This window comes from Glycine soja, chromosome 3, assembly GCF_004193775.1.
Source record: "Glycine soja cultivar W05 chromosome 3, ASM419377v2, whole genome shotgun sequence".
Lineage (NCBI taxonomy): Eukaryota > Viridiplantae > Streptophyta > Magnoliopsida > Fabales > Fabaceae > Glycine > Glycine soja.
This window is the reverse complement of record NC_041004.1, coordinates 34961334-35033422: the sequence shown is the minus strand read 5'-3', so window position 1 is coordinate 35033422 and position 72089 is coordinate 34961334. Positions and strand designations below refer to the sequence as shown.

Here is a 72089-nt window from a genome sequence, read left to right as displayed (position 1 = left end):
TGTTGTATTTCCCAGGGTTGACTCCAAGGATTGCATCTTTCATCCCTTGTGTGTGATCTTTTGTACTTAATTTATATTATCTAGCATTTCATTTATTTTTCGGTACACTGAGATTATTGGTTACTAAACTGTGGGCAAGGTTGCTTGTAGAAGAGAGAGTATTTGTACTTCTTTAAAATTGTACCAATGGAACACCATTTTGGTCAAGGCACTGCAGAACCTGCATCTGAATCCTTTGATAAGGCTAGGGTTTTAAATGTGAAGCCATTAAGAACTCTTGTTCCTGTGTTCCCTTCACCATCTAATCCTGCTTCATCTTCAACTCCACAAGGTGGTGCCCCTTTTGTGTGTGTTTCTCCTTCTGGCCCTTTCCCTTCAGGGGTTGCACCCTTCTATCCTTTCTTCATCTCCCCAGAATCCCAGAGGCTCTCTGAACAGAATGCGCAAACCCCGACCAGTCAACGCGTGGCTGCGGGTCCAATATCTACTGCAGTTCCAATTAATTCATTTAGGACACCAACTGGGGCTGCTAATGGAGATGTGGGCTCGTCACGAAAGAATGCCAGAAGTCGTGGACAGATCACAGACGAAGATGGCCACAGTAATGTTGAGATAGAAGAAATTGATGCAGACAAAGGAACTGGGACTGGGAGGTTAAAGCGCAAGTCGAATAAGAAGACAAAGGCACGACATATTGGTGGTTCTGTTTCTGTTGATGTTGATCCGGATGCAGTTGCCGCTGATATTCTCAAATCACTCAACCCAATGGTTTTTGATGTACTTAATCAACCAGAAGGTAGCAGGGACTCAGTTGCGTATACACTCATGACATATGAAGTGATGCGAAGAAAGCTTGGACAAATTGAAGATTCAAATAAGGCAGCTAACTCTGGAGCAAAACGGCCTGATTTGAAGGCAGGTGCACTTATGATGAGTAAAGGGATTCGGACCAACAGCAAGAAACGTATTGGAGGTGTGCCTGGTGTTGAGATTGGGGATATTTTCTTTTTCAGATTTGAATTGTGCTTAGTGGGCTTACATGCTCCTTCTATGGCTGGAATTGACTACATTGGTACCAAAACCAGTCAAGAAGAAGAGCCCTTAGCTGTAAGTATCGTCTCATCTGGAGGGTATGAAGATAATGTGGATGATGGGGATGTGCTGATTTACAGTGGCCAAGGTGGGGTGAACCGTGACAAGGGAGCAAGTGATCAAAAGCTTGAAAGGGGTAATCTTGCGTTGGAGAAGAGTGCGCATAGAGGTAATGAAGTGAGAGTAATTAGGGGTTTGAGGGATCCACAACATCCAACTGGGAAGATTTACGTCTATGATGGCCTTTACAAGATTCAAAATTCCTGGGTGGAGAAAGCAAAATCTGGTTTCAATGTATTCAAGTATAAATTAGTCAGGTTGCCTGAACAGCCTCAAGCATATATGATTTGGAAATCCATTCAACAATGGACTGAGAAATCTGCTTCAAGAGCTGGGGTTATATTGCCTGATCTTACTTCTGGGGCTGAAAATGTACCTGTTTGTCTTGTGAATGATGTTGATAACGAGAAGGGCCCTGCATATTTCACTTACATCCCAACTCTCAAGAATTTGAGGCCAACTGCTCCTGTGGAATCTTCTACTGGATGCCCTTGTGTTGGTGGATGTCAATCTAAAAATTTTAACTGCCCTTGCATTCAAAAGAATGGAGGCTATCTTCCATATTCTTCAGCTTTGCTACTTGCGGACCTAAAATCTGTGATATATGAGTGTGGCCCTTCTTGTCAATGTCCTTCTAATTGCCGAAATCGGGTTTCTCAAAGTGGCTTGAAATTTCGTTTGGAGGTTTTCAGAACCAAGAATAAAGGTTGGGGTCTTAGATCATGGGATTCTATTCGTGCAGGAACTTTCATATGTGAGTATGCAGGGGAAGTCATAGATAGTGCTAGAGTGGAGGAGCTTGGTGGTGACAATGAAGATGATTACATTTTTGATTCTACTCGCATTTATCAGCAACTGGAAGTTTTTCCTGGTGATACTGAAGCTCCGAAAATCCCATCCCCCCTTTATATATCAGCAAAAAATGAAGGAAATGTTTCTCGGTTTATGAACCACAGCTGCTCTCCAAATGTATTATGGCGTCCAGTCATACGTGAAAATAAGAACGAGTCAGATCTCCACATTGCTTTCTATGCAATTAGACATATCCCTCCTATGATGGAGTTGACTTATGATTATGGGACTGTTCTTCCTCTCAAAGTAGGTCAGAGGAAAAAGAAATGCTTATGTGGATCTGTGAAATGCAAAGGTTACTTTTGTTAATTAATTGTCTGTGATGAATTTTGGAGAAGGAGGCCTCTGAATGAATATACTTAAGGATAAGGTTAGTCTACATTTTTCCAAATTACTTTCTTATAAACTAAATGATTCCTTATATAACTTTGTCCCTCCCTTTATCATACTTTTCATGATCAATGATTAAGCTTTGGTGTTGGTGATGTATTAAATTATGACTCAAGATAGTTTTTAATTACTTGGCCTGTTTTGTCACTGCATTTTGTCATGCATCAACATGACAACGTACATGGTGGTTCCAATTGTAATGTTGAAATGAAAGGCCAGATGTTTAGTAGATCTATGTAATTATGCGATAAATATATGGTTAATTTTTGAATTTTTTTGCTGTTGCAAGGAAAACTATGCTTGTGCTTTTTTGTTGTTTATTTATATTAGTGACTGTTTTTGTAGCATAACTAACTTTTATACAGAAGTAAATTAATTATATTGCTATTCCCTTCCGTTACCATCATTAAAATACCTTTCCCACTTTTATTGTTGTCATCCCTGGATCCTGATAACTCTTGATTATTTTAAATAAAAAATGGTGTATATTTTTTTTCCTGCAAAAACATACAGAGAAATATCTGAAGGGGCATTGTAAATTGTTAATAATATATTTTCAAAGGATGGTTTTCATAGAAAATAGAAATAGTGTACTTTGACTTAAATTTGTTAGCGATACAAATCCTTTCCCTTTTATTTTATTTGAAATTTGCTAGCATAATTTCAAATTTGAATTTATAATTTTATATTTGAATTTGATTTTGAATCAAATTTGGTATCATTTGAATTTAAATTTAAATTCAACCTTGACTGCTTTAATGGTCTACCATGTTGCTTGAATCAGCTCACTAAGTGCTTCCTTGCACTTCTTTGAATGAGCCCTTTTGATTTGGATCAAAGGGAATTTCAATAGGATCTAAATATGCCTCTTTCCATGTACATAGGCTATTCATTCTCTATACAATGTCATGAATTAATTATTCCCAAAGCAAAAGTTGTTAAGGTACATGAATATTTTTATAATTAACATGCATACATGAAATTCTTTGCTGACCCAACCTTGGCAATGCTGAAGCTGAATCAATTATTACTTAATGTGACGTATTGATTGGTTAAAGGACTAACAGTGTATTTGTTTTCTAAGCTAAAAAATTATGATTTAGTTCTTTCTGGTGTAGAAATAGCATAACTGTTTAGATAATTCCGTTTTCACATAGATGGCTCACAAAGAAAGGAAAATTTGATTTATGCCGTTGCTTCTTGTTTCTCAGCTCTAGCTATGTAAGTCAGACGGCAGGATGGAACCATGTAGAAAGATGATAGCAGACCAACTTTTCTTTTTTGGCAAACCTAGTAAATTGGCACATGAAAGAGCAAGTTGTCTATTTTGCTAATGTGGGTAATTTAAGGTGTAAAAGTTAACTGTAAGACACATTTTGTGTAGATTGTTTCTTTTTCTGCCGTTAGAAGATACCCTTTTATTTTTTGGGTATGGATTTTGAGTAGGGATTTTTGAAGTCCACATGATAAAATTAAACTTGACCTGTAGAATTGTCTATTTTGTTTGTCATCCTGATATTCTATTCTTTTGCATATGCTTGGCCAGTGGATGTTTTAATCCTACAAATATCGTTAGTTTAAGTATAAGCAAATGTTAAAACATTGGTTAAGAAACTAAAAGGATAAATTTTTTTAGGGATGTGCAAAATTGTATTATCAATGTTTTTTTACGATCGTATATGATCTTTTACATTAAATATGCCCTCCTAAGGGAGGGCTTGTTAGGAAGACCCTTAAATTTATTAGTATAGCTCTCGCAGGATGGTTTGCAAATTTACTGTGTTTTTCTGTTGGAAATGAAACTAGAGAAAATGAACCTTTGAATGTTTAGAAATCTATACTTTACAGAAAAAAAAAAATCTGTTCTTTGTTTTATTTTGAATTTAATTTAAAGGGTCATGTTCGAAGAAGGAATCTGTTTGGTATCCTTTCGTCTCTCCATTTGACCCTAATTTTTTTTTTAAAAAAAAAAACAAATCCTTGTTCATATTATTTCACAGAAAAAAATTCATTTAATTTATCTGAAAAAAAATCTATAAAATTTCCATCACTTTTTAGAATTCTTTGAATTTTATATTGAAAAAAGCGTTTAAATGAAGAGGACGTCTATTAAATTTAAATTCCTTTCTCAAAACTCTTCATTTAAGCACTATAAGAAAGTAAGAAGAGGCAGGAGGAGAAAGTGGACGTGTTGGGAAGTGGAGAAAGTGGAGAGAGGCAGAGAGAGAGAGGAAATGGGACATGTTGCGGGAGAAGGTCATTGTACATAGTGACTGTTGTTATTGTGTACATAGTAATGTTTAAAAAATTGAACAGAGGAAGTGCTCTAAAAATAATTAGACGAATGTTAAAAACTAGTCGGAATAGTATAAATTGGTTGCAACAGTACGAATTTATATATTTAGTGCTATTCTCATTTTTCAGTTGTAAAGCTAAGTTCAGTCTTTTTTTTTTTTTTCAAATTCAAGTTCAGTTAATTTTTTTTTTCAAATTCAAGTTCAATTATACTTTTTTCAAATTCAAATTTAGTTAATTTTTTTTCCAAATTCAAGCTCAGTTATTTTTTTTTTCAAATGGATCCAAATCAATTTGATTGGCAAAGTTATATAAATTTTTTACAAAATTATAGCATGTCTCTTTCGATAAAAAAATTCACAAAATCGTCATCCTTTTTATCCCCCTCCTTTTTTACTACCACCACCATCAAATTATTTTATGTCAAACACTCACACCACTTCTCCTATTAATTCTCAAAGTTCGCAAACATTTCCTTCAATCATAGCAAACAGTCTTACGATGGTTTCAAATGATGATTGTTGGTTCACAATTTTCTACCCAAATTGGGCTAGATGAGATCATCGTTGACGAAATAAGAGGGTCTTCGACAAAAAGGAAGTCTCGAGTTTCCTTTGCAGTTGAAGAAGATGCACATCTCATTAGTTTAGGGCTCAACATCCCAACTGATCCAATTGTTGGTTTTGGTCAAGGAAAAAAAAACATTTTGGTTGAGAGTCATGGAAAATTACAACAAATTTCGAGGTAAACTCTGCAAAAGAGCAATTAATCAATTGAAATCATGATGACAAAAAATTAATCTGGGTGTGCAAAAATTCAAGAGTCATTACAAGCAAGTGGTATCATTGAAAAAAAGTGGTTGCACGGATAACAATGTCACGCTTAATGCATGTCATTTGGAAGGAAGACGAATGAACAGATTTTAGTTTGGAACATGCTTGGCGACTTTTGAAAGATCAACTGAAATGGTTAGAGCAATTTACTAAAAATTGCTCTAAAAGGATGAAGACTTCGGCATCTGGGGCATATTCTTCATCATCTAATCCAAAAACACTGGTCGAAGATGTTGAAGCTGGCACACCGTCTCCAATTATCCGTCCAATGGGGCAAAAGACAACGAAAAGGAAAAGCAAGGGGAAAAGAGTATGAACATCTACCAATCCTGTGGATCTGACTGGTGTGGAGGAAGCAATGAGGGAAATAAATGTTCTCAAAGCCAAACTAGCAGCCTTAAGGGAGAAAGAATTGGAAAAGGAGTATTACGACATTCTAATCAAAGATAATTCTAAAATGTCTGAAACTTGACACAAAGACCATCAAGCCTTTTGCAAAATGTCAAGCAACAAAAAAGGATGTGGAACGAACATTTGGTGTGCTCAAATCTCGATTCGCAATTATATGTGGCCCATCGTGTGCCTAAAACTTAGATATAATGAAGGATATAATGTTGGCATGCATTATATAGCATTGCATGATTGTCGAAGATGAACAAGATACATTCAATGGTAATGTCGATGTTGATTATGATCACGTAGAAAATGATATTTCAAATGTTGAAGTATCTCATGGTATTCCTCCTGACTTTGCTACATACTTGGAAACAAGACGTGTTATGCATACAAGAGGAATTCATCAACGACTTTAAGCAGATTTGGCGGAACATATTTGGGAACGTTATGGTCACAACAATAATGAAATTTAATTTTCCTTTGACATTAATGTTTTTCAATTTTTTTATTATCTAATTTATGTATTTTTCATTTCTTTAACATTTAGTCATAAATAAAAATTAAATTTATGCTTATTTTCCTATTTTTTAATATTTATAATTTTTTTCTTCAATGTTTCATTAAAATTAATTAAGTAATTAATTATATTTAATTTAAAAAACAATTAAATAAAATATTTAAAAGTGGAGTCCATGTGGGACCTAAAAAAATTGTCTAAGATTCCAAAATGAGATCTATCACTAAAGGAAAAAATGAGACATATTTTAAGAGATCTTTAATCCTACATGAGACTCTGAGGTCCACCAAAAGTGGTCTAAGATCTTAGCCCTTCACATTCTTGAACTTTGCCTCGCCCTCCTTCTCTTCTCGTGGATCCTCACACACTTCCCCTACATGCTCACGCTCTCCGCCAAGTTCCTCCATAGCCTCTTCACCTTCACTACCAGCCCTTTCTTCGTCTTCGCCATCTCCAATGCACTCTACCGCGAGTTCCTCCATAGGCACACCGCTATCTCCAAACCTCATGAGTTGGCATCACCGACACCACTGAAGCCCGAGTTTCACGACAAGCAGGTCATTACGGAGACAGTGTAGGACATGCCTTCCGCCAACGCCACACCTGCCGCGAAGTACCACTAGAGGCAGTTGGGGAAGATAAAGATGGACGTCATTGGGAAGTTGCCGCACCAAAAACAACTCCGACTGTCAGAGACTGAGAAGCGGAGCGAGAGCTTGACGAAAATTTTGTATCTATCTCCTTTCTTTGTTCACTTAGCATCACTTCTGAGAGAGACTTGAAACACAACTAGGGTTTTCTTTTGATTGCGAGTGTGGGGGAGTCAAACACTTTAACTTTATTTTTTTTTAATAAAATACTTTATTAAATTAAATTAAATATAAAAATAAAAAATCCAAATGGCATGCCATGTCATTGATACCTTTGACGTGACTCCACACGTGTATTGTTGACGTATCCAACTAATGAACACCTCATCACATTTTGGACAGAGACTAACGACAGAGATCTCCCACAAAACTTTTGAAGTTTCAGGGATCCAACGAAAAGTAAAAAAGGATCAGTTGCGAAATTCAAATATATTTTGGGAATCTCCAACATATTTAAGCAAAAAAAAAAAAGACTCTTGTTAACTATTATCCTTATCAACATCAAGAAACAAAAAATAATTTTTTTAATTATGGAGATCATAAGAGATTATAAAAAAAATTATGGACAATACAATTTTGTGCACTCCAATAGTTGTTTTTATTCTTTTAGTTTCTTACTCAATACTCTAAGGAATGTTGTTTAGCAGTTTCCAAAACAAATATTAATTGATATATTTATAAACTAAAATACCTCCTATTTAATCATGTTGTTGGAACTACCATTAGTCATCATTATTTGGGTAGTTGACCGTCGATTGAGAAACTATATTAGTGGACATTTTCATTAATGGGTGGTTAACTATTAACTTGAGTACATGATTGCTCAAGTATTATAGTACTGGAAAATATAATAAGAGTATAGTTGAAAAAAAATATTTAATTTTAATTTTGTAAAACATTAATAATTTTGTAAACAAAAAGCGTCTTGTAAAACTTGAGAACTACTAGTATTTGTTATACATCAATAATAATTGACACAAACGTTAGTGATTAGTGTCATTTGATCAAGTGATACAAGATTTGAAATCGGATTATCCGTTGAATTTGGAATAAGATTTATCACCTATATAATATTATGATCTAAATTTAAATGAGATAATACATTACATTAAATTATTTTTTTACAGCAAATATATAAAATGATAAATTGTTTGAGATAAAGTAATTAATGAAATGTATGAGTACTACTTTTTAAACTTATATTTTATTTTCTAGTGTTAATTTTTAAAAATATAAGTAAGTTTTTACTATTGTTTGGTTCTATCTAATATGTTTTATTATTTATTTGTAAGGAAATAATTATATACAAATTATTTTAGAACATACATAAAACAAACGCGACTCGTGCGAAACTGCGAATGTATGAATAATTGATTGATTATTTAATAGAAAAATTACTAAAAATTTGATTACTCAATATATGGGACTCAAATGAATAACAAAAAAACTACGATGTTCAACTAGGGGATTTTGTAATGATGCAAGAGTGGTAACTATTTTGAATGTAAGTTATAAGAAAAAGGGGACATGAAGGCCAAGTCATTCCCACTTTCTCTCTCATAAATAAATAAATTCTTACCATATAGGATTTAGCTATGATCTTTTCTAAAATAGTTAGTACCTGCGAAAAGGCCGGTGGAATTTGAAAAATCTTTAGAGCAATGCTGGTTTCATGGGGAGAAGAGAGAGGGAGAGAGAGGGAGAGGGATGTGAAAAATGAGTTTGTAAGAAAGAAAAGAAGGAACGTAAGAAGGGAAATTCAATTCCCTTCTTGTTGTTCCCCTAGCACGGCCAATTGATCTTGCGGTGAGGGGCAATAATTAAAACACATGAAGCAAAAATCTTAACTCAATACAACGCAACACATGCATGTGAGTTTTTGCCAACAAACGTGATCATTGCCGCAACAACGAAGACTCAATATTATCATAGGCCATTATGTTCACCAACAACTCATACCTCCAAAATAACAACAACTTGGCCTCTCCCTACCCTTCTAGGGCCGTCTCAGTGGAATCTTCCAATGTCAAAAAAAGGCTTTACCAAGCTTGGAAAGGAAACAATGTACACTTTTTTCCCTTGTTTTTGTTTTTTCGTTGAATTTTTCACACTCTTATTAGTATTTGTTTCACTTAATGTTTTCCTTCGATCAAAATAAAAACTTTTGCTATATTGGTTTCACAAAACATTGGTTTTGGTATAGATGTTTGACAAGGAAGAATAAACCGTCAAGGAGAATGAAAAAATATATATTTGTTTAACCATTTTTGCGTTTTTTTTAGTTTATTGGATTTTACAGGTTTTATGTGAGATATTTGATGCTAAGGGTGGAGAATGAGATCTTATGATGATTGAAATGAAAATGGTGTTACTTGATAAAATAAAACAAAATAAAAATATATTTGTGTCCTTATTTTTTAGAGTTAGGTTTTTATGGGTGAGTGGAGCAATTCCCTCAAGGTTACTTTGTTAATTAAGAGAGAGAAATTAAGAAAAGGTTTTTTTTAGGAGATTTGGATTAAAGCAATATGTTTGTTATGGTGTTTGAGAGATTAGTTGATGAACATGCAAAGATTATCCAAAATTTGTTCCTTGAATGCTTAAACCATTTTAGATGTTAAAGTTTTTTGGAAGTAGGTAGAAGTGTGTTGAACGCTGATTATGTTAAAGTTCCTTGAATTGTTTATTTAAGAACCCGTCTATAGGGCCTTAGACTATAAAGGTTAAGTGTACTTTCTAATAAACTATTTTTTGATAAACCTTTTCTTCATGTTAGAAATTTCTATGTGGTGGAAGATTAGTTTTTGGTCAGGATGCATCATCCCTTTTTCTAACGTCATTCCTGATTGGAGGTCCTGCAACAACATTTTGCATAAGAATGCTAGCATCACTAAAGGAAGAAGACCCTCACTTTAGCAACCCTGTACTAATTGGAGGAGTGATTCTCACAGTTTTGGTTGGTAAAGTTGAAAGGTTTTCTTTTCAATAATGAGTATTTGGCATGGAGATAGTATTTTTAACATGACATTTGATTGGTTAATTGCCACAGGATTTTATTTTTCTCTTCATGACATCTGGTAGAGATCCAGGAATTATCCCCAGAAATGCTCACCCACCTGAATTAGATGAACCATTAGACATAAACACACCATCCATGGAATGGGTAAATAATAGGGCCCCTAATCTTAAGCTGCCCAGAGTGAAAGATGTTCTAGTCAATGGCCACACAGTGAAGGTGAAATTTTGTGATACTTGCTTGTTGTATCGTCCACCACGTGCTTCCCATTGTTCCATCTGTAATAATTGTGTTCAGAAGTTTGATCATCATTGTCCTTGGGTCGGTCAGTGTATTGGATCAGTAAGTAAAAGTTTTCTTACTTCTCTACAACATTGTTTAGTTGAAAATGATTTTATTATATTAGAGTTTAATTTCTATCAACCAATTCTAAATCAGCATATATATTTTTTTAAATAATTATTATAAAAGTCAACAATCTTATTACATATAATAATTGATGTAATAATAGTGTATAAAGATTTATATTATCAATGTATTTAAATTAAATCCTAATTATATTATTTGTTGAATTTAATTGGAATTCATTAAAAGTAAATGATTTTTAAAATGCTATCCAGTTATAAATTGTTTGCATTTATCTAATTTTTCTTATTGTGAAAAATATATTAAAACATCAAAGACATTACAATGTGTACATTTTGTTTTCAATTTAGTTGGAGTGCTAGGTTAGTCTCATTGCTTTTGTGCCTATGGACAAACTAGTATCCCTTAACATATGATTAGAAAAGTCCTTTTGTTTTTCTTCTTGGCCTTTTTACATACTGATGAATTTATATACATATTTTACTATATGTAACCCATTTACATAATAGATAGTGAACTTCATATTCCTCGTATCTTCAACAGAACCTAACTTTCTTCTTTGTCTTCATGTTTTTTCAGCGTAACTACCCATTCTTCATATTATTCATATCATCATCAACCTTGTTGTGTATATACGTGTTCGCATTTTCTTGGGTTAACATTCTTCGACAAGAAGGTAGATTATGGGTCAACATGTCACACGATATCATATCAGTTACTCTCATTGTATATTGCTTCATAGCTATTTGGTTTGTGGGAGGGCTAACAGTTTTTCATCTTTATTTGATTTCGACTAACCAGGTATTCTCTTTCTTTTTCTAATTCTATATATTGTATGCTTCTATAAGCTATGGATGGATGGACATTAACAATTCAAACATCTATGAGTTGGTTTCTTTTTGTATGTGTTTGTGAGATTTTTGGTTATCTTTGATTCATTATAAGGAACGTTTAGAGTTGTTTGTTAGTTATAGAGTTTGATTTATATACATTGTCATTACATCTAATAAGATTTGACTACTTTACCACATCATTCTGTTCACTAATATGATGTGATAATAAGATAAATTCCTATTAAATGTTTGATACACTGACAATGTATATAAATTAAACTTTTAGTTATAAATAGTAAATTTAGACCATATATTGCAGGGACTATTTTCTTTGAACTATGTTTGCTGCTATATCTTATAAGTTTCCAACAAATGGATCATATCTTCAAATAAGTTTTTGCTGTTTCCTTGGAAAGTGTTGTGAAGATATGAAAAATGAAGCTAGAGATGGATTTTTTGTATGAGAATTTCTGAGTATATTTGGTTCCAACATTAGTTGGGCTCCATATTTAGTATTCATTGTAATGCTCCTTTAAATTTGACCCCCTATGTGTGTCTTATCATGTAAAGTACCACATGACTTATATATTATTAATATTAGACTAACTGTTTTTTGACATTTTCTTTTGTTTTAGACAACTTATGAGAATTTTCGGTACCGCTACGATAAGAAGGAAAATCCATTCACAAAAGGAATATGGACAAACTTCAAAGAACTTTCTTGTGCTAAGATCCCAAGTAAATTAGTCAATTTTAGAGAATGGGTTACAATAGAGGATGATATTCAAGATGAATCCTATACTTCAGATCTTGAAAAAGGTTTTATATCCTCAAAACATAAATTTGATATGGAAATGGGAACAATTTATGGTAAGGATGGTATGCGAGTTCCTTCCATTTTGAAGGAATTGGATTACAATGGCATTGATGATGATATGAAGAAGGCAGGAGAAAAAGAAGGTGCATATGATATTTTTGTTCCTGCTGATCCATTGAAATCCAAAACTGGAGGAGCCAATGCTCATGAAGAGAAGCAGTAATTCCAGCTGGTTCTTTGAAGGTAACATTTTGATGTTGGTTTTGATCTTTATGTACACATAAAATTACTCTTCATGGGGCATAATATTCTTCATGCATAACTTATGCCCTAAGTAGTCAATGATCAAGAACTTGTAAAGTCATTTACATATCTACCTCACGCTCTGATTTTTTGAATACAAGAGAGAAACACATGAGAGATTTGCATAACTTGTGGTAGTCACAGAAAGCTTGAGGACTTGTATGATTTAGATAGTAATGTCTTCAATGTCTCAATTGTCTTTGATGCAGATCCATTTAGGCAAGTACTAAAAGGGAATATTTGTAGGCAGAGTGGATTCTAAGGTTAGAATGTTTATTTGCTTATGAATGGAGTGACATGAAAAAGGGTACAAGTGACTTGATTTATGATGGAAGTTGTAAAGTGAATGAAACAAATGAAATGCTCAATGGAAACTCAGGTACTTTCATTACTCAAAAAGGAGAAAACAAATGACAAGTTACAAAATTTGCACATGTTCACATATCAATACAAGACATATAAATGAATGAAGGAGCTAAATTAATGAAAATGATGAACAATGCCCGTTCTTTATTTTCTTTCTTAAACTTAGTGTGAATTGTAGATCTTGTCTACAATTCAAACTATAGTGTTAGTTTTGATAAAAGAGAAAATATAATGCTATATATTCTTCTACTAATCCTCCTACTTCCTTATAAAGAAAATATTAAATAAAAAATATATGTATTTTAAGTCTTGAAAATATAAAATGCAATTAATACAAGGAAGTTAGAGGATATAATAGGAAAATTTATAATTATTCCAACAAAAATACTAGCATTACACTTTCTAATAATTTTTTTTCTAACATGTTAATATTAGTTAAAATTTATTTGAAATCACAAAATTGTGTACATAAATGACTTATTCAACATTCTTGGTGTTCAATGTTATTAACACATACTAGAAGAAAATAAGGTTTCAATATCCCAACAAAGAACCATGTTTTTCTTACTATTTTTTGTCTCCTCACATCCTTCTTTTACATCATACGCATTGGCAAACATACTGAAAATGCTACCAATGGTTACAAAACTGTTGATTTTCTATTCACGGTTTAAAATGCTTGTTTACAACTTAAGTTTGTCAATAATAAGTGTATTTTAATTATAACTCTTTTCGTTTTGACTTGAAATAGAATAGACATTTACTGGCATGGGATTTTTTATTATTATTTTTTGAAATTTATAGAGAATTACAAAATTATACAAGTTTTACTTCTTTTCGACTAGTCTAATTTATATTTTAATAAATTTCAACCAATATTAATGAATGTATTATAAAATGTACGTTATTAGTGCTAATTAAGCGGGTTTGGGTTTTTTTTCAACTGTTCAATGGTCCTTTCTCATAATTCTTCCGAGTTTCAAATAGTTTTCAAGATTTTCTATTTTCGATGATCTAATAAATCCCTTAATGGAAGTAGATTCTATTTTTATTCATTTTAAAATATCTAGGATCTCTTCCCATGAATCTTTCCATTCATTTGGCTTTCACACTCAATTACTTATAGGAAATTTACCAATTTTTTTAGGTAATGAACCTATCCTTTCTTTGCTATGTTTATTTTTTATTTTAAAAATATTGAAAACAATTACCATAAGATCAAAATATTCGAAGGACTCTTGACCAAACAAATATATGTTAGCAAATTTATTTTTTATTTCAAATCCAAAGAATTCTTATTCATCTATACATAGGTCATCGATTACACATTATTGTATAAATGAGAGGCCAGGTTACATTAATCTCAATCTAAGAATCTTAGATGACGTGACATTTCACGATTCTGATTTTATATATTATAAATATATTACTTTGACGAGATCAAGCTTGAAAGAATTTAATAACCATTGGGAAAAATTTACATTGAGAAGAAAGAACATTTTAAATCTAAAATTTAAAGTAATGACAAATTGATCAATTTTATTTATAGATCTTGAGAAACTCTTTAGCCTTACTGGTAGTGTGTGATCTCGAGTTAAATAGTATTCAAATGCTATTGGTCAATGTCTTTTTAGTGTAGCATCTATGCAAGTTATATTGTTAAACTAGAGACCCTACATGCATATTCTTTTTTGTTTTTTTTACTGCATTTGTCAATCTACTATAAGGAGTAATGATTAATTTTTTCTTTTCCTAAACATAAAAATCTATTAAATCATATTGTTTCATGTTTCGGGTGGAATGCAAATGATAAGTCCTCAAGCATTGGCTAATTAATTTATCAATTATCAACTGTGAGGGATCCATAAATATTATAAAAGGGATTGAAAAATTTTTCTTACTTTATAATTGTTTAAATATCTAAATTTTAATAAATGTAATTTTTAAAAAAGTTAGTATTATTATTATACATAAAGTTGAAACTAATTTTTATATTATTATAATAACAAACAAACAATTAATTTTATATAATTTTACACTAATTATCATTTTAATCATTACAATAAAATAACAAACACAACTAATTTTATATTAATTTATATTAATCATTATTATAATAAGAATTTATAAAATTATTTTTATACTAATTAACTTTACATATATATATATATATATATGAAAAGTTCCAAGAAGGAGGGAGGGTGTTTAGAGTCCATGCTCACTCCCCTCTCCATCCGTCCTTGATTATCAAGTTTCCAAATTTAATTTTAAAATATCAATAATTCAACTATTAAAAGTCACAAAAGCTTATGGATCTTATATCTTATTTAATAATAAATATCTCTTTTCATTTTATAATTTTTCATAAATTTTAATCAATACAATAAAAAAGTGTTAGTAACACTTTACTTTTTTTTATGAGACACTTTTCTTCAACAATCTCCTTTTTGTTAATATTATTTTTCACACATATTTTTGTAGTTAATAAGATGTGACACATATAAAATTTTATAAATTTTAATAAGGTTAAATATATTTTTGGTCGCAATATATAATCAAATTTTTGTTTTGGTTCATAATGTTTTTTTTAACTTTTTAGTCCCTTATATATTTTTTATTTACTTTTTATCTCTCAAGCGTTATCTAAAACATTTTCAATGCTCTATCTAAACAAACTTGTGGACAAAAAAAAAATTATTAAGGACCGAAACATATTTTTTTATTAGGGACTAAACAAAAATTACTCATTTGTAAAAATAAAAAAAACATATTTAAGTTATTTCAATAAAATAAATTTTTGTAATGCATTTTCTAACATTTTCTTTTAAACATACATTTTACTCTTGATTGAAATTTATTAAAAATCAAAATAATAACCTAATTTATAATACTCCAATTCCTCTAATAGACATTCAATAGAGTACAATGATTCATTTACTATCATCCCAATTCCCAAATAGAACAATAAATGGATTAAGAAAATTTATCATTTAAGATCTTTATTTGCAATTAATTTTGTAAAAAATAAAATGTACAATCACTTGAGACAAAAGATGAATGATTGTTTAGTTACATATATTGAGAGATATTTTTTTATAATATTGACAATGAAACAATCACAAAGCATTTTTAATGAAAATACATAAAAGACAATTATAATATGTAGAAATTTAAATATTTTAAATTATTCTTTTGTCTTACGTATTTTGTAAAACTTATGATATTTTTCTTATATAGAAATATTTTAAAATATTTATTGTCCTCACTAACAAATTTTTTGAATCTATCAATCCACACATTCAATTTTTTTTTTTGGAGATCACATTAGTATATGTTAAAAACAAGACTCTTTTGAATAGGTTAATCATGATTTATTATCTATTCCGACCTAGTTGTGATCTCTTCATAAACTACTCTTTGCACAAGTTTTAACATCTCAAGTTATTCTACAAACAAATTTTGAAGATCTCAAGTTATTCTACAAACAAATTTTGAAGAGTGACCTTCATCCTCTTCTTAAGTTTTCTTGTGCTTACACACAGTAAAGTAAATATTTAACCAACTTATCTTTTTGTTTATTTATTAGTCACAGTAAACTTATAACAAGATTAAAATTAAATTACATTATTTTAGGTAACAATAGCAACCAAACTCACTATATTTCCACCACTTATTTGATGAGACGCTTTTCTTCAACAATCTTCTTTTATTAATGTTATTTTCCACACATATTTTTGTAGTTAATAAGATGTGAGACCGAGAAAATTTTATAAATTTTAATAAGGTTAAATATATTTTTGGTCTCTAATATATGACAAAATTTTTGTTTTGGTTCATAATATATTATTTTAACTTTTTAGTCCTTTATAAATTTTTTTATTTTTTTTATCTCTCAAACGTTATCTAAAACATTTTTAATGCTCTATCTAAACAAATTTGTGGACAAAAAAAATAAAAATTTATTAGAGACAAAACAAAAATTACTCATTTATCAGGAAAAAAACATATTTAAGTTATTTCAATAAAATAAATTTTTGTAATGCATTTTTTAACATCCTCTTTTAAAGATACTTTTTACTCTTGATTGAAATTTATTAAACATCAAATTTTTTATGAATTTCACCATTCATTTACTAAGCTGTTCTCCTAATTTTATAATTTTTAAAAAATTTTAATCATGTAAAATAAATGTTACAAAAAGCATGTTAATTGGAAAATGTGTTGTGAATAATTTTCTTTTCAATAATTTCTGCCAATAATAAAAAAAAATGTATTAGAAAAAAGTATGTCAGAAAATGTTACTAGTATTTCCCTTTCAAGTAATGCATAATATGTCATTGGTCTATGGAATCATTCCATTATGCACATCAACAAATAAATTAATATATTTATTGTGAACGCAATATTGCAAATACAGATCGTCATGTTAAAAAAAATCATTATATGAATTATAATAAAATTTACAAAATACAGTTTAAGAATTATTTAATGAAATTTTATAATAACTACTTAAAATTTCAGTACCCGTGTCACTTCATAACCAAACATATTACTCACAAATATAAAGTCTTCAATCAGTGGCTGATACATGTTGAAGTGTGTGAGGGAAATCAATGATTTTTTTTACTTGAATATATTCCATATATTTTATTTTTGTCCCCATAAAAATATTGGTATTAATCCCATGAAATATATATTTTTTGAAATGAATGTAAAAAATTACGAAAGATGAAAGATAAAAGAGAGAATAAATTGGTATTAATTTTAATATTTAATATTTTTTAAATTTTGACAATAATATTAATAAAAAAAATCAAATAATTAAAATGATAAAATATGTTTTAAGTCTTTGTAGTACAATCAAACTTGATTTTAGTATTTGTAATTTCATATTGATAAATTAAATTAGTCTCTATACTTAAAAAACATGTGAATTTAATCTAATTTTTGTTATTAGTTTTTAAAGTACAAGGACGGAATTATAATTTGTAAAAATACAAGTATTTTAAACTATTTTATAATGACATTATGTATATTGTAAAAATTTGTAATCCTTTTTTCTATGAAAATACCATTCCCTCAATCATTCTTTATAAGACCATTTTAACTAATTAACACTCTTTAAAAAAATTAGTTAATTTAATCAGTGAAATTAAATTTATTAATAATTTATAATATTCTTTCAAAATTATTCTTATTTTTAAAAAAATTAATCATCTTTCTCTTTTCTTTTTTTCAAACTAGTTGCTACTTATTTTTTCTGATTCTAAACAAGAGAGAGAAATAATTTATCTCCTTAATTTCTAGCAATTATTATTTTGACTACAAAATTATTAATTAATTAAAGATATTTTAGAGAAAAATAATTAATGCAACAAACAATTAAAAAAGAGTATTATAATTTTTTTTAAAAATTGTCTTATAAACAAAAATAGAGAAACTATAAATGATTTCTTTGCCCCCTACTAAAGAAAATTCTTAAATCCACCAATGTCTTCAATCATCTATTTATTCAAGATTACCAGAATAACTTAAGTTTCTATATAAAGAAAAACTTAAGTTAGGTAATCAAGATATACATTCATCTATTCTTGTACTTCAAAGTAGTCAATAAACATTTCATTAATTATCCATAACTACCAAAGTTAAATTGTTAATTATATTCCACTGCGAGAATAAAAAAAAATGTCTCCATGCTCTTCACTTTCCAAATTGTTAAGCAATTGATCTAGTCTATGTAATTATGATTTACCTACAAAATCAACAAAATACACATGGATATATACTTTTATATAATTTTTGAAATACTAATTGATTTTGATTTAGGAACATAATTAAATTTTTTTTTATTGATTCAAGACGTGAAACTTAAAAAGTGAGTCTCATGAACAACTTTTTGATTGATTTTGGGAGATTCTTCAATTTTTCTAGGACACACTTTTCATACAATTCTCACCTTATTTATGCCACTATTTTTGCTTGAACATTAGTTAGATTTTATTATTTTTATGTAGGTAAATATAATGAGACAAATTTTACATTTTAAAACAATAAAAAAGATTCAAAATCCTTCCCTAAAATAAAAAAAAGGACTAAACTAAACTTAAAAAAATTAGAGGACCAAAATAGTAACCTAATTTTTAATACTCCAATTCCTCTAATAGACATTCAATAGAGTACAATGATTCATTTACTATCATCCCAATTCCCAAATAGAACAATAAATGAATTAAGAAAATTTATCATTTAAGATCTTTATTTGCAATTAATTTTGTAAAGAATAAAATGTAAAATCACTTGAGAGAAGATGAGTGATTGAATGATTGTTTAGTTACATATATTGGGAGATGTTTTTTATAATGTTGATAATGAAATAATCATAAAACATTTTTAATGAAAATACATAAAAAACAATTATAATATGAAAAAATTTTAAAAATTTAAATTATTTTTTTGTCATAATATTATGTATTTTATAAAACTTATGATATTTTTCTATTATAGAAATATTATAAAATATTTATTGTCCTCACTAAAAAAATTTATGAATCTATCACTCCACACATTCAATTTTTTTTTTTTTTGAAGATCACATTAGTATCTGTTAAGAACAATACTCTTTTGAGTAGGTTAATCATAATTTATTATCTATCCGGATCTAATTGTGATCTCTTATTAAACTACTCTTAACATCTTAAATTATTCTACAAACGAATTTTGAAGAGTGACCTTCATTCCTTTCTCAAGTTTTATTGTAATTACACAAAGTAAAATAAATAGTTAACTGATTTACCTTTTTGTTATTTATTAATCAGAATGAACTTATAACAAGATTGAAATTAAATTACATTATTTTAGGTAACAATATAAACCAAAATTGCTATATTCCCACCACTTATAATTTAATTATAAATTTAAACTTCTAAATTAGTATCCTTAAATTTAGGAAGATCATTTATAACAAACTATGAAATTAAATTACATTATTTTAGGTTAATCCCATTCTTAGCATAATTTTTCTTACCATGTGATATATATTTTGTTTTTGCGTTTCCTAACAAATTTTCAGATTCCATCCCTGATACATAAAAGACACATTATGAAGCATCGAGCATGTTCTATGGGTTAGAGCAGTATTTTAAAAACCGGATCGAATCCATCAGTCTGACCGATTGAACTGAAAATCAGTACCATAATCGGTTTGGTTTGAGTTCTGTGTTGTTAAATTTTTATTACTTTTCCTAAAAGTAGCGACATATATGATGGAACCTCAATCCAGTGCTCTGCTCTACGCCTTGGACCACGCAACGCACAACAACAACAACCGTCAGACAAACTTCTTGAAGCGCGTACTCTTTCTTCCTATTAAATCTTGAGCCGAGTCACGGCAAATTTACCTCAGAGGGCTTGTTTTAGAAACATTTTACCAAAGAGGGTTTCTTTTCAAACTTATATCACAGACGGGGTCTGTTATGACGTGGATGCCGCCATTGTTGCCGGCGGGAAAGCTTGTACCGCCATTGACAACTGCGGGAACAAGGATCCCGCCATTGGCAACTGCGGCACTCAGCTTAACCCGCCAGTACGAACGGCGGGACGCGGAGAGAGAGAGCTGTACCGCTGATAGCAACGGCGGGACGAGGAGAGAGAGAGTTGTACCGCTGATAGCAACGGCGGGACGAGGAGAGAGAGAGCCTATGCCGCCATTCCTCCTGGCGGGACATGCCAACGTGGCAGTCCCGCCACTGCCTCCTGCGGAACACCTTGACGGGACAAGGGCCAGCGTTCACATGCATGCTGAATCATTTTTATGCAGGCTAGGCATGCTGAATCATTTTTATGCAGTTTATGCAGGCTAGGCTAGGGTTAACATGCAAGAATCAATTTTTTTTTGTGATACAGGCTAGTTCACATGCACGCACCTCTTGCTTTAACACTATTAGATTGGATAGGACACGCACCTCTTGCTTTAACACTATTGGATTGGATATAGGGTAATCAGGAATCATCTTGCTTTAACACTATTAGATTGGATAGGACACTGTATGTATTAGATAGAGCAATCAGAAATCACATGGATGTCATTTAGATTAGGGCTAGGCAAGTAAGTAGGAACTGACGTGCATACAAATTTATTTACTTTGCAGTGGTAAAAAATTTCTATAAATAAAGCAAACATGCAATCCCTCAGCATGAAAAATTTTGTCATTGAAGAGAGTATCAAATAGTGTGTGAGAGGAAGAAAGATTTTGGTTTCGACATTGAAGAGAGTATCAAATAGTGTGAAAGAGGCCAAAAGATTTTCGCTAAGTTTGCTGATTCTATTGTAAGGATGTTTTATATTTATTTAAATAAAGTTATCTTTTCGTTTTGTTTATTTATCATGTACAAATTTTTTATTTTGAACTAACAAATATTATGGTTAGAATGAAATTTGAAGGTTAACTTTAAGTGTAATAATTTTGTAAATTACGTTTTAAATTTAAAAATTATTAGTAGTAATTATTTGTAAGTTTTTTGTTAATGGTTTTTGCGTTTGAAGTATTATTTGACATATAATTTAATTTAAGACAAAAACTAATTACATGCTATTTGTTAAGTATTTTGTGGTTTGTCGTAAGTACAAAGTTTCACTTGTAATAAAATTTAGTATAAGTTAACAAAAAGAAATTGTAATTTTAATTATAAAAACAATAAGAAAAATATTACCATAATTTTAAAAGTCCCGTCATTTAAATTTACTAACATAAAAAGTAGCATGGGAATAACAATTTTTCGTTACTATATTTATTAGTAATTTATTGATTTTTAATAATCTTAAAAGAACTTTACTTGGATTTTTAGATTATTTTATACTTTATGGTAAATAAGAAAAATATTGAGACAACAAACTAGCACTAGATCAGGTCTAATACTTCTCTAGTTTTTGAAAAATAATAGGTGAATATTTTATCTCTCCAAGCAATCACTAGGACAAAATATTAAAAAATATAGTTGAATTAATTCTTTAACACTCACTAATTTTGTATCTCTTTGTTTTTATGACATATATAATATTAGTTATTATACTTGAATTGTATATATTTCTTTTATCTCTTTGTCTCACTAAGTTTCAAATTAGTTGTTCATCGAGTATTTTTTGCCTTACATATACGTGCATATAGTTAATTAATTAACCATTGAGACTATTCACTCGACATGGAGAACAATTAGGCCTTATTTGTCTGCCATGTTCCGTCTGAAATTTTTTTAAGTCTAATCCTTTCAGTTATAACCCTTCCATTTTGTGTTTGTCTGGAATTTTGTTGAAGTTGAGGAATTTTCCATAAATTATTTAATTAGAGTAATTTTTTATAGAATAAAGTATGAATGTGTAGTTTAAGTTTAATAGAGGAAGCAAATAAATATTTTATATTTGTATCATCGACAAAATATTTAATTGAAGTAAGGATTTTATTTGTTAGACTAAAATTTGAAGGTAAAGTTTAAGTGAATTAATTTTTTTAATTAGAATTTTTATTATAAAATTAGTATCAGTAATTCTTTATTTTAAAACTACTATTGTTATGATTAATTATTTTTAATTTTGATCATGTAGGTATATCATGAATTCAATTATTACAGTGTTGTATTTCAACGGAAGAGTATATGAAGACAATGATGGTGTAATATTTGAAGGCAGTAAAAAGGCCATTCAGATTAAACGCGGAATTAGTTTCAATGCTTTGAAAAAAAAAATTGGAGATAAGGTAAAGATAGAAAATAATGAAATTATTTCTACTATAAGTTGTAGATTTTTAGTTTCAGGAAAATATGTTGCGTTGCAAATTTGTGATGACGAAGATGTTGAAACTATGATCGAAAGTTTTCAACAACAACAACAAATGTCAGTTCTAGAATTGTACGTAGAAAAGGATGTTGCTGGTGGTTCGATGTTTCATGCTGCAAATTCTGTTACGTCGTGTGGACGTAATGTATCTCATCATGAATCGGAACTGCCAAGAAATATAAGTAATTTACATGATGATGAAGATGATGATGATGATGATTACCTTGCATCTAACTCATACGTTGAAGAGTCTTTTGATGAAGATGATAGTGATGATGGAATATCTGATACAGACGATGAAGTCACTAACATCGTTGAACCAGTTTCAATTGTTCACCCAACCGAAGGTAAATGTTTGTGAAATACAAAATTAGTTGAATACATCTATCTTTTTATGAGAATTGCATTTAATGGTAACTAAATAGGAGTAGTTTGTTGACGTGATTTTTTTTAAATTATTAGGTGTACCACAAATTCAAAATCCATTTTGGAATGATGCTATGCATTATAATAATATCAATTGGAGTCATCCGGACGAGGAGGACATTTGTGGTCTGGACATGCCAACGACTTTTAATGTTGGACAAGAATTATATGTTGGCATGGATTTTGACAGTAAAGATGCGGTCAAAAATGCACTGAAACAATATGTCATGAAGGTGCATCAAACTTTTAAGGTTGTTGAGACGAAATCACACAAATATATCGTTTGTTGCCCCAACAACACCGAAGAGTCTCCTTGCCCTTTTTATATGAGGGCAATTTTATCCAAAAAAACTGATGCATGGAAAGTGACACAATGGGGTGGACCGCACACATGTCTAAATATGACTATGACACAAGACCATGAAAAGCTTGATTCAAATTTAATTGCGACTTGCGTAGTAGGTACGTTTTTTATGTTCATATTATCCTACTTTTGTGTTATTTGTTATTTTAATTTGTAATTTTATTTTATTATTTGAATTACAGGCATGATCAGAGAGGATCCATCAATAAAAATTTCTTTGATTCAAGAAAGGATAAATAGTGAATTTTCCTATAAGGTTTCATACAGAAAAGCATGGATGGCCAAACAAAAGGCGATTGCAATTGAATATGGCGATTGGGAAGAGTCGTATGCGAAACTCTCGTCATGGCTAACACACATGCAAAATCATTCTCCTGGCTCTTACTTTCAAATACTACATGACGATTTTATTGTTGGTAATAGGGTAAGTCGCGAACATCGTCAGTTTCATCGAGTATTTTGGACATTTGGTCAATGCAAAGAGGCTTTTAAGTACTGTAAGCCAATCATACAAGTTGACGACACACATTTATACGGAAAATACCGTGGGACCTTGTTAATGGCCACATCGCAAGATGGAAATGGTTGTGTTCTTCCTCTAGCATTCGCCGTGGTCGAAGGCGAGACGCTAACAGCATGGTCATGGTTTTTGGCCCACTTGCGTGAACACGTCACAGATAAGAATGGAATTTGTCTAATATCTGATCGTCACGCGAGTATAAAGTCTGCTGTCGCTAACGAACATCTTGGTTGGCAACCTCCCCACGGTTATCATGTGTACTGCGTCCGACACATAGCCAGCAATTTCAATCGCAAATTCAACAACGCGAAACAAAAAGAGATGTTCAAGAAATTGGGTAAGGTTTATTTTATACATTAATTTAATTTGACTTTGATGTCTACGTACAACTTTTCATGATAACAAATTTGATGCAGCGTACACTCCTTGCAAGCATGTGTTTGATCAAAACTTAGAAAAATTTCGTCAACTGAGTCCAGCCATAGCAAGATGGATTGATCGCATTTCAAAGGAAAAATGGAGCATGGCTTACGATACATCTGGACGACGATATGGTCACATGACAACCAACCTATCAGAATGTGTGAATAAGGTGTTGAAAGATTGTCGCAGCATTCCAATAACAGCGTTGGTCAAGTCAACATATAGTAGGTGCCGAAAGTATTTTGTTGATCGTGGTCGCCAAGCCCAAAGACAATTAAGAGAAGGCCAAGTTTATTGTTCTAAGCTTGTTACAGAACTTAGGAAAAATCAAGAACAAGCTTGTTCGCACATCGTTCGCGTGTACGATATCCACTCGACAAGGTTTGAAGTAGAGGAGACCTTCAATCCTATAACGCAACGTGGCGGACAAAAATGGGCAGTTAACTTGAATGGCCATTATTGTCAATGCGGAAGGTATTCTGCGCTTCACTATCCATGTTCACACATTATTGCAGCTTGTGGTTACGTGAGCATGAACTACTACCAATATATAGATGTTGTTTACACCAATGAACACATCTTAAAAGCATACTCCGCACAGTGGTGGCCTCTTGGGAATGAAGCGGCAATTCCTCCTTCTGATGAGGCATGGACACTAATCCCTGACCCAACTACAATTCGTGCGAAAGGTCGGCCAAAATCAACAAGGATAAGGAATGAGATGGATTGGGTCGAACCATCTGACCACCGACAAAAATGTAGTAGATGTGGAGCTGAAGGGCACAATAGGCGCCGATGTCCAATGCAATCTGACCGTGGGAGTAATTCATTTAATTGATTTATGTATGTTACATGACTGACTTGTATTGCTTTAGGTTTTGTTGAATGTATTTACTTGTTGGTCTTCAATGAAATCGTCAGTTACTTTTTGTTGAATGTGTGCTTCTAATGAAATAAAATTACATTTAGAAGTTGAAATAAATGGAGTGGATCAATTGAGGTTGAGTGACATTGGTGTTGATCGTTAGTTAGAAATGTTAGTGTCTAAGTAATTTGTCTACCTTAGTTTTTTAAACTATCTACAATGACAAACTATGGACTTAGTCATTATGGTTTAGTGTCTAAGCCTTAGGTTTTAGTGTTTAGAACTATGGGTTAGGGTTAGGGTTACTTCTTATTTTTTAGGGGTTAGGGGTTACGTCTTAGGGGGTAGGGCTAAGGTTTTTATTTTAGGGTTAGGGTTAGGGTTATTTTTTTAAAATGTGAATGGTTAGGGTTACTTCTTGTTTTTTAGGGGCTAGGGGTTACTTCTTATTTGTTAGGTGTTAGGGCTAAGTGTATTTTATTTTAGGGTTAGGGTTATTTTTTAAAATTTGAAGGGTTAGGGTTACTTCTTATTTTTTAGGGGTTAGGGGTTACGTCTTAGGGGGTAGGGCTAAGGTTTTTATTTTAGGGTTAGGGTTAGGGTTAGGGTTATTTTTTTAAAATGTGAATGGTTAGGGTTACTTCTTGTTTTTTAGGGGCTAGGGGTTACTTCTTATTTGTTAGGTGTTAGGGCTAAGTGTATTTTATTTTAGGGTTAGGGTTATTTTTTAAAATTTGAAGGGTTAGGGTTACTTCTTATTTTTTAGGGGTTAGGGGTTAGGGTTTATTTCTGAACATTGAAGGGTTAGGGCTAATTCTTAGGGGTTAGGGTTAGGTTTTTTATTTTGGGGTTAGGGTTTATTTCTGAACATTGAATGGTTAGGGCTAATTCTTAGGGGTTAGGGTTAGCTTTTTTATTTTGGGGTTAGGGTTTAGTGCTGAACATTGAAGGGTTAGGGCTAATTCTTAGGGGTTTGGGCAAGGTTATTTATTTTAGGGGTTAGGGTTAATTTATTTAATTTAGGGCTTAGGGCTAAGTTTTTTATTTTAAGGGTTAGGGTTTAGTTCTTATTTTTTAGAAAAATAAAATTACATTTAGAAGTTGATATAAAATTACTTTTTTCTGAATGTGTACTTCTAATGAAATAAAATTACATTTAGAAGTTGAAATAAAATTACTTTATTTTAAGGGTAAGGCTTTAGTTCTTAATTTTTAGGGTTAGGGCTAAGTTTTTTATTTTAAGGGTTAGGGTTTAGTTATGAAAATTTCAGGGTTTAGGACTAATTTTTATGGGTGAGGTTTAGGTTATTTGTATTTTTCGGGGTAGGGTTTAGTGCATTGGTGTTTGGGTTAGGGCTAACTTTTAGGGGTTAGGGTTAGGTTTTTATTTTAGGATTAGGGTTTATTTCGGAACAGTTTAGTGCTAAGTGCTTATATTTTATAGGTTAGGGTTAGTGTTTCATATTTAAGGGTTATGGGATACTTTTTATGTTTTATGGGTTAGGGTTTAGTTCACATTGAAGTTCATCGTTACTTAGAAACATTAGTTTTTTCCTTTTGGCTACGTTTGTTATTTGGTTTAGGGTTCATTGATTATTATAGTTTGATACGCGACATAAATTCTATCCATAAGTAAGCCTTAATAAACTGAATATCATACATTACGGCATGAATGTCAAATTACAAATATACAACAAAGCCTTAATCAACGGAGACATGCAAATCATTCATTTTGGTGTCCGTGATGCTGTGAGGATGTGCCACATGGTCGATCCCATCTTCGTGCTTGGCGATCAGGATTTCTTCTGCCCCGATGCCTCCCCGCTTCTTCTTCGTCAGCCTCCGCAGAAAATGCGTGACGCAAATCAACACCGAATAAGTCACCCGTATTAGGTATTTGTCCCGGTACATTCCATTGTGTTCCTAACGGGGCATTAGGTGTTGGAATTGGCCCATGATATTGCTGTGAAGGGGTCATTGTGGGCCATGAAAAATGAGCTTGTGTTTCCGCAAAACCACCGAACGATTGCTGGGTTGCAGAAGTATCAGTTTCATGACCCTGAAAAGGATACTGATACATCTGTGTCGGATACTCAGCAAATGTTTGTGGCGTGTAATACATTCCATGGCCACGCTCCGCCATTTGTTGGGAATATTCTTCCGCTTCAACAGTGTCCCTTCTTCTGTCTATCCCCTGAGTTTCAATACTTGACTGAAGCATGTGAAACTGTTGTGGGGGAAATTGACGCTCTGATGCTGGACCATGTGACACTGGCTCAGTGACTCTCTCTTGCTCTTCGGATAAAATTGTAATTTTTTCCACATAAGGCACAAGATCATCAAATGTGCATGTTTTCCTCCCTTGAGGAGACACCATGTATTGTAATGCCTCCGCAACTTCACCCTGCATTTATAAGGATAAGAAAATTAATGGCCATCATTAAATAAAAGTTCAACTTAAAATTTGAAAAAAAATAAAAAAATACCAATGTAGCCGTCTTTGCATTTTCTGGGTCAACAAACATCTTTGTCTTTCGCCTATACCAGACCATGTAGTCCGAGTTAAAACTCAATAGGCCTTCTTGTCGGGGATAAGCGTCGACCCTAAATGCATGTCGATTATTCCACTGTTGAATCATTGGGGCGAATAATTGCCCCCAATTTTCGTCATGTTTCCCCTTTAATGTTATGCCATGAATGTTTAGGGGTTGTGAAGGAGACTCTGGAACTGGTTGCTGCATCCCGAATTGTCTCAAGACTCTGTCTGGTTGGTGCCACTCAATAACTTGAAAACAAATTAGTGGCACCACCGCGTACCACGCGATACTTCCGACTAAACAAACGGGAGGCAACAATGATATAACGGTTGATGGGTAAGGCTCCCACACAAACTGCATATAACAACATATGTTACATGAACATTGTAGTAAAATAAGACATAATTTTTTATTTTACAAATACAATAGCATGCTTCTTACCTCATGACGTTTCATAATATCCAACTTGCGACGAAAAACTTTCACATCATCATTGCCGATATGTTGATTTCCACGTCGCAGCCACCTACAAAGAATAAAATTTAATATACCCTAAAACCATTTATTCTATTGAAATGAAAGACGCTGTTAAAAATGACTCACTTGTGCCCTAGTGGTGTATTTTCTATTTGGGAAGGAGTCCTCTTTGGAGCCAAGGTTGGACATCGTTCCCATGCCCACAATTGTAGTAAGATGCACATACCTCCGATTGATTTAGTTTTATAATCGGTGGCACTGCACATCTCTCTATATAGAAAACCAAGTACGGCAGCTCCCCATGCATATCTGCCACATTCTTCAAAGTCACGTAAAAATTGAAGGTACCTTACCGAAACTCTGTTACTGGTTTTGTCAACGAACAAGACACCTCCAATAAATCTCAGTATCCATGCACGGGCAAACCTTCGTACTTGTTCTTCGTCGTCATCATTATTTATTTGATCAAAATGGTGAGCCAGCCAACTTAATTTAATCACACTACCTTTAATTTCACCTTCTTGTGGTCTGACTCCCAATAATTCCTCACATAAATCAGCCCAATCAAGATTTGTTGGACCGATTAATGGTAAACCATCCACACTTATACCTAACAACACAGAGACGTCTTGTAGAGTGATAGTACACTCTCCGCATCTCATGTGAAACGTATGTGTTTCCGGCCTCCATCTTTCTATTAGAGCACTAATTAGTAAGGCATTTATTTTTAAGTATCCCATTTTGATAATCCACCCGAAACCAGATTGTTGAAGAAAAGGAAAAATTTGCTCTGGAATTTGTTCTTCCCCTTGATACGTGGGGACAGCGCGTCTGATATGTAATTTCCTTTCTTCTTCCCCATTCCAAACATGTTCTGAAACATGCTTAGGTTGCATCCATAATACATCAGTATCGATGGGGCCAGACTTAATGTTGATATGTGATGAAGATGATGATGAAGATGCCATTGCTACTACAAAATAAAATATTATACATGTGAAGAAAACTTTAATTTATTAGTAAACTTTAAATATATAACAATAAATTTGTAAAAAATCAAACTGGCCAATTTTTAATATATTCTATACATAAATTAAAATACATGTGAAGCAATCTTTAATTTATTACTATTTTTTTTTCTACAATTAATTAATAAATAATTGAATAAAATATAGACTAACTAATTATTTATTATACAAAAATAATAGCAATGTACAATGTATCATATATTTAATCACGTAAATTTTCTATAACAAATGATATTAACCTACAAATTAAAACTAACAAATAATATATATAGCATTCTAACTAAAAATAATTAACTCCAATAATATTAAATTATCAGCTCATTTATTTAAAATACAAAATTATAATACTAAAAAGATAAATTTACGTGTGTCAAGTGTCTAATATTACAATTATTTATTTAAGTGTCAAATATTTAATATTACAAAAACTAAAAATTTCCGTGTGTCTATAATTTACAAATATATACCTAAAGTTAATATTAACTTGTGCCTAATAATAAAAAATCTAATATTACCTATGTCATCCTAAATATCATGCATGTATATATATTTATTAGGCTAAAGTATCATCCGTCTAAATATATACTTAATACTACAAAAGCTAATATCACATATATAAAATTTAATAATATATACAACAACTAAATATATATATATACACGTAATATTTTTATACTAACTAAACAAATATATAATATTTTCAGTAACCAAATAATAATTTCAGCCAAATATTATTTTCTATTTCAGCCAAATATTATTTTCAACCAAATATATACAATAACTAAATAAAATTTTGAACCAAATATTATTTCTGCAAAATTTTATTTTCAGGCAAATATATACAATAACCAAATAAAATTTTCAGCCAAATATTATTTTCAACCAAATATATACAATAACTAAATAAAATTTTGAACCAAATATTATTTCTGCAAAATTTTATTTTCAGGCAAATATATACAATAACCAAATAAAATTTTCAGCCAAATATTATTTTCAACCAAATATATACAATAACTAAATAAAATTTTCAACCAAATATTATTTCTGCAAAATTTTATTTTCAGCCAAATATATACAATAACCAAATAAAATTTTCAGCCAAATATTATTTTCAACCAAATATATACAATAACCAAATAATATCTAACAATATATACAATAACTAAATAAAATTTTCATTCTAACTAACCAAATAATATTTTCATACTAACTAACCTAACATTCAAATATCTATTAATACGTAAAAAAAATACCTACGAATACTAACTAATTTAAACTTAGAACTTTTGATAATAATAACTAACCTACTATTTACATACTAACTAACTTAGAATATTTCTTAATAAGAACTAACTTAAACTTATAATATATATTAACAGATTTACTTAAAAAATACTTACCAGGAATTTATGTGAAAATAAGAGTAAGGGCACACTTGAAATGGAAGCACAGCAACAAGCACCAAAGAAATTTCAACCACGAGCACACGCAAGCACAGTAAGCTCTCACACACAGAAGAAGAAACAAAGAGAAATAGAACACAGGTAAAGAGAAATGTAAGCGTAAACAATGAACTTCAACCAATTTTTTTTATAGCTGAAAACTTACTCAACGTTCAAAATTTTTTAACGTTCATGCAATAGGCTTTTCAGAACATGCAATAGGCTTTTCAGAACCTGCACCTACCTAGCTTCTCATCACTGCAAGCTGAAACGTTAAGGTGTTCCGCAGGAGGCAGTGGCGGGACTGCCACGTTGGCATGTCCCGCCAAGAGGAATGGCGGCACAGGCTCTCTCTCTCCTCGTCCCGCCGTTGCTATCAGCGGTACAACTCTCTCTCTCCTCGTCCCGCCGTTGCTATCAGCGGTACAGCTCTCTCTCTCCGCGTCCCGCCGTTCGTACTGGCGGGTTAAGCTGAGTGCCGCAGTTGCCAATGGCGGGATCCTTGTTCCCGCAGTTGTCAATGGCGGTACAAGCTTTCCCGCCGGCAACAATGACAGCATCCACGTCCATAACAGACCCCGTCTGTGATAAGTTTGAAAAGAAACCCTCTTTGGTAAAATGTTTCTAAAACAAGCCCTCTGAGGTAAATTTGCCGCCGGGTCACTGGCTTAATATTGGTTTTCACCGGTTTAAAACCAAATTCACTCCCATGATTTGTATCTTAAAAATTAGACTACCATAATTTTTTAGATGTAATATAGGTTATAATTTTCTTTTTTTATCATGTTTTCTTATCTTTTATATTGAAGCTGACTTGTGATATCTAAATTTAATTTTAATTTTTTTAATAAACAACATTCTAATGTTAGTAATTTATATAATAAAAACATTAATTAGCCTTTTATCTCCTAATAGAAATAAAAAACTACTGACTCGAGAAATTAATTATGAACTATTTAAAAGAGAGAGAAAAGACAAGTCCACTTGTGATACTTAATTTTAATTTTAGGAACCCTGTTTCACGGAATCTTTTTACCATTTTAAGAATGTTATTTCTCAAATGTAACATGAAAATATCATTCTGGTGTGTTTTTCAAAAAATGTTTGATTAAATTCTAATTTTTTTAGAATATTTTTTTAAATTTAAAATAATTTAAATAAAATAAAAAGTTACATATGTATTAGACAATAAATTTTCATATTTAATGGGAATACAATTTTTCACTCCTCCTAATGAGAATATAAATGTAAGAAAATATGATAAAACAAGAAATTATATCATTTTAAGGAATCAATAATATCCAAAAATACTTTTCAAAAATTTGTAACAAACAAAAAAAAATATTTTTTTCATCTTCATATTTAAGAGAGTTCATTAAAATTTTGCAAAGCAAACCTCCCTGAGTTCAACTTTATTTTAATAAATAAACAGTTTTCCAATTTATATATTTATAGGAAAAACACAATTTAGCCATTTATCTCCTCATAAAATAAAATTTGGCTCGAGAAACAAACAATAATAAAAGGGTGGAAATATGTGCGTCAATCCACTGTTAATGAAACGGTGGAACTATGCCCATCCATCATGTTCCGTTTGAAGTGTTAAAAGCAAAAAGACAAATAAAAGGGTATACGTTTCAAATTACTATTGATTCAAACATTGAAATTGATCCTGCAAATCCCGTTAGAATTGTTATGTAATAGATGTATATGTATCATATAAAAATAATTAAAAAAATAAAATGTTGAGGTAATGACATATTATTATTACATTCTAGGAAAAAACATGCACGTCTAACTGTTTATTCATGTTTATTTATTAAATGAAAAATAATAATTAGTTAGCGGGTAATTTATAAAGGTAATAATATAAATAAAATAATAAGTTATGAATATAGTTATAAAGATAAAATAAATATAATAAAATGTACATCAAAACATCCTATTTCTTTTATATATAATAATTAGTTATAGTTAAAAATTTATTTTTTAGTCAATGCAATTATTGGATGTTCCTAAAAAATTCTATTTTTTTGTAATACAAGATATCTAATCATTCCTAAATTATATATTTTTTTTCAACCCAATGCAACAAGGTAAAAGCTTTTCATGGTAGACATTTACAAGCTTAAAAAATTGATAACCATGTCCAAATTTAGAACTAAAATTTTGACCAAAAGAAAAAAAGTTCCAATTGATGTGGCAATGGTAACTTAGAGACACTCTAATGAAAATGTTTTAAGTGGGTTTTTTGAATTATTTTTTGTATTTTTATATTATTTTTTTGTAATTCCTAAAGTATCATGTCATTATAAAAAATTTATACACAATTTTACTTTAATGATAAATTTTTTTAAAAAACTTCAAAAAACTTGTATTTTTTTATATTTTTATTTAATTATGGTGTTATTATGTATTAAATAAATATTATTTTTTATTGTTAAGAAACAATTTCTTATAATATATATATATATATATATATATATATATATATATATATATATATATATATATATATATATATATATATATATATATATATATATATATCTTATTTCTAAAAAACTCTCATTGTCTCATTTATTTAATCCAATAAAAAAGAAACCATTTCTTCATTTAAAAAACACTTCAACAAACCTAGAGATGTTATTAACAACCTCACAAGTTACAATATCAAAACATCATTGGTATTCACATAACACATATACATACATGAAAATGGACATTGGAAGGGGAACAACAACCATGCAAGATTAACCACACACATGCAAACACTAATGTTTGTTTATAATTTACCCGAAAAAGTCAATTTACCATCCATCTATCATTTCTTTTGTTGTTATTACGTATTTTCTCTTTGTCCTTCGAATCTATAGCGTTGCAACTTTTCGGGGTTCTCGGACGGATTGGAATTTCCCAATTCTTTGCGGGTTTTATCCATGTAACGTTTCTTATTTCGTTACAACATTATAAATGTGAATGGTATGGTATTATTTTTTCTTCTTCTCAAAATACCTTACTTGGTCCATTTCTTACCGTGAGAAGATTTTTAAAATAGTTATAAAATATTTCTCTAAATTAATATTTCTTATTAAAATTATGCATTATATACAAGTATGAATATATTTATCAAACTAATTTTTTCAAATTTTTTATATAACTAAAAACGATAAGACATTTATAAATATAAATTTATATATATATATATATATATATATATATATATATATATATATATATCAATATCTATAATTATTTATACATATTTATAAATGTTTATGTATATATTTAATAAAAATATTTAAACAAATTATGAATACTCAAATTCTCGCATCACTTCCTAACTAAACATTAAATTGCAGGACATAAAATCATCAATCATGTATTTATTTATCCTTACCACAATAACATTGTAATTAAAAAAGAGTCATAATATAAGTTAACTATTAAGATATGCATTCATTTGTTCTCCTACTTTTAAGTTGTTAACAAACATTTCATAAATAATCTGTAACTACCAAAATTACATTGTTAATTATCTTTTCCCTCCACCAAAATCATGATTTGCCTTCATCTTTCCTCTTCCAAATTGTTAAGCAATTGATAATCGTCTATGCAATTACGATTTGGCTACAAAGTCAACAATAAAAAAAAAAAACCAAGATCAATAAACCATACACCTTTAGATATAGATATATAGCTTTTATACATAGCAAGAATTTAAATCAATTGTCAAAACAAAACTACAAATGCCTTCAAATTTGAACAAATTATATTACCACAAAATTCTTGTTTTATTTCTTCCAATATTCATTTTAAACAAAGTAATATGTCAATAATTAAATAATATTTTATAAAAAATTATGATTTTTATTTAAAATATATAAATATATTATTAGGTAATATATAATAGAAAATAGATGATATATATGCATCATAAAATAATTTTGTATTATCATCCAATTATATACAATTATTATGATTAATTTGTTGATTTTTACGTTACTTTAAAAGTCATACCAAGAGTAACTTTTGATTCGTTGATGATATAAAATTATTTTACACCATTAATATATGACCTTAAATATAAAGCATGTTTTTTGATAAATAAAAAATAAAAAATGATTCAAAACTTTCACATTTGGAGAAGTAAAATAATCACTTTTATACAATTTTCACACAAAAGGCTAACGGTGAATCCAGCAACAAACCAAACTGTAAGGAGACAATATGTTATAAAAAAAAATCTGTTATATGGTAATTTGTTATTGTCTCCCAATTATTATTTTGGGTAATACCGATACAAGAGAACACCAAGATATGTAGATCCAAAATGGTTGTTGTTAAAACAAACACAAAGAAGTACCAATAGTTACGCTCGAGCGAAGTAGAACATTTGGATACTAGTAAAAACAAACAATTCATATTATCATTGTAAAAATGTTTTTACAGCTTTCTGTGACTTGATACCTAAATAATGTGCCACTCAATTTAAGGTAATCATCACTCTAACAAAATCAGTTTTCAAAAGGAATAGCATGCAGAGCCTAAATTAAATGTTCCCATGCTCTTGCAAAAATAAGAATAAAATAATCCAAACATTCTTATTCAATTGTGAGGTTTGAGTGTCAATGGATCAAATATAAGTTTGGAGAATTTCTAAAAGACTTGAAAACTAGAAAGATTTAAAAGGAGGAAATTAAAAAAAAAATTATTTCTAATATGATGCTTATAAAATGGAGGAAATAACTCCTATATATAGGCTTTAATTATCAAATTTAATTTAGGAACATTAAAAAATTGTAAACTAAACTTAACAACTCTTGAGATTAATTAAGAATCTATACAGGCAAAATAAAGATAAAAATTAAATTTTAATAATTACAATTAATATATTATACAATACTCCCCCTCAAGCTGTTGAACGAATGTCAATCATTTACAATCATAAGGTAATTAAATCTCAAAACTACTCTATAGGAAGTACTTTAGTGAATACATCGATAAACCAATTAGAATCCTAAAGGGATGTACACTATATCTATAAGATTGTTGTCTAATTTTTCTTCAATGAAATGTTCATCTATTTTTGTATGCTTTGTTATTTCATGCCAATTGGGTTGTTTGCAATGTTGATGGAAAATTTATTATCACGATATAGTCTCATATAAGAGCTTCACACTTGAGGGTGAGCCTTGACACAACCGGTAAAGTTGTGCCTTGGTAACCAGTTGATCCTAGGTTCAAATCTAGAAACAACCTTTTTGTATACACAAGGATAACACTGTGTACAATGGTCCTCTCTCATACCTTTGTATAGCAAGGAGCCTTCAGACACTAGGATACATTAGTTTTTATACGAGCTTCATACTTAATTTTTAAGGTCATTGAGAATAATATTCATCCATAAAAACTCACACCCACTTGCATCATGACTTTAAAATCTACCTCTACACTTCATCATGCAACTACAAGTTGCTTTGTACTCCTCCATGTCACGAAATTTTCACTTAATCAATATTTTGTGATGGATTTGTTGTCAAGAATTGACCTCGCATAGTCTAACATATGTATATAATTCCATAAATAAACTTCTTTCCTTCTTGAATATAAGTTCTTTTTCTAGAGTGGCCTTTAAATATCGAGGAATTTTATTTACAACAAGTTATATCAAGCTTGTTGTGGGATAGATAAACAAATTTACCAAGGGGGGGGGGGGGGGGGGGAGGGTCTAGTTCAATTGGTTGAGCAAAATGCGTGAGTGTTGTAAATTTCCTGGTACGATATTCAATTCCTACATATAAAAAAAGATAAACAAGCTTACCCTCAAGTTTTTGATACTCGATCATCTCCACCCCTATGCCTTCTTCACTGTTCCAAATCCTATGATTTTGCTATATAGGTGCTCCAAAAATCTTACAACCTAATTCACCCATCTCTTTAAGGAGATATAACATATTTCCTTTGATAAATAAAGATGCCTTGTTTAGAGTAGGATACTTCTATCCCAAGGAAACACTTTAGCTTCCCGTAGTCCTTCCTCTTAAACTGAGTAGCTAAATTATCTTTAGAACTTATTTTTTAAGCTCACCATCACTTGTAATAAAAATACAATCTACATAGACCAAAAGTACTACAATTTTTCCTTCTTGAAAATATGTTGTAAAAAATGTATGATCAACTTGACTTTGCTTGTACCCCAAAGAATACCATAACTTGATTGAACTTTTCAACCAAGCACAAGGAGACTACTTGAGGTCATACAAGTCCTTCTTTCATCTACATAAATTATTACCTCCATTAGTGGTACCATATCCAGGTGGGATATTCATTAACACTTCCTCCTCTAAATTTTTGTCCAAGAATGCATTTTTAACATCAAATTGATGCATTTTCCAACCAAATGAATGGCCAAGGAATGTTTGATCATTATTGCATTCCTTTTTGGTATTGGAAAAAATGTCTCTTCATAATTAATCTCAAATTTAGGTGTATCCTTTGGTAACCAATCTTGTCGTATGCTAGTCCAATGCATAATTAGACCGATATTTCAACATGTATTTCCACATGCAACCTTTTGCCTTGCTTTTGTATCTCTTAATCTCCCAAGTTTCACTCATTTCTAATGCACTTATCTCTTCATTCATGGCTTGAATCCAATTCTCATACTTTAAGGCTTTTTGTATAGATGTAGGGATTCTAATAGAATCAATCTGGAGTGAAACTCTAGTGTTAGAGTGAAGATTGCTTAGCGGACACATATTGGGATATAGGATACTTGACATAAGATCATTTTCCTTTTTATCAAGGAAATAGGTAAATCATCATGGTTTGTATCACATAAAGTATTTAAGGATTCTTCATGCAAATGACTACTTACCTCCGCTTTTGGAGATTGTAGTTGTAGTCGAACCAGGTTGGGTATTTGTATACGATGATATTGCTTTCCAAAAAGTTTATTCTCAGTGTTCAATTTGGACATTAAGTCTGGTTCAAGGGATTTATTATTTCGAGAAAATGTGTTGGAAGATGTCATATGTTACATAAGTAGAAAGGACAACTCAAGAAACTCATCTTAAAAAATATTCTCCCCCTGAGGTTGAGGATTAAGGTAGAATGTCTTAATTTGTTTCCTGAAAGTGACATCCTTATAAACATGGATGCAATAATCTCTAAATGATAATATTATTGTATCACATTTTGTTACGAGCATAACCAATGAAAATACATTTAACAACCTAAAGATCTAACTTAGTCCCATTTAAAGTCAAATATAATATTAACATATTAGAGAATGGAGAAGGAGGGGAAGGAAGGTAGAGTTTGGACTTGGAGACTCAAGTTTGGAGCTCTCCTTCATGTCAAAATCTATGTGAGTGCTTCTCCCTAATTAATCATCCCTATCACTTTGATTATATGTTTTCCCCTTAGGGCTTAGATAACATTAATGAGCATCATTCAGGTTGACACTAAAGTTGATGTTACTTTCCACATTTATAATACATAAAAATTAACATAAGCCAAGTCGACACTTATTTGGCTAACACTAACTATTTTTATATTAAAATTTATAAAAAAATTGAATTTGAAAAGTGGCACCAACCCAGTGTCATGATAGACACTAAATTTTTCATTCTATTCTGTGCTTTTCTTATAGTAATTTTCTAGTTCAATGACATGTTCGCTTGCCATTTTATCTGCAGAGATACCTGTTTTTGTTTTAAATCTCATTCTATTTATCTTAATGTGCCCCTTCAATTAGATATTAAAATCTGCCAGCTAGGATGTATGCCTTTAATTCCTAGGAGCAACAACCATATTATTTTACGTCGTCTGACCTTAATAGCCACTTTTTAATGGATAACATACACCAAAAAAAGACAAAAAGAAAAAGAAAAGGCCATTAATTAGTACTATATTACTGTTTGTGAGTTGGAGATTGAAGTTTGAAACTTGACCAGGCAAGTTTTAGTTGGTTGCTATTGGATGCCACGTTGTGCCAAATGCTTCTTCAAAGCAGCATCTCTCTCTCTCTCTCTCTCTCTCTCTCTCTCTATATATATATATATATATATATATATATATATATATATATATATAAGATAAGTTATATATAATAATAAATCTGGCTCCACCATTCCATTGGATTGGTATCTCCTTGTCTACTATGTGGTGATTTGATTTATAAAGCATATTCTAGACACTCCTTATCGCGAAGAAAAATCATTTTCTCTTGGTAATTTCGACGACTTAGACATTCATGGCACCCACCATTACCAATGTGTGCATGTCTATATTATTATATAGTACATCATCTCCACTTATTTTATTACAAACTGATTACACAACCATGATAACTTTTATGTTTCTTAAAACAAGTCACTTAGCACCTCCATAAAAACATAATTAATCAAGATATTAAATACGAAATTATTTGCACAAATGAAAAAGTAATCGTGTATTTTAAAGATGTTTTAATTAGGAGACTTGTAGTGATTAGTATATATGTTTGCAAGTAGGGGTGAGAATAGGTCAGGGCATGTCAGACTTTGAAAGACCTGAGTCTAGCCTACGATGAATCTTTGAGGCTTGAGCCTGACCTATAACCTATCAAAGATTTTTATTTTGGCTCGGCCTTACTTTTTTAAAAGTCTGGTCTGGTTTGATAATCTTTTTAAAAGTCTTCTTCACAATAAATATTTAATATTTTATGGAGTAGGAACGTAATAGGAAAGTTAAAGAAAAAGGAAAGTCAATCAAAATGAAGAATATAAAAGGGCACATGACTCACACCTAAATTGTAATTAAAGTCCTTGATAATAGAAATAGAAGTTATCGAGCAGTAATGTGTAATCAAAGTCTAATAGTTTTAAAAAAAAATTAATTGTATCCAAAAAATTAATAGTATCCAAAAAATAATATATATATATATATATATATATATATATATATATATATATATATATATGCCGGTCTATGAGACTTAATAAGTTTAAGATTGGTCTCACACCCTTTTTATTAATAAATCACTTGATGGAGTAATTAATTAGGATTATTTTAAACACAAACAGACCATACATTTCTACCTTCTTTTTTAAACATTTAATAATAATGTTTTTTTACAGCACATGAAATAATAATGTTAGACACATAACAGCAAATAAAATATAAAAACTCATAATCAATATTTTTTCACAATAAAGTTTATACGTAAATTTGTGGTCATGATCATCTACATATATTCAGAACAAAAATATAAATTAAATAGTTTTGCACATTGATAATGCTTATTTAAACATATCACCTACTTCCCGTCATAGTTGGTACATTTTCGAAGGTAAGTAATATGTTTCTGCAAACAAGAAAAATAAATTGGTATTTAAGGAAACAGAAGAAGGACAAACAAGAGACTAATTCAAGCACAAAAAACTTGTGATAAGAGAGCAAGTTAGGGCACATAAATGCTACCCCTCTCCTATCAAAGAAAGAAATATATAATATCATACCGAAGCAATTTTTAATTAAAATTAGGGCGGCCACTCAATTTGGTGAAGACATTAGTTTAAGATCTTAATATTTTGGTTGTGGTTAAATTTTTTATTGAACCAGTACTAAATAAATAGTATTATTTTAATTTAAAATATAATATATTAACTAGTATTAAACAAAAAAATAACATAATGTTCTTAAAATCTAAACTCGACTTATAAATGTCATTATTCAAAACTTATAATATTAAAATAAAATATGAAACGAAATTAAATATATCCTAATATTTAAGTTGAACGGCATACAATAATATTCATTACTAATTATAGTTAGAAAATAAATAAATATAATTATCAAGCATTATAATATTGAGCTAGAGTTTCTTAATAATTACAATTATATGTTTTAACTTTCAATTAAGAAAAAGGAAAAATAAATTAATCAACAAATTGGTTCAAACGGGTTATATCTAGTTTAATTTATCCTATTTTATACTGATTTAACCAATTTTTCCCAATTAAACCTATCACACTCGCACCAGCACATGCGATCTAATTCCGACAGCAATGCATGCAAGAATTGGCGAATTGCTCAAAGGAGAGTCTTCAGATTTTTCTATTCGGTTTTTTGTTCATCATGTTGTGACTTTTGTAAGAATTACCGTACTCGTTACATCTTATCATCTTGTCGAAGAGATTGAAATGTTTTGTAAGACTTACAGGGCAATAACTGTAATTAGTTTACTACTCAGTGTCCTCCTAACTGTACATTGTACATACTAATTAAAAATATATTTATTATTAAATTTAATTTTAAAATTAAATTGTCTGAACAGATTTATGTTGCATGTGAATTGTTTTCTTCAGTACCATGAGTTGTGCCTTTTGACTTTTTGAGATTTTTTTTATTTCTTAAAAAATTATTTTTATTCATCAGGTAAAGTTTTTAAGTTAATTAAACTGAGTCGAGTAAAGATGTATAATTAAAAGTTTCATTATTTAAACATCATATATATATATATATATAGAGTGACGTTAGACATCACATAATCGACATCATTTTTAATATCATATGAATTATATATGCATGATAAAGTTAATGAACTTTATAATTACCTTAAAAATTCTGGCTAACGCAATTTCTGATTACTTTACCATGTAAAAGTGTTTACATTAGTTATAAACTCTTTCTATCGTACAAGTGTATTAAAATGATTTTTTTTTTCCCAGAAACTACTTCATAAGAAAGTTAAGAAAATTTAATAATGAATGATAAATAAATATTAATGAGTCTAATATTTATGTATTTATGATATAAAATATCATCATTCAAATTATGAGTTGTGATTAAATGTGTGTATAAATTTTTTACCTTAACATTGTATATGTTTTTTTTTTCTCTATATGAATTTGTATTTTTCAGTAATGCAAAAGAAGAAAGAAAAAAAAAAAACATTGGTACCTTGGCATAGCATTTTATAATGTTGTAACGGAATAAGAAACATTACGCGCGAAGAATTGGGAAATCCGTACGAGAACCCCCCAAAAGCTGTCAGCACTTTGGATTCCAAGGAGAAAGACAGAAAGAAAAGAGAGAGAGGGAAAGCGAAAACAAAAAAAACTTAGAAGAAGAGGGGGAGAGAGAAAGAGAAAAAAATAATAAGAAAAAGAAAAAAGCTTGAAAACTTTGAGGGATTGATTAGAAAAAGGGGACATGGAGATTCTCATCTTCCAATGATCCCTTCAACCCCACAAATTTTCCCGTTTGGATTTGGTGTCACAGCTTGATTCTCCATTGCTGCGATTCCAGCATCAACAGCAAAACCAAACTTCTCTTTCATTCTCTCTCTCTCTCTCTCTCTCTCTCTCTCTCTCTCTCTCTGTCTCTCTTTCTTCTCTCTTTCATCTGCATTGTCCCTTTTGCACTGCACAAGGAGGCTAATTGGAGGAACCCCAGAAGGAAATTTCGGATTTTTAAGAGGATTTCGTTTCTGGGTCGGGGCTTGAATTGGGTTTTATGGGTTTGGTGAAAGGGAGAAGAGAGTTTTGGTGACTCGAGAGGTGGTGTGGTGCTGCTGCCATGGTTGAGAATAGAAATCCGCAAATGGGGGATTCTCCTTCTGGCAATGCGGGTCACAGACAAAGAAGGCTCTATCAAGTTTGGAGGGGAGGCAACGTGAGATTTTGTCTCAACTTCTATTTTGTATTGGTTTTCATTTCTCAATATTGGATTTTTGATAATGATCATTTGATTGAATGTTTGGTCACAATTCAATCTTTGTTTGAATTCGCTGTATTTTTTTTTTTATCTGCAAATGTTAATTTGTTAGTTTTATTTGAAATGTCAGTTGGCGGATTTAAACCTTCAACCTTGCCTCCCCTTTCCTTCAATGTACTTCTTTGTCTTAGTTTCAATTATGTTTTGTTGAAAAAACTGTTTTTTATTTTGGGACCGCCCTTTTGTTGGCTTGTTAAGGATGTTTTTTCAACATGATGAATGTTGCTTTATGATTGAGGACTTCATGTGTACTGATTATTGCTTGCTAGAGGGGTTAATGGTAAATTGGCTTTTCTGGTAAATTACGAACAAAAATTAATGCTTGCGAATGTGAATGTAAATCCTTGATATTGTGAAGCTGTTGTGGTATTAGTGCCACTTCAATTGGAACACTTTTCTGATGGTCAATTTTTTCATTTCAATAGATAAATTTTCACATGGCAGTGGATTTTCTAAGTCTGTAAATGGCAACTGTCTGAAAGTTGTTACCTTGTTGTATTGGGTTGTAAATAAACATTAGAATTTAGGAGTGATTAGATCTTGAAGCAATAACAAGCATGTTGCTAATTCTTCTTTGTTTGACTTCTTTCAGAAGTTTTTCTGTGGTGGGAGGCTGGTTTTTGGTCCGGATGTAGCTTCACTGTTTCTTACAACATTCCTAATTGCTGGACCTGCAATTGCATTTTGTGTAAAGATATATCTTAAAATCAAGAAGACCGATGATCTTATTCATGATTACTGGTTTCCTGTATTGATTGTGGGTTTAGTTCTCACTGTTTTGGTAAATACCCTTGGCAGTTTATTCTTGGAGTGTTTACATTAACTAGTCTTCAACTTATGCATTCTTTCTATCATTTTCCCTTGTGTTTCATCTTTTTTCAGTTACAAAGTTGTTGGCCAATTTTTCAATATGAATAGTTATATACACATGAAGTTATCTAATGCATATGTAAGATATGATTAAAGTAATAGGCGGTAAGAAATTGTAGTATTGAATGTTATAAAAAGAAAAATATTTTTCAAAATTTACGGATTCAGTTATTTTCTGAATTGTAATGTTATTTAAGTAGTGTGTGTCTGCTTTATATAAAGAAAAAATGAATGTATTTCAAACTGTTTAGTTTTGACAAAATACCTAGCTTTTCCCCCAAACTGAAAATGCTCTTTTCAATGACGAAAGACCAACTTTCCTAAAAATTTAAGCCATTTGGTAAAAGCCCAAGAGTGTTTCATATCTAACGTGCCTCCTCATGCAAGAGCCCTTTGGAAATGCAACGTGGATTATATACATGCTCACTTGACGTGATACTGAAATTAAAATTTGATTATGGAGAATAAGGGCAACAATGAACAATCTCTTGATCACTCAGTCATAAAGGCTTTAATACCATTTTGAGATTATAAGGAAAGAAGGAAAAAAAAGAAAACAAAGAAGAGAGAAAAGAACACTCTGACTAATATTAATGTGTCAGCAAGTTAAGTAGAAAACATTTAAACAATATCCCAATACTCCTATTTATTTTTTCAAGGTCAAGTTTTGATATAGTTCCACTAGTACAAGCCCATAGCAATAATACCCATATCATGATAAGTCTCTGTAAATATAGTGACATTATTTCATTTTCATACTCATGATTGGTTGATTGTTAATCCCTTCTCATTTTATTCTTTCATCTTAGCATATGACGAATTCTTCTTTCTTATTTTGAAAATAAAGTTGATATGTTTGACAACTCATGTGCAGGATTTAGTGTTCCTCCTTTTGACTTCTGGGAGAGATCCTGGAATTGTCCCTAGAAACTCACGACCTCCTGAATTTGATGAGACATTTGATATACCTACCCCTTCCATGGAGTGGATTAATGGCACAACCCCTCATTTGAAACTACCTCGAACTAAAGATATTGTTGTTAATGGTCACATAGTGAAAGTAAAGTTCTGTAATACATGCTTGCTTTATCGTCCTCCTCGTACTTCTCATTGTTCTATATGCGACAATTGTGTCCAGAGATTTGATCATCACTGTCCCTGGGTTGGCCAGTGCATTGGAATAGTAAGTCCTCTATACTGTAACAAGTGAAGTTTAGAAACTTCCAATGAGATAATGTTACATGCTTTTATCCGACAATTTTTTTCTTATACTTCTTGGGAATTAATTCAAAAGAATTATAGAATAAACTTGAAAGTAGGCATTGTTGATCTTCTGAATCTATTTGATTACTACAAGTGACTGAAGTTAGTATGATGTGTCTTGAAGTGCAGTGATGAAGTTACTAGTTGGTTCCATACATATTTTTACTGCAATGTACAATTTCATTCTAAACACTCCAAACTTAGATCTAATCAATTGACACTTGAACCTCAAATAAATAAGAATGCTTAGATCAGTGTTTAGATCTAATCACAGAAGGCTGAAATTCCGCCATATAAACTTGCCATTGCGCCTTATGGCGTCATATAAACAAATTGCCTAGGGCGGTTGGCAAAAAATCTGCGACGCCATGGCACTATTTAACTACACTGGTTTTTCTTGCTCTGCATGAAAAATTGAGGACCTCTAGGCTCTGCGTGCTATTCCTTTTTCAAAAATTGTCTGATTAGAGTGATGATTACCTTGAACTGAGTGACACATTGCTCAAATACCTGTTCATAAAAAGCTTGAAAAGTAGTTTTGCATTTTTTTCTGGATTTGGGATTGAGGAAGTTCTACATTTGACATGTTACTTAATAATGGGATGTCCATGCTCCTCCTGTGGAAGATAATTTAATTTAGATTTATTGTCTAATGTTTCCATGATCATATGAACTCATAGCATCTTTTCCATGCAAACTACAAAATTTCATACAAGCTACTACTATGTGGCTGGAGCTTTCTTGACCAATCACATTTCCTTAGCAGAAGCTATGAGTAATCGAAGGTGCCGAAACTAGGAAATGTATCAGAGCTCTAAAATGCAATGCTTAATTATAGACGATAATATCTTTCCCAATACAACTGGATGCATAAGGAAATAAGCAGGAGAATGAGATTCTCCTGCATGTTCAGTGTTTTCATTGAATCATGTATACAGTTAGGCAGTAGTTTTTTTATACCATTTTGATTTTTAGTTGGTAAAGGATATGATTATCTCCTTTAGATTGGTCTTGCTGCATGCACCTCCCTCCCATCCTGTAAGGAGAGGATGGGAGAGAGGAGAATGTTCAGTTTAAATGTGTCTTCTTCTTAGAGATCCCTTTTCCTTGGTTCAATTGGTTAGAAACAGCAATATGAATCGTTTGTGTTTTCTAGTGCCCAAATGTTCTACTTCATTTCATTTCTTACAAGCATTTATTCTCTAACATACTGACATAATTGCAGCGAAACTATCGGTACTTCTTCATGTTTATTTCGACATCAACCATTTTGTGCATATATGTCTTCTCGTTCTCTTGTATCAATATTGCCCGCAGTGGTGTTTGGAGGACAATAACACATGATTATGTATCAGATTTTCTGATAGTATACTGCTTCATAGCTGTCTGGTTTGTTGGTGGCCTCACAGCTTTCCATTTCTATCTCATTTGTACAAATCAGGTGACTGTTTTACTTCAAAAAATGTAAAAAAGTTCTTAATCGTTTTTGATTCTTTATTTATTATGCTTTTGTCATTTTTCTTTCTTTGCTTCATCCTGTTGTATTGCTTACAATTTCACATGGATGAAATTACCAAGAAAACAAAATTATAATGTTTAAGATTAGTTTATTATTCAAGTGAGAGGTGCACAGATTCTAACGAGTGATTAACCATTATTTGGTAACCTTCATATAGTTGAAAGATAAAAAAATATGCTTCAATGGTTGCTAACATTTGAGCATCAAATGAGTAACACTAGCAGGAACATATAATTTAGCAGGATTTAGTGAAGGTAAACTGCTTGGTACAAAAAAGCTAGAAGTTTATGAATTTTAATCTGTGTAAGTGGCACACTGGTTTTGGTATAATAAAGTAGAAGTTTATTGGATATGATACTAGAAGTGGAAGAAATTGATAGAATAATTGAAATGATAAAAAGATTTATTATCTAAGAGGAGGGCAAATGGAGAAAAGGTGAGACGATAACAGAACACTAGGTGCTGTAGCTGAGTTTGAAATAGATATTTAACTTAAATGTGAATACATTTATCAAGTTCATCTTTAATTTTCCACTATTCAAGGAAAAAAATATTTTTTTGGCTTTGTGAGCTATGGACAATGAAGTATCATTGATGACATTGGGATATCTAGACTCTAGTTGACATCTATGGCAGCTGAATAAATCATACTAATAATTTGCATGAGTTAGGACAGCTTTTGTGTTATTTATCAAATTAAATAACATGATTGTGTAGCTTTTGTGTTGAACTTTGAAAATGACATATAATATAACTAGGAAATAGAAAGCAATTCAAGTTGAACTTTGAAAATGACATAATATAACTAGGAAATAGAAAGCAATTCAAGACATTATTTCCTGGCAACTTATTTTTATTATCTCCATTCTGAATTAGGTAGGTAAATAAATTTTGGCCTCCAAACTGCACACAATTTTTTTCTATAGTGATGCTCATTTCAGGCTTGAGGTTCTCTTCAGGTTTTTAATGCTTCCATCATGTTGAGTTTGGCCATTTTAATATAACCCCTTTTTCCCTGAGTGAATATTATAAATTTGATTTGTAGGGTACTCAAATTATTTTACTTATATTTTCATATTCAAGATAGTTTCTTTTTCTCTGTATTTTAAAGAGGATCTGCTGATTAGAGTTGATTTTAAATTTTTAATAAGAAGCTTACTGGGACACCTGTCTGTAATATGTATATCCTGTTCTTCAGTGACTTGTCCACATGACCATTATTTTTATAGATTGTTGTTTATTGGATGAAGATTATTTATGCTTCTTTGCTTTTGTCATCGTGCAGACAACTTACGAGAACTTCCGAAATCAATATGATAAGAAGGGGAACCCATTCAATAGGGGATCATGCAGAAATCTGAAAGAAACACTTTGTTCCAGTATTCCCCATTCGAAGAATAATTTCCGATCATTTGTTGTGGAGGATGAACAGATGATGGTTGGGTCTCTGACTCCAAATACTGGGGATGGAATTTTGACCCCAAAGGAGAAAATTGATCTTGAAATGGGATCTATGCGTGCAGAAGATGGTCGTAGGCCTGTTCCTGAACTTCTGCGAAATTTTGATTTTGATAATTTTGATAGTGACATGAAGTTTGCAGATGATGACGGGCAGCCTTCTTTTGATCCATTCTACAGTATTGAGGATGATGTAAAAGACTCGGCCCGAACATCCATTCAAACAGTTTTGAATTTCCAAAGCATAACTGAAGATGTAATGGAAGAGTCTGTGCAAAGCTCCCATGCTGGAGGAAAAGTCAGAGAATCTACACAAAGGCACTTTCCTGCTGATGGAACATATACAATTAAGGAAACTGATGACAGGAATCATTCACATTAAGCCACGATGCAACCTTTTGGTTTCTAATGCAAAGAGGTTGTCTTCTCACTCTTCATCCTTTTTTCTTCCCAAAAATTTTGGGTATTGGCTTGGACCTATAAAACCATACTCTGACTTAAGCCTCCATGGATCAAATGTTGCTTTAAGTTTGATCGTTATAAAAATTGCATATTCTGACTTAAGATGAAGTAAAATGCTTTTAAAACAATACTCAATACTAGTTAAAGTGTGTTTTCAAAACTGTGAATTTGTCCGTGAAACAATTGTAATGAAGTTGTTTCAGTTTAATCAGTGATCTCGAGTTGAAGTCTTGAGTATGCAACTGCATTAAGTACTTGAAGGAAGAGTGTTGTCACCTACAATAGTTCTACTCGACTCAAGCAGGGTTGTCTCCTATGAAGAATACTCGTGGTTTTGTACCAAGAAAAAAAATCTAACTAAAATTACCCACAAGTTAAATATGTTAGAATGTAATGCAATAAAGTGTGATATTTGTTTCATTATTATTAAGCTGATTCCTTCCTTGATTGGCCTTTATTTCAGGTTTGTTGATGGTCTTCTCTTTGATTGCTTGTGTGCCTTGAATTACACACTGAGGATAGTTTGGTTCCATAGTTGCAGCAATTTGTGGTTTGTAAGAAATTTCCAATTTGCTGACTCATGCAAGTTCATTGATGCTATTCATGCTGGAAATGGGGAGATTGACCCTACACTTCTCTCTAATTTTAGCATAAAAAGTGTGGCAAGTGTTTGTTGTAAGCTGTAAACGCCACTTGCATTCAAAATAATGCACAAAGATTTTCTGCCTAAGTTTATGGTAGGTGCTGTGCTAGGTGTGCATATCTCTTCCACTCGGTCCGTTGTTAAAGATCTCTAGGTTGGATGATTTTTTATTTACCACTAGAAATTTAGAATCTGTAAGTACTGTACTAAATTTATTTATTTACTTTGAAGAATGATCTTTTTCTTTCCTTAGGTCCTCGCTTGGTATGTTTCAATGCAATTGAAGAAACGAAGTTAAAATGATGTCATCCTAAAAAATTTGTTGAGGGAACGTACCACTTAATTAAAATTAATCTTTTTTTATGAATGGGAAAGAAAACAACGACAACAAAAATTAAATCATGATATGTTCTATTCCCATAATATCAGCTAACAGGAAGGTAGAAACAACAGGAGGACAATAGTGTCAAACTTTAAACCCATAATCCATCGTTGCTCCAAATTTGGCAAGCCAGTCAGCGCAAGAATTCCCTTCACAAAGAGAGTGAGCAAACACCAAATCCTAAGAATTATGAGAGAGAGAGAGAGAGAGAGAGATTTAATATCGGAGACAATAGGAGCATAAGGATGAGTATCATGCACTCCTTCATCAATCAACATAAGAGTAGTCTTAGAATCAGATTCACATACAACCGCCCTATACCATTCATTCAAAGCTAATTGTAAGCCCTTAGCAATGACTTGAAGCTCAGGGTTCAGATTAGTAGTAGTGCCACAACTACCAGAAAATCCAATAAGCCAAGCACCTTTGTGATTTCAGATCAGACCACCATAACCACTGTGCCTTGGAGTACCAAAAGAGCTGCCATCCACATTGATCTTCACTAAATTATCAAGAGGAGGAGATCATCTAACCAATCTAGGATCACAACTAGAAGGAGCCGATCACCCAATAACTTAGCAGAATCAATGAAAAGCCTTTTGACATTATTCAAGATTCTCTAAGAGTGTATTTGGATGGAGAAATTTAAAATTCTGAGAAATTTTAAATTCTAAGAATTTCAAATACTTCAATTGAAATTCTTTTATTTTCAACATTTTGTGTTTGGATAAAAAAAATTAAAATTATGAGGATGAAAAAAATGAATGAAAAAAAAGAGAAGATATGATTGGTATGCTAGTTATACGTGTTCCTCTATGCTCACACCCGATCGATATTTTAGGAGCTCAGACAGTGTTTCTTGAAGAAGACTATAAGAAGAGAATTTCAATTTATCACCTTTTAGAAGGAAATTGAAATTCCAGATTTTTAGTTATTTAAAATTCTGTTTTAAAATTTCAAAATTTTAAATTCTTCATAAAAAAACATCCAAACAATGAATTCTAAATTACAGAAATTCAAATTCTCTGATAAATTACTTTCCTCAGTTAAAATTCTCTATCCAAATGCACTCTAAGTTCCCCATTCTGTGTCATTAAACACCTCACCATTCCTAGCCTTCCAAAGGAACCAACTACAACAAATAAAGAGAGTACCATGATCATCAAGCGCATGATATTTAAACCAAAGTAAGGGATCATTACTTGCGGAGGTCGAAGCAAAGTTAAACTTCATAATCACCCATGTACTGTGAGCCTGAGAAAATCACACAGAACATGAAGAATAATCTCTTTCGTAACACAACATAAGTGACAAGATGCATCTTGAGTGATATGCCTATGAAATATGAAACAATTGGTAGGGAGGCAATTATGCATTATAAGCCATGCAAAATGTTTAAGATTCTCGGGTACCCTCAACTTCCAAATCCAAGACCAACTGTCAGAATTATCATTAGTCAGATTCAAACTGAAAGGGTCATCAAGTCGAGTGAGCCATGCATAGGCACACTTAGTAGAGTAAGATCCGAAAGCAGATGGATCCCAAATGTGAACATTCGAAACATTTGGATTAAGAAAAACACTTTGGATTTCAAGTTTCACATCCAAAGGAAATTGAGTATACAAGATATCAAAATTCCAACAACCATCCACATATATATCACTGACCATGAGTTGAGTGTCTTGGATTTGAATAAAAGGAACTGTATCGCATAATTGCCCCTTATGTAACCACTCTCATACCAAAGAGATATGCTACCTTTACAAACTCTATAGATATAACCATGCTTTAAATAATCAACAACTTTAATCAGTGATTGCCAAGTATAAGATGCACCTCTATAATTTGACTCACCAAGAATATAAGATGCACCCCTATAATTTGCCAAGTATCGCCCAATATTGTAAATATGTTGAAACTCCAACATCCCTCCAAACTTAAGAACCTTGGCTCTAGGAACATGCTTGGAAGGAAGAAACCTGGATTTGTGTACATTTATCTTCATCCCTAAAGCTAAATAGAAAGAATAAAGAACCTCTCTAACAAGGCGCACCTGGGAAGACTTTGCACTGGTGAAAAGAAATCATCTGCAAAGAAAAGGTGAAAGATAGTCAAACCATTCTCATAGATTTTAATAGAAAACCGTTGCTGATTTTCAACTTTAGATTGAATAAGAAGGGCAAGCTTCTACATACAAAGCATGAACAAATAAGGAGACAAAGGGTCCCCTTGACGAAGACCCTTAGTAGGAGAGAATCTATCAAGCTTTTCACTATTCCATTTCAACGCCAAATTAGAAGAAATGACACCACTCATAATCAAATTAATAGTGTGAGGAGGAAAACCAAAGTCAGAGAGGGTGACCCGTAGAAAATTCCAATACACGCTATCATGTGCTTTTTCAAAATCAATTTAGAACATTAGAAACCCAACCTTCCCTTTCTTTTTGTGCATAACATGGACAAGCTCTTAAGCAATCATAGCATTATTAGTGGTGCCTCTATTAGGAATGAAACTACCTTGCAAAGGGCCAATGAAATCATCCAAAAAATGACCTTATTCTCTTAACAAGAATCTTCAAGATGAGCTTTAGTAAGACATTACAAAGACTATTGGGTCTAAAGTCTCTCAAAGTTTTGGGATCATCCACCTTAGGAATAAGAACAATAAGAGTCTTAGTAGGTAATCATCAATAACTCCATAATGAAAAGCCTTAGCCACTAGCTCCCAGACGTCCTTGGAGATGATATGCCAATAGCTTCTAAAGAAAATCGGTTGAAAACCATCTAGACCAGGGGCCTTATAAGGGTCCATAGAGAAGAAAATATCTTTAATATATTTCATAAAGAATGGCTTCAAAAGCAAATCATATAACTCCTGTGTGATCTTAGGAATGCAATCCAGATGGAGACTATGAGGGTCACGATGAGAATTTGTTGGAAGAGTTGCTTAAAAAACCTATTAGCTTTTCTGCTTAAGACCTGGTCATTATAGCACATGACGCCATCAATGTTCAAACGAGTAACTTTATTACGATGTCTACGGATGACAGTTTGAGTATGGTAAAATTTAGTATTCTTGTTACTAAACTTTGTCTAGTTTTCTCTCGATTTTTGGAACCACAAAAGCTCCTTCTCCTCTAGAACCTTTGAAAATTGAGTCTAGAAATCCCTTTCTAATCGAATTAAATCACTAGAAGGAGAAAAATCAAGCTACTAATGAACTCCCTTTATATGAGCCTCCAACCGTTTCTTTTTCTTGAAAATATTGCCAAAAACATCCTTGTTAAAAATAATAGATTGCTCTCTAATTTTCACCAATTTGAACACAACATCTCCCCTTGAATTGTTCCAAGTACTTGTAACTAAAGACTCGTAATCAGGATGAGACATCCAAGCCGCTTGGAACTGAAAAATCTTGGATCTTTTAATCTGAAATTTGGGACAACTAATAAATAGAGGATTATGATCTGAACCGTGCTGAGAAAGGACCTCCACATTAGCTGCAGGAAAGGCACATTGCCAATCTACATCAACCACAACTTTATCTAGCTTTTTGCGCACATGACCAGCCAACTAAACATTCTTCCTGAAAGTATATAAGCCTCCTATGACATAAAAGTCTAGCAAGTAGCAATTTGCCAACATATCAGCAAGAAGGCACGCTCAAGAGGCATCAAATTGACCACCAGAAACTTCATGAAAGAACATGATCTCATTAAAGTCTCCAAAAACCAACCAAGGACCAATAATACTATTACACAAACGAGTTGGATAGTCCCATAACATGCGACGATTAGCAAAAGAAAGAGAGGCATACAAAGAAGTAAAAGACTAGATAACATTACCTCATTGTAGAGAGAAAGTAATAGCCTAATTCGTGTGATCAATTCTAGATAGAGTGATATCATTAAGGCAAGTTAGCATCCAAATAACACTTGAGTGACCTCTAGCCTCCTAGATAAACACTGCAATATAACCAACTGATGTCCAAAAATTCTCCACCTTCGCAAACTGAACGCGAGTCTCATACACACAAAACAAAGAAAGATGCAAAATTCCTTCTAGGATCTTATAAGATCTCGAACATTCCTTCTAGCATCCTTCCTAAAAGCACCCTGAATATTCCACGACAAAATTGTTAAATCTTGGAAATAATCCATTAACAACTTATTGGAAAGAAAGGGGCGGCTACCCCAACGGCTACATAACAATATCATCGGGTTGAGTTTCAGGAACCACTTCCTTATATTTTGCAGCAACCAGGTCCTCATTAAAAACCTGTTGAGCCTCATCTCGATTAGTCTCCTTACTGGCCGAGCCACAGGCTAGTGTCCCATTTTCCTCCTCGTCATCATCATGAAGAAGAATGAAATAGTTAGAAGCAATATCTTTTATCTTTATCGCAAACTTCGCTCTAAAGCCAACATCATAAATTTTTTTATTTTGGTTGAGTCCATTCATTTTCTGCAGAGAAACAGGTTGAGTCGGTGTAGTTAGCCTCTTTGAAGTTTCATGATCCAAATGATGTCTTTTGTGGCTACCAATAGTTGAATTATTTTTCCTATGAGCCATGTCAGTTGGGACCTGCAACTGAGGTGTTATTTGAGGCACCTGGATATGCGACTTAGATACTGCATGCGCAAGTTTCTGCTAGCTTTTTATTCCTTTGCCTCTTTTCCCAACAAACTTATTCTCATTCAAAGACTTGTTGTTATTAGAAGATTGTTGCAATGAAGGCTTTCAATTTTTTCTCTTAACCGTTAGCCAATCACCATGAACCGGTTCCTTATTTTCCTCCATCTTTGACTTATTCGATCCCCCTAAATTGATAGCATCATTAACTACTAGATTTTTCAGGAGGGACGTTGCAGCGTTGGAATTTTCCGACATCACCCCAGCCGCCTGCCTTATCATCGGAGCTGCACTTTTAGAGCCTAGGCTTTGTTTGCATTCCCTTGTCAAGTGACCATAACATCCACATGTGGTGCATATTCGATGGAGGCCCTCATACTCCACACGATACCAATGATTTTGAAGTCAAACCTTACCAATAACTGGCTTGGTTAAATCAATCTTGATGGAAACACAGGCGAAACTCCCCCTTCTTACGTTTAAAGTGTTACTATCCACCTTCACCGGCATTCCCACTATTGCAGCAAGGGTAAGGAGGATGATTTCATCATAGTAAAATAGGTTCAAGCTAGGAAAATGGATCCATGCCATTGTTGATCAATCTTATTCGTAGGGCTAACGAAATCCTTCAACCAACATTGCACTGTTAAGTAGTGATAAAAAATCATCCAAGGGCCATTGTACATAACCCTTGAACGACCAATCTCACTATGAAACTTAACCATGTAGTTGTTGCCAATATCCATGATCTCAAATCCAGCCAGTGGTTTCCATATTCTCTTTAATTTGTCCTTCATCGTGTGTTACCCAATGTTTTTCCCGAGCAGCTTCACCACCAAGGCATCATTCCATGGTGCACAAAGACCATCAAATACTTTCTCATCAATGTAAACTATTGGAAGGAGAGGGTTGTTATCTTGATATTCAATCCTTGCTAGGTTTTCCTTGAGCATATCAACCTTTTCCTTGGTTGTATGATCTCTTGTTGACCAATCACCATATCTTTGAAAGAAACATTTTTCTTATCAGGCGGTTTATCTTTGGCGGCGGTAGAAAAGGCAAATCCCGATGCGTTGACCACCTTAGTTACCATGACAACGCTTCACTTAAACCACATAAAAAGTGAGAGATTAATTAAAATTAAACTAGGATTAGAAAAGGGAAAAAGACAATTCAATTTGACCTGGTAGAAAATTATTTTGATTGATTTACCCAACTCAACTCTTTTACTTTTGTCCTTGCACATGTATTTCTAATCTATTGACTCAGAGATTAATTCTGCTTATGGGATACTGTGACTGTCACTGGCCGAAAATCTTTGCACCTCTAAATAAATTATCTATAAAGGATAGAGGAAAATAACCTCCTATAGACTGTCGTAACAAATAACAAACTTCATCCTTATAGTTAGAGTAGTTAGGTCTAGGTCTATATAAAACAATCCTCTCTTCTCTATAAAAGGTATTCCTGTATATACAAGAATTCAAGATATATCAAAGCAAATGCATATTCAGAAATCTCCTTACATGGTATCAGATTAAGCCACTCGATCCACATCCATGGCTTCCGCCTCCATGGTTTTCGCTCCCCAAACCTTCTCTTCCACTATCTCTTGCAAGCTCACGGACGACAACTTTCTCACCTGGATGCAGCTTGTCGAATCCACCATCAAAGGTCACCGCTTGAAACAACACATTGTTAGGGATCACGCGATTCCCTCGCGGTTTCTCCAGAAGAAGATGAAGTAACTGATTCTGTCAACCTTGCCTATGAAAACTTCGAGCAGCAGGATAATCTTCTCAAATCTTGGCTTCTTGAATCAATGGACAACCAATTTCGCGTTCGCGTCATTGGTTGCGTCTAGTCACACAAAATCTGGGCCATCCTTAAAACCTATTTCTCTTCCCAAACGAAAGTGCGAATCAAGAAGCTTTGCATTCAAGTTTGCAACACCAAGAAGCAAGGGTCAATCAACGAGTATTTGGTCCAGATCAAGCAAATCGTAGAAACCCTTAGCGCAATCGGCTCTCCCTTAACAGATGAAGAACACATTGATGCGATCTTTGATGGTCTCCCTAAAGAATATGATGGGCTCATCACCTCGTGTCTCACGCGATCTGAACCCTTCACTGTTCTCCAAATCGAAGCCTCCCTCATGCGTCATGAAGAAAGATTGGAGCGTCATAAACAAAGGGGCACAATCCCCATTCAAGCACACACTGTGCATAGTCAAACCCAATCAAGAAGAGGGATTTCCAACCCTTCTCGCGACTGTGGTTCAGGTAGATCAGGAACTCGTGGTAGAGGGGGCGGTGGCAGATCCACTTCCACCTTTTCCACTCAAGGTTGTGGTCTAAAGCTTCAATGCCAACTCTATGACCGTGTTGGTCACTCTACATTTCACTACTGGTACGACTTTGATGAAAATCTCATCGAACCAACACCCCATGCGACCCACAACCCAAATGACAACTCCACCAACCACTCTGCTTAGGCTATGTTTGCCACCGCTTCCAATCAAGCTGATGATTCCTGGTATCCTGACACTGGTGCCACTCATCATCTAACACACGATCTTGGTAATCTCATGATAAAGAATGAATACAATGGAGGTGAGCGTGTGCACGTGGGAGATGGTACTACTCTAACTATTTCTCATACTGGACACTCATCTTTTTCTTCAAAAAATCCTCATATTCACTTCACACTACAAAATCTCTTATATGTTCCTAATATAACCAAAAATCTTATTAGTGTTTCCTAATTTGCTAAGGATAATGGTGTTTTCTTTGAATTTCATTCTAATAAGTGTGTGGTTAAATGTCAGGAAACCTAGCAGGTTATTCTTATCTCAAGGATAAACTCTATGTCTTTGAAGACCTGAAGCTCACTCCACCAAGATTAAAATCTTTTGTGTTTGTCTATAATTCTACTATTCTTGCAAATGATTTTGATACCTGGCATAGAAGGTCATTATTCAAATAAAATTGTCAAACATGTTATGAATCTTTGTCGTATTCCTTGTTCTGAGAAAAATAAATCAGTATGCCAGGCATGTTGTCTTGGCAAGTTGCACAAATTGCCATTTTCAATTTTTGATTCTTTTTATCATTATCCTCTTGATCTGATTTATACTAATGTATGGGGTCCCTCCCCTACAACTTCAAAAGAAGGCTATAGATACTATATTCTATTTATGGATGCTCACAGTAAATTCACTTGGCTGTATTTTCTATATAACAGGTCCTAATTTCCATCAATTTTCATCCAATTCAAAACAATGGCAGAGTTACAATTCAATAAAAAGATCAAAGCTCTACAAACTGATGGTGCCAAGGAGTACCTAGTGCTGACTAAGTACCTTGTAGATCATGGCATTAGACATCGCATATCTTGTCCTCATACACATGAGCAGAATGGTGCTCTTGAAAGAAAGCATCGCCATTTGACTGAAACCGACCTCACTTTGCTAGCAGACTCTTGTTTTCCTTCCAAGTTTTGGGCAGAAGCATTCAACACTATCACTTTCATCATAAATCGCATTCCCTCTCCAATGATCCACTATAAGTCTCCCTTTGAGGTTCTTTTTCACAAAACACTTGACTACTCCATTTTTAAACCATTTGGGTGCCTTTGCTATCCTTATCTACAACCTTACACCAAAACCAAACTTGAGTTTCGATCCACCCCTTGCATATTCCTTGGCTACAACACCAATACAAAGGCTACAAATGTATCACCAACTCTGGAAGGGAGTACATTGTTAGACACATTATATTTGATGAAACACAGTACCCAATGATAGCAAATCCATCCTTCTTTGTTCCAAACACCACTGTTTCCCCCACTCAGCCTACTCTCCCTCCTTCTATAGCAACCATCAATCCTCCTACTTCAACACCAGCTGCACCCATCACTCCCATACCAGATCCCATTCCCCCCACATCTATCACACCTGTCACTGAGCACTCTACTCCTCCTAACCCTGCAACCAATACCCATCCTATGACTACTAGAGCTAAATCTGGCATCTTCAAATCCAAAGCCTTACTAACAGAGATGACTCCAAGGTGTACCATGGATGCACTGCAAAATCCTCAATGGTTAGCTGCAATGAAGGCAAAATATATGGCCCTTATGCAGAATAACACATGGGATTTAGTCCCTTTGCCCCCTCATAAGAAGGCTATTGGCTCCAAATGGATCTATTGCTTGAAATACAATGCTGATGGCTCTGTAGTCAGACACAAAGCTCGACTAGTGGCTTAAAGGTTCTCTCAAAGACCAGGCCTTGATTACAATGAGACATTCAGTCCTGTTATTAAACCAGCCACTATTCGCACAATCTTGAGCATTACAGTCACCAGAAAATGGGATACCCGACAAGTGGACATCAACAATGCTTTTCTAAATGGGACCATTCAAGAGGAAGTCTATATGCAGCAACCAGAAGGTTTCGCTTCTGCCAATTCTCATCTCGTTTATAAACTGAAGAAGTCTATCTATGGGCTCAAGCAGGCACCAAGAGCCTGGTTTTCCAAGCTTGCATCTAGTCTGATTTCTTTTGGGTTTAAGCCAACTAGGTGTGATACATCTCTGTTTGTGCATGCTACACCAAAATTTATCACCTACATTCTGGTTTATGTTAATGATATCATTATAACAGGCAGCTCCACCTCTGCAGTCCAATATGTGATTTCTAAACTTCACTCTCTGTATCCTCTCAAAGACCTAGACACCTTACATTTCTTTCTAGGCATCGAAGCCAAATACACCACTACTGGGGCTCTTCTCCTATCTCAATCCAAATATATCACTGATATTTTAACCAAAGCCAATATGCATAATGCCAAACCCATAAAGACTCATCTTGCCCTTGGTTCAAAACTGCATATGGATGGTACAAATGCCTTTTCTGACCCAACTCTCTACAAATATGTAGTTGGAGCCCAACAATATGCCACCATCATTCGTCCAGATATAGCTTATGCAGTAAATAAGCTTTGTCAGTTTATGCACAACCCTCTTGAAAGTCATTGGAAAGCCACAAATCGTGTACTCAGATATCTCAATGGCACAATTGATCATGGTTTAGCTTTTTATCCTTCCCAGCATCTCTTCATCACTGGCTATAGTGATTCAGATTGGGCTGACTCATTTGACATGCGGTTTACCTCAGGCTTCTGTGTTTATTTAGGAAACAATCTTGTGTCATGGCTTGCAAAGAAGCAACAATCAGTCTCTAGGTCTAGCACTGAGGTAGAATTCAGAAGTTTAGCAGCTCTAGTTGCTGAAATTAAATGGCTTCAGTCTCTCCTTACAGAATTGCATAATGTTCAAACAAAGCCTCCTTTGTTGTGGTGTGATAATCAAGGTGCAGTGATGATAACAGCTAATCCAGTTTTGCACTCCAAATCCAAACACTTTGAATTAGATCTTTGGTTTGTTCGTGAAAAGGCTGCCAATGGTGAAATAATTGTCAAGCACATCCCCTCCCAGTTTCAAGTAGCTGATCTGCTCACCAAGGCTCCTTCAAGCAATACCTTTTTAAGTCTTCGACCAAAACTGAATGTTCATCAACTACCCACACTCAGTTTGCAGGGGGATGTAAAGGATAGAGGAAAATAACCTCCTATAGACTGTTGTAACAAATAACAAACTTCATCCTTATAGTTACAGTAGTTAGGTCTAGGTCTATATAAAACAATCCTCTCTTCTCTGTAAAGGGTATCCCTGTATATACAAGAATTCAAGATATATCAAAGCAAATGCATATTTAGAAATTTCCTTACATTATCCAACTGAACTCATTTGATAAGTGATAATTACACTATTTATATATAAATCACCTCATTTTTATGAAATAATGCAGTCATGTAAAAGCCTTCTTTTTCTTTTGGCTTAGTCAAATTAATTTATCTTTTTCCTTAAAACAAATAAATAGGAAGTTGAACCGAAGTAAAAGTTCGCACTGCTATTTTGTTCATTTAAACATTTAAATAAGTTGTCTACTAACTACTAAAACTTCAGAAAAAGAAGACAAATTCATATCTTGTGAAATCTGTTTTTTGTTTTTCCCATAAGTTGTATATAATATTTTTTAACCCAAAACAAAAAAGAGAAGTTTTTGTGGACGAGCTTTCGTGTTTTCTTTTCTTCATTTTAGAGTATGCAAATAAAATTTCATCTTTGTGCCAACACATGTAAATCTTCTGATTTTATCAAAGTTTCGGCCAAAAAAAGTAATTTGTCCCCCAATCAAAATTATTCTTTGATAAATATATTTAATACAAATCACTTTATATTTCAAATTCCAAACTCAAAATATAATTGTTTATATAAAATTTCAAACTCAAAATATAATTGTTTATATAAAATTTATGTATAAGTATAATTTATTTCTTTTATTATTTATTTACTATGAATCTAAGCAAACCTAAGTTAAACTAATTATACAGTAATAAAATGTCGTTAGTTAATTTGAGTGGTACTTAAGAGAAGTTTTCAGATTTTCACTAAGTCATATTTTTTAATAGAGATTAATAAAATAATAATAAATATTATATACCATGTTAAACATTATAAAAATAAACATGCTTTAAAAAAAAAAAAAGCCTAAGTATCCAATGCGACAAGTAAAAGGAAGCCACAAGTTGTGATCTACATGTAATCATGACAACCAATCCTGAAGCAAGAAGAAGCTTAACATCAGCTGCCACATGTCAAGTTTCAATTAACCTTCAAAGATTTCATTGGATGAGATTCTATCACACCCCATCCAAGCTATAACTCCCTCAATTTTTCTTGTCCTTGATGCTCCTCCTTAGTCCTCCTCAGCCTCAACTTCAACCTTTCTTCACTTCCCTTCACATGGCAGCTCTTGTGAAACCAATTTCCAATGTCACTCCCAAATTTGTCAGCAGCCCCAGAATGGGCTCATCACACTCCTCCAAATTCAGCACCATAATAAGAATGTCTGCCACTGCCACCCCACCACCATCCACCTCCACAAAGCCAGCAAGCAGCAAGAAGGGCAATATCAAGGAGACCCTCTTGACTCCAAGATTCTACACCACTGACTTTGATGAGATGGAGACACTCTTCAACACTGAGATCAACAAAAACCTCAACCAGGATGAGTTTGAGGCACTGCTCCAGGAGTTCAAGACTGACTACAACCAGACACACTTTGTCAGGAACAAGGAGTTCAAGGAAGCCGCTGACAAACTTGAGGGTCCCCTCAGACAGATCTTTGTGGAGTTCCTTGAGAGGTCCTGCACTGCTGAATTCTCTGGCTTCCTTCTCTACAAAGAGCTTGGAAGGAGGCTAAAGGTATGGTTTCTTTCCTTTCTAATTTCCTTTTTCTTTTCCTTGGAATTTGATTCAACATTCAAAGGGAAGATTAAAAGAGGAGTTTAAATTCTATGTACTGTGGGAATAATTTTTTTACAGTGTCAATTAATCAAAATTCAATTTTGGACGGTCAATTAATCAGAAATCACGGCTTGTGTGATTTTCTAAGGTAGTTATTGTAAAAGTTAACAATTTTAACATATGTGACAGTTTTTAATTGGATGACAATGAAAAAAAAAAAAAAGAGAATTCAAATTCTATGTACTGTCGGAATGAAAAAAATTTACATTATCAAATAATCAGAAATCAATTTTAGACCGTCAATTAATCAGAAATCATCGTTGGTATGATTTTTTAAGATAGTTATTGTCAAAGTTAACTAATTTAACATATATGATGGTTTCTGATTGGATGACAGTGTAGAAACTCTTTACATTGTCAATACATTCAGAGAATTGTTGTGGGGGGATCTTGAAAAGTATGGATATTCATTGAGACAATTTTTGTTCTTTCTCAATACAGTTCTAATTCTAACTTCTAAGCAATAGGATTCTGTTCTTATGATGTTGTGGTCGTTTGATGATTAATTCTGCTTTATGCAGTTTTGGTCTTTTATTCTTGGCCTGATATATTGCTTTGGATGTTGATGTTACAGAAAACCAACCCTGTGGTGGCTGAGATTTTCTCACTGATGTCTAGGGATGAAGCCAGGCATGCTGGGTATGGAAACGCCTTGTGCCTTTAATTTTTAATTATCCTTCTTTGATTTTCTATTTGATATCTTGTTTGTAGTGCATGACCTCATTTTGATTCTGTGCAGGTTTTTGAACAAGGGTTTATCTGATTTCAATTTGGCTCTGGACTTGGGTTTCTTGACCAAAGCTAGAAAATACACATTTTTCAAGCCAAAGTTTATCTTCTATGCTACATACTTGTCTGAGAAAATTGGGTACTGGAGATACATAACCATATACAGACATCTCAAGGCCAACCCTGAGTTTCAATGTTATCCCATTTTTAAGTACTTTGAGAACTGGTGCCAGGATGAGAACAGACATGGAGATTTCTTCTCTGCCCTGATGAAGGCACAGCCACAATTTCTAAATGACTGGAAGGCAAAGTTGTGGTCTCGATTCTTCTGTCTATCGGTAACTATTCCCTTTCGCCTACCATTTTGCATTCCTTTAAGATTCTTAAGATGAAACCTCAATACCTAGTGCCAGTTGTTGCTAGCTTAAGTTTGTGAGAAAAGTAGGCATACAGAATCCTACAGACCTTAATTGGTAATGCATATGGATAACAAGTATGTTCATGTTTGGATTGAAGTTAGAAATGTTGTGTGTGCATTACAGTGCAAATCCAATGGATAAAGGCAAAAGGAAGGACCTTGATCTTTTGGCAAAATTACTTTTGCCTCAAAAGCACTTTTCACCTGAAAACCAAACATGCACTATGTCCAAGATGCAAAATCTCATTTACCTTGGCATTACTCATCATGTAACAGTTTTTAGCAGCCGAAAGAGATCATGTTTGTCACATCTATCAACATAAAGTTACTGTTTTAATCCTTCTTAACTGTTACTTAAAACTTGGTTGTCAAATTTGTCCTGCAGGTTTATGTCACAATGTATCTCAATGATTGCCAACGTACAGCTTTCTACGAAGGCATTGGACTTAACACAAAAGAATTTGACATGCATGTCATTATCGAGGTTAGTTTGTGTTTGCATTTTTCTATAATCACCATTCCTCCATTGTTATTTTGTATAATCAATATTTGTTTTTATCCATTCTCAATTACATAATCAATTTAGTAACAGAACATGATAAAATGAAAGTAATGGAGCCTCGAGTTAGCATTGAAAACTATCACTAATAAAGTCGATCAACAAACAACAAATGATGAACTCGGATATTACAACCAGTTACTCAAGCTTCAATTTCTGGATTATTTTTGCAGACAAACCGCACAACTGCTCGGATTTTCCCAGCCGTTCTTGATGTTGAAAACCCAGAGTTCAAGCGGAAGTTGGACCGGATGGTGGAGATAAATGAGAAGCTTGTTGCTGTTGGTGAGAGCGATGACATAGCGGTGGTGAAGAACTTAAAGAGGATCCCACTGGTTGCTGCCTTGGTGTCTGAACTCTTGGCTACATATCTAATGCCTCCAATTGAGTCAGGGTCTGTAGATTTGGCAGAGTTTGAACCACAACTTGTGTACTAAAGTTGTGTATAAATTGATTAAATTCCTTGTGTCCTTTTGATCTCCATCAAAATGTTCATCTTGAGTGTTACTAGTATTGGTGCTAAAGTAAAATATGGTTGTACAAGACAGTGAGGAAACATTTACCATGATGAGGTCCTTTTTAGTATTAATCATCTTTTTCTCCCATCCTTCCTTTTGTATTTCCTTTTTTGTTTTTTTAGAACATCATTAGGAGTCTTACCCTTATGAGTTACCTATCAGGAAATGATTCTTTCCTCACTCTTATGATCCCATTGGAAGGTCTAAGCAGCAAACACTGATCCTATTGCTTTTAGCAAACCTTGCTTGCTCTTCAATTTAGCGTTGTTTATCTACATTTAAATAAAACGAGTATGTGAATGCAAGTACCCACCAACTAGCAATAATATTGAAAAGACACTGGAAAATGATTCCTTTGTTCTTAGAGATAAAAAGGATTTGTGTCATCATAGGTCAACAATATTAAAAAGAAACCAATCGATATTTTCTAAATAAATAAAAATGTTATTCTTTATTTTAAATGTCCTATATTTTTTTAAAGAAAAAATTACTCGATTTTTATGATTCCTTATTAGTTAGAGATGAGATGAAGTTAGCAGATTAGTAAGAAAAAATATATGTCTTGGTTTAAATATTTTTTAATCCCTCAAATCTAGGTCATTTTTGTTTTTGATTTTCAAAATTTAAATTTATTTTTTAGTTATCAATTTTGAAAAATGTTATTTTTAGTACATATTATATTAAAAGAAAATCACAAATTGTATATTTAAATAGCCAAAAATCAGTTAAGAGGACTAAAAGGAGCATCTTTTTGAAGTTGGAAGGCTAAAAAAAGCAAATTTAATTTAGGGTGACTAAAAATAAAAGAATAGATTTGAGGGAAAAATATATATTTAACCCATGTGTTTTTATGCAATTGCCGTCAATTATTTTTGTGGATTTAATTTTAATTCAATGACTTTACTAGAAAGCTTCTCATTATCATTATAACATATTTTACTAGCTACTTCTTTGTTTTGAGGTAAACATCAAACAGCTTTTTATTTGAGAAACGATCAGGGTTAATACAACGCTTACTTAGTTTTAAAGTGAATTTTAAGATTTAAAATGGGGTTTAAGATGCGATTTCCTAATTTTTTTTTAAAAAATATTATAATTTAGTTTAGACCTAATTTTTTTGCCTCAAACTTAGGTCATTGTTGTTTTTGGTCTCCCAAATTTATTTATTTTTTAGTCCCTCAATTTTAAAAAATATTGATTTTAGTTGCTTGTAACTGATTTTTTGTGATTTGGATGCACAATTTTTGATGATTTTGTTAGCTTTTCATTTTAAGAGCATGGCTTTCAGAAAAAGTTATGTAAAATTCTCATAATAGAACGATCGCCTTATTTTAGGAAAAGTATATTTAATTAATCTTAATAGTTTAATATTATTTATTAGGTAATTTCTAATATTTTTTTATACATTTTCAAACAATTTACCAACAAGCAAATTTATCTTTTGAAATTTTTGGTTTTGGTTTGAATATAAACATTTGTTTTGGGCAGATGGACAAAGCTTCTAGGCTATTACCACTTGCAAGTAGGGTAGGAAAAAAAGATGAACTAAATTGCACTGGCAACAAATTGAAGCGAACTCAAAAAAACAAATTGCCCAAATCGTACTGAACTAATAACAGTGTGGGTGAACCGAACCGAATTGTTCTTTGATTCAGTTAACAGCATTCTAAAAATTTGAACTGATTCGTGCTCTAGATTGGTTTGAACTGTTTTTATGCTTTGAACTGAACTGAATTGCACTCTAAAAAAATGGTTCTTCATTCATTTTCAAATCAACAATATAATTTTCATATTGTGGAGTATTTAATCAGTACAAGAGTGGTTCTTAATTCACCAAATGAGGAAAAGAATCCACCTCTTCAATTGGCGTGTCTCAATGGGTATGTTGAGGTTGTGAAGAAACTAATCATGGCTGGAGCTAATGCTAATGAATGGATGAAGCATTGAGTAGGGAAAAGCTAAAAGTAATTAATGAAGCAGTCGCACTAGTTAAACTTCGTGGTGACCGGTTTCTGCGTAGGAAACCTGATGTTTTATGCTACTGTAAGTAGCTTGTAATCTGATAATTTGGTGATAGTTATACACGTTCTCCTACAATGTTTACTTTGTTAGTGTGAACAAAAAAAATGTAAGCATAATAGGAACTATCAGAGAGAAAAACTATTTACCTAAGTTACCCATAAAATAGAATGAATTTTGATGATGTTACGTTATTTGATTTCCTCCCAATATCCATAATCCCTTAGAATGCAAGTACTTTATTCTTGTCAGTTGTAGTCAAGTTAATGAAATCAACTTAATTCTCTGTTAATGATCTTTCATTGAAAATTCCAACAGAAGCAAGCTTTAACTAAGATGTAAATTTAAAGACAAAACTAATCCAGTAACTTGCAAGAAAAATGGAAATATTCAGAAGCCAAATTAGAGGTCAGTAAAAAACAAATACAGGTTCCTTGCAAACTGCATTTTTCTTTTTTAACTCATAAGCGACAGTTTGGCAGTGCACTGAACTGCTCTTTTAGCAGTTCAACATTTTAAGACTGAACGGAAAAAACAGTTCAGTTTTTTACATTCAATTCGGTTCGATACCAGTTCGGTGCAGTTCAGTTCTTTTCAGCCAACCCTAATTGCAAGGCAGAATACAGGCAAATATGTCTTATAGCTGAACTAGGAGTTTGTAAAGAAGCCTTGTGAAGGAAGGAAGGTGAAAATAACAAGAAGAATCTTATCCTCAAATCCCTATTCCCTGACAGACTTTAAAGTGAATGCAAAGTTCTTACTATGTGGTACAAATATCAATAACAGTGGTCTTCAATTCCAAAATACACACTACTACTTATTTAGTAACATGTAACAACCAAATGCATGCCCTTCTTCAAACATTCAGAGCTTGGAAAAAACTGGCTTTCGTTTCTGCTTCTGTGCCATCACTGCTTCAGTTAAGTCAGGGGATAGCAATCTGGCAGAATTCAAGGTTGCAACATAATCCAACCCCTGATCCACAGTTAAGTCCCTACTTTTAAGCAACACTGTTTTTGTCCCAACAACTGCAAGGGGAGACTTGGTCGCAATTGCTGCCATACCAACCGTTAAAAAATATTTATTCATTTAGAAGAACATTGAGTTAGAGAGAATTGAAGTGAGTAGAAGCTGCAATGCAATGCGTGCGAAATGAGTAGTGTAGGTAAGACCCTATGAAGGCATGGACACTTCTCTGGTTTGAAGTGTCGCTGTGTCGGACATGTTTCCAACACCGACACACCGGACACTTGTTCGACACTTCTTATTAGGTGTCTGATTCAAAAATTATGTTTTTGTTGGCTTGAACAATTAAACCACCACCTTCACACAACTAATAGAGTTGATTTAAAAAGATAAATATACATTGTTTTGTTAATATCTTGTTATCTAATTAGTTTATCTGTTGCTATTTATTGTATCGTTGTTGAGAACAATTTGATTTAGAACAGAATAATTCTATTTCCTCCACATACGTATTGTCTCTCCCAATATGTTACCCTTACCTTACATAATAACTGAATTGTTTTCTTAGGCTATCTACTTAATTCCTTAGCCTCAATTCTCCTAGGTAGCACGTCATTGATTAATTTTATTTTTCGCTAATACAACACAAATCTTTTTAGCCTGAGGGAAAATCTTTCATAAGAATCTTTTTTCTTTTGAAAGCATAAATCAAAATAACTGTGTAAAGATAAAAAAAAACACTCCTTCTAACTTAAACACCCAATTTCATTTTGAGAAGAAAATTCTCAAATGAAATAAACGAATGAACAAATTCAAAGTTTAATTCATTTAATTAGAATCTCTCCACTTGTGTGTGTATGCCATGTCCTCATGTCCTATATTTTAAACATTAGTCGTGTCAAAGTGTCTGTGTCTGTCCGGTGTGGTGTTTCATATGCATTCACATATGGGAAAACTATCTACTTAGAGTCTCTGGGGTGCAAAATTCTCTTGAGCAAGCAACAGACGCGTACCACGAGCGAAATTAGTCTTTAATCTAGTGAGTTAGGAACACCCGTGGTCTCGGACTCAAAAATGAACCAACCAATTGAAGGGAGGGAGCTTACCTTGAGCAACATCTCGGACGGCCTGATGGAGGTCATGTTTGGAAAGGAAAACGCGAGAAACGAGACCCAACTCCTTAGCCTCCTTACCGGAAAAAGTGCGACCGGTCAAAGCCAATTCCATGGCGTTGCCGAACCCTACAATAAGCGGCAACCTCTGAAGAGTGCCAAGGTCAGCGGCAAGGGCCAAATCCACTTCCTTCACCGAGAAAAACGCCTCCTCGCTGCACATCCTTATGTCGCACGCCGTCACTATATCAATTCCGCCGCCGATGCACGCCCCATGTACGCTTGCGATCACCGGCTTCCGGCACCGTTCCAGGGCCGTGACCGCGTCTTGCATCGCCATTATCTCTCGCCGGAGGGTTTCGCCGGAGCCGGAGGAACCCGAACTCGCGGCGGTTGATCCCAGGAGGGAGAGGTCGATGCCGGAGCAGAAGTGGTCCCCGGCGCCGGACAACACGATCACCTTCACCTCCGGGTTGTGATCCAGTGCGTGCAGAGCTTTCGGGAACTCGCTGAAGAATTCGCGCGAGAGAGCGTTCCGTCGTGACGGACGATTTAAGATAAGAAAGAACACACCCGAGTTTGGGCTCTCCTCCACAATTTCCAGGCTTGAGTATTTCTCTTCCATTCCCCCACTTCTAACCGCCACACACACTTCCACCCTTGTGTACTAATACCTAATTTATTTAGCTTCTCACGTGTTTTCTTCTACCATTAGATATAATATCTTTTTTTCTCCACTTCCCCATGATTGATTATCATTCTAAAAATAATATAAAAGTACAGAAAATAATTATGGACGAGCACCTCTTCCAATAAAATTGAAACCGATTTACCATGGTTAAATAGACTATCTAAAACCTAATTTCTTACATCAATAATTCCATCCTTGATCAAGATGTATTCTATAAACTCTCAAGGTGAAGTTCATTTTTAAATTAATTTTATTGCTTCATTTGTTTAAAATATCAATGTCAATGTGCATCTTTGCTTATAACTTTCAAATTTTGATTCTTTAATTTTTTTTTTCAATGAAAGCAAGCATGTGCAAATGGTTTACTCTTCCTCCATTAAAAAACTTTTAATGAGATTAACTTTCAGCGAGAAATGCAATGCAAGTCATTATGTGTTTTAAGAATGGTTTGCTTGAATACAAATATTCTTTGTTTCAAATTTCATTTTTACATTTTTAGATTGCGCATTTTCTATCTTATGTCTTTATTTTCCATGAACTACCAATTAAAAATTGGTCTTATTCAAAGTATTCGTAAATATTAACGTGTTGAAAATTATCTTTAAAGAAATTGTTAGTTTTCCTCTTACTCAAAGTAATGTTTTTATGTGATTTTTTTTTTTGACAAAAAAATTATTATCATTCAAGGTAGTAATTCAAGATAATGTTCAGTTCTTTATATAATGCCAATCTCATCAAAAATGTAAAATATTATATATGCATTTCTTAAACCGCACAATTCACGTTAATAGCTAGTTAATGGAATGCAGTAAAAAAGAAAACAACTAGTTAATGGAATAACATGAAATTTTTTTTGATGGGGTTTACTCAAATGAATTTTCCTGTCAAAAGAAGGTTGAATTGAATGCGATTGCATTTTAGTTACATAAAGTTTCTATAGATTACTCTATTTCAAATTGGTACCTTATTCGTTATGTTTTGTTTCAGCCATTGTAAGAAAAGGCCACAATATACTAGACAAAGTATAATTTTTTGGGGGTACATAAACATAGTAGAATCTGGTAACGTGTTGGCTATTGGATAGCTAAACAAAGTAGAATCTGGTCAATGGCCAGATTGACAAATCACTGTCTACCTTTATTTCCAGTCAAGTGGTTTAAACACCAAGTGTCCAAAGTACCAGTAAACAGAGTTGGTACAATTTGATGTTGTCACCATGAGAAGGGCATGATTTGAATCAAAATCGTCATTATCAACGTGTTCCATTTAAGATTCATCCTCCTTCATTTGCTTTCCTTTATTATTGTAACACCTATATCCGCAAAGTGACCCCATTTTTTACATGCACAACACTATATATTCCTTATATCAATTTTCATCTGCCCTCCTATATTTATCTTTTTGAGAGCTGCCCTCCTATATTTTAATCACCTCACTTTTTGCAAATTTTCCACAACCTACATTCTTCTTGTTGTCACCACTAAAATTCTGATTTGAGACCTTGCTTGGGCCTTCACCAAAATCTTTCAATTTGTTCTTCCATTTCCCTACTTGTTTTTATTGCACCACCATCATTTCTTTGAGAGGCTTGTGCCTTCAAAAGCCGGAGCAACTACTCTCTCACCAGTCACCACTTCTCTCTAGAGCCCTTTGTTCATGAGCTTTAAGAGAATTTTGTTGCTCCTCCACCCTCAACTTTTCAAGATCCTTTGATTCCTCAATTAGTTCTTGATCATTCACTTACAACAACTCATATTGTTTGCAAAGAGATTGAAGCTTTACTTTCTTAATTTTATCATCACCTCTGTATGACTTGTTCATAATATTCCAAGCCTCCTTAGCTGAATTGGCTAAGCTATCTTCTCAAAGTTGGCAGAATCAACAGTTCAACACATTGATGGATCAAGAAGAAAGTTTTTTAGTCTTTCTTGTTGGACTCCTTGCAAACTGCCCTTTATAGAACTTTCCTCCACTACTTTAATGCCATTCTTTAAAATTTTCAACTTTTTGGAAACCAAAGATGACACCCATCTTGATACACCATCACTAAAAGTTCTTGATACCAAGAACAGGCAAGTTGGCACGGAAAGACGATCATGATTTACCCTTGGAACTCTTCAAAATTCACACCAGAAAAATACACACACAAATTTAAAACCCACGCAAGAAAGGATTTCTCACAATGCAGAAAGCCTCACAAGCTAGTGGTTTCGCACACATGTCTACAATCAAGATAGCTTTCATACCACTTGTTAAAACACACACTCAAACATAGAGAAGAAGAAGGAGAGAGAACAAGATAGGAGATGGATATTAAATAGAAAATTTTGTCTCACTTCTGCTTATTACATATACAGCATCACTATGAATAATACACATATAACACAATTACAAATAGTTAGTTAACAACACACTAACTTGCCTATACTCACTAACTAACGGAATTATCTACAACTCAGCCACGACACATTGTCTATCAAGATACCCGTTGTTTGACGTCCTTGCCGTTTCACGTGAGGAGTCATCTTTCTCAGATCCTTCCAAATCCCATCTGCTTCCAGATACTCCACCTTCCTCATTTTTCAATAGCTAGTCTTCCACCTTTATCATCCCTGTTCCTTTTATAATCACCAGCATTGTTATGATCATATGCCTTGTTGGCTAGAAAAGAAAGAGCTATCACCACATCCCCAATGAGAGGACGAACTTTTGCCTGTTCGTGAATGCACATTGATGCCACAGTTAGAGCTTGGTAAAGACCTCGCATCTGCTAACTCTGGAAACTTCCTGCCATCCTTGAACAGTGGACGTGCCTACTCAAACGTGTAAATTAAAACCACCATTAGCCATTGTTATGTATAACTAATAAAGACAAGCAAAGATTAGAAGACTACCCATGTAACAAGGTTTAGTAATCAGCTCCAGCAAGACTACCCTATAACTATATACGTCAGACTTCACAGTCGGCTGTCCAGTCATAGCATAGTCTGGAGCACGGTAAGCATAAGTTTCCATGACATGGGTGAAAACATAACAGGACCTTTTGCAAGACCAAAGTCTGAAAGCTTTGGATGATAAACTTCATCAAATAATATATTAGATGATTTGAAGCTTCTATAGATGACCGTAGGATTTGCTTTGTTGTGAAGGTATTCCAATACTTTTGCTGCCCCAGCAGCTATTTTCATCCTTGTGTTCCAATCTAATGGCTTTTGATCTGGGAGAAGGTCTGCACTCGGAGTCCATAATTAATGATTAAACATATTAGTTGTTATCAACATAACTGCATTCTGTTTAAGAAGGAAGTAATGTAAAATACACAGCATTTATTCTCCACTCTACCCAACGTTCAGAAAAAATGGAAACATCTCTAGCAGAAAATACAATCATACAATGGTTATCATACGCATGGCGTTCCTTTTCCATAACTGGCTATAACATGGAAGGCTAGTCCACACTCTAAGTTGATTAGGCTTTGTTTGAGAAAGCTTTTAGGTTTGAATTTTGAACATCCCCTACATGTATAGCATATATATAATATATGCATCATGAATGAAAAATATAATTTCCAGTGTGATTCTTTCCTCTATGTCTCTTTTGAATGAACTAAAACAGAACCCCAAATGATTAAGAGATGCTTTGCTCCATCCTTTTTGTTAAATCTATGGCGTGGAAGTTTCATTAGTCATTATGAGAAAGTACTGAACTAAAACTAAAGGGAAGAAATCCTAATTATGGAATTAGGAGGGATAGAAACAATCATACCATGAAGGTGGTCTTCCAATGAACCCCTTGGCATAAATTCATAAACTAAGAGGCGTTGGTCCTCATTCACACAGTATCTGGGACCACGCTTCTGCTAGTCCTCGCTTTGTAGTGACAAACACCCACCATTTGTTGTTCACGCCTCGAGCCCAAGAAGTGTTTGACGTGAGGGGGTGTGTTG

General features: G+C 32.8%; 7 protein-coding genes across 7 annotated transcripts in view; 5 read left to right on the top strand and 2 right to left on the bottom strand.

Moving 5' to 3' along the window:
• The window catches only part of LOC114406575 (histone-lysine N-methyltransferase, H3 lysine-9 specific SUVH1-like), a 4726-nt gene extending 799 nt beyond the window's left edge, over positions 1–3927 (top strand). Inside the window, exons 2-4 of the mRNA XM_028369319.1 lie at positions 1–48; positions 140–2374; positions 3606–3927. The exon at positions 1–48 is cut by the window's left edge and continues 6 nt beyond it. Of these exons, the coding sequence (XP_028225120.1) occupies positions 187–2313 (2127 nt within the window). The 5' untranslated portion in view covers positions 1–48; positions 140–186 and the 3' untranslated portion in view covers positions 2314–2374; positions 3606–3927. The remainder of the gene's footprint in view (positions 49–139; positions 2375–3605) is intronic.
• A 4856-nt stretch (positions 3928–8783) lies between these two features.
• On the top strand, positions 8784–12882 carry LOC114405503 (probable protein S-acyltransferase 1). The gene is made up of 6 exons (XM_028368000.1): positions 8784–9149; positions 9862–10041; positions 10135–10443; positions 11047–11268; positions 11936–12360; positions 12630–12882. The coding sequence occupies exons 1-5, from the start codon at positions 9024–9026 to the stop codon at positions 12338–12340; spliced, it is 1242 nt and encodes a 413-aa protein (XP_028223801.1). The 5' UTR covers positions 8784–9023; the 3' UTR covers positions 12341–12360; positions 12630–12882.
• Positions 12883–26936: 14054 nt separating this feature from the next.
• Positions 26937–31270, bottom strand: LOC114405210. The gene is made up of 3 exons (XM_028367838.1): positions 31160–31270; positions 27700–28104; positions 26937–27617 (listed from the first exon to the last, which is right to left on the bottom strand). The coding sequence occupies exons 1-3, from the start codon at positions 31268–31270 to the stop codon at positions 26937–26939; spliced, it is 1197 nt and encodes a 398-aa protein (XP_028223639.1).
• Positions 31271–41702: 10432 nt separating this feature from the next.
• Positions 41703–48929, top strand: LOC114406574 (probable protein S-acyltransferase 4). The gene is made up of 6 exons (XM_028369318.1): positions 41703–42364; positions 43059–43247; positions 44211–44519; positions 45825–46040; positions 47404–47994; positions 48502–48929. Exons 1-5 carry the CDS (start codon positions 42269–42271, stop codon positions 47956–47958), a joined length of 1365 nt encoding a protein of 454 aa, XP_028225119.1. The 5' UTR covers positions 41703–42268; the 3' UTR covers positions 47959–47994; positions 48502–48929.
• Positions 48930–58134: 9205 nt separating this feature from the next.
• LOC114405208 (uncharacterized mitochondrial protein AtMg00810-like) lies at positions 58135–59325 on the top strand. The gene has a single exon (XM_028367837.1). The coding sequence runs from the start codon at positions 58135–58137 to the stop codon at positions 59323–59325; it is 1191 nt and encodes a 396-aa protein (XP_028223638.1).
• A 1163-nt stretch (positions 59326–60488) lies between these two features.
• On the top strand, positions 60489–63595 carry LOC114406571 (magnesium-protoporphyrin IX monomethyl ester [oxidative] cyclase, chloroplastic). Its single transcript, XM_028369316.1, has 5 exons — positions 60489–61029; positions 61706–61770; positions 61871–62198; positions 62664–62762; positions 63011–63595. Exons 1-5 carry the CDS (start codon positions 60511–60513, stop codon positions 63272–63274), a joined length of 1275 nt encoding a protein of 424 aa, XP_028225117.1. The 5' UTR covers positions 60489–60510; the 3' UTR covers positions 63275–63595.
• Positions 63596–65766: 2171 nt separating this feature from the next.
• LOC114406573 (delta(3,5)-Delta(2,4)-dienoyl-CoA isomerase, peroxisomal) lies at positions 65767–68141 on the bottom strand. Its single transcript, XM_028369317.1, has 2 exons — positions 67447–68141; positions 65767–66429 (listed from the first exon to the last, which is right to left on the bottom strand). The coding sequence occupies exons 1-2, from the start codon at positions 68075–68077 to the stop codon at positions 66239–66241; spliced, it is 822 nt and encodes a 273-aa protein (XP_028225118.1). The 5' UTR covers positions 68078–68141; the 3' UTR covers positions 65767–66238.
• Between the last annotated feature and the right edge of the window lie 3948 nt (positions 68142–72089).

Excerpts from the sequence above, each read along its gene's own strand:
- LOC114405503 (XM_028368000.1), top strand. The coding sequence starts at position 9,024 with ATGTTCACCAACAACTCATACCTCCAAAATAACAACAACTTGGCCTCT. Across the intron at positions 10,042-10,134 it reads GAGTGATTCTCACAGTTTTG|GATTTTATTTTTCTCTTCAT; the intron begins GTTGGTAAAGTT and ends TAATTGCCACAG. Across the intron at positions 11,269-11,935 it reads ATTTGATTTCGACTAACCAG|ACAACTTATGAGAATTTTCG; the intron begins GTATTCTCTTTC and ends CTTTTGTTTTAG.
- LOC114405210 (XM_028367838.1), bottom strand. The coding sequence starts at position 31,270 with ATGGACGTGGATGCTGTCATTGTTGCCGGCGGGAAAGCTTGTACCGCC. Across the intron at positions 28,105-31,159 it reads GCACTCAGCTTAACCCGCCA|TTTGTGTGGGAGCCTTACCC; the intron begins GTACGAACGGCG and ends TGTTATATGCAG. Across the intron at positions 27,618-27,699 it reads ATGCAAAGACGGCTACATTG|GGTGAAGTTGCGGAGGCATT; the intron begins GTATTTTTTTAT and ends TTATAAATGCAG.
- LOC114405208 (XM_028367837.1), top strand. The coding sequence starts at position 58,135 with ATGCAGCAACCAGAAGGTTTCGCTTCTGCCAATTCTCATCTCGTTTAT.
- LOC114406571 (XM_028369316.1), top strand. The coding sequence starts at position 60,511 with ATGCTCCTCCTTAGTCCTCCTCAGCCTCAACTTCAACCTTTCTTCACT. Across the intron at positions 61,030-61,705 it reads AGCTTGGAAGGAGGCTAAAG|AAAACCAACCCTGTGGTGGC; the intron begins GTATGGTTTCTT and ends TTGATGTTACAG. Across the intron at positions 62,199-62,663 it reads CTCGATTCTTCTGTCTATCG|GTTTATGTCACAATGTATCT; the intron begins GTAACTATTCCC and ends TTTGTCCTGCAG.
- LOC114406574 (XM_028369318.1), top strand. The coding sequence starts at position 42,269 with ATGGTTGAGAATAGAAATCCGCAAATGGGGGATTCTCCTTCTGGCAAT. Across the intron at positions 42,365-43,058 it reads AAGTTTGGAGGGGAGGCAAC|AAGTTTTTCTGTGGTGGGAG; the intron begins GTGAGATTTTGT and ends GACTTCTTTCAG. Across the intron at positions 43,248-44,210 it reads GTTTAGTTCTCACTGTTTTG|GATTTAGTGTTCCTCCTTTT; the intron begins GTAAATACCCTT and ends ACTCATGTGCAG.
- LOC114406573 (XM_028369317.1), bottom strand. The coding sequence starts at position 68,077 with ATGGAAGAGAAATACTCAAGCCTGGAAATTGTGGAGGAGAGCCCAAAC. Across the intron at positions 66,430-67,446 it reads CGTCCGAGATGTTGCTCAAG|CAATTGCGACCAAGTCTCCC; the intron begins GTAAGCTCCCTC and ends TTGGTATGGCAG.